The sequence below is a fragment of the Haliotis rufescens genome, unplaced genomic scaffold, assembly GCF_023055435.1.
Source record: "Haliotis rufescens isolate VD_foot unplaced genomic scaffold, xgHalRufe1.0.p SCAF_126, whole genome shotgun sequence".
In the NCBI taxonomy this organism is placed as follows: Eukaryota; Metazoa; Mollusca; class Gastropoda; order Lepetellida; family Haliotidae; genus Haliotis; species Haliotis rufescens.
Window position 1 is genome coordinate 618,517 of NW_025963809.1, and position 72,089 is coordinate 690,605.

The window sequence follows — 72,089 nt, forward strand, 5'->3', positions numbered from 1 at the left end:
AATGGACTGGATGTCCTAAAAAGATGTGTGAACGGTAATATTGTTTTGCACCTCCTGTCAGAGAAAGCAATTGTATGTCATGAAGCAATGAACTGAAGCATATTCTGTTTATAGTAGAATAGGTCTCCAGCAACCCATGCTTGCCGTAAAAGGCGACTATGATTGTCGTAAGAGGCGACTAACGGGATCGGGTGGTCAGGCTCGCTGACTTGGTTGATGCATATCATTGTTTCCCAATTGCATGGATCGATACTCATGATGTCAGTCACTGTATTGTCTGGTCCAGACTCGAATATTTACAGACAGCCGTCATGTAGCTGGATTATTGCTGAGTGCAATAATTATTATATCACATATTGCTTCATATAATATATATTTCATGCTATATACATCACATATCTACCTATATTATTACCCCAGAGGTAAAACGTATCGGTTCACATATTTCGGATATTTTCACATGCACACTTTTTAGATATCTTGGCTTTTGATTGGCTGACTGTGAACCCTGACCTTGACCTTTCCAAACATACTTTCGTTCCCAATTCGATCACAGGAACACCGTTTTGTTTATGCCGGAAACAACGAAACATAGTAACACAAACTGAAGTTATGTTAGTTTGCAAATGCTAAAGCACTTTAGCCGAAAATATTATCTCTTATTTTAAGTATGCATATGCAGCTGATCATCTATTTCGCTGAGTGAGCGGGTGGCAGGTCTCGTGGTTCAGAATGGCTGAGGAATTTGGGATGAAGCTACAAAGTAGACTATTTCGCATCAACTGGCACAGTAATAATAACAAATCCCACAACTGCAAAGCTCGAAACCAATTTCTTCCCTAAACTATTCTGAAGAGCACCGTAGAGCCATACATGCTGGCTGACACAATTGTCAGTGGTACTATCGTACTGGGGTGTTCGCCGGTAAATCCGAGATCCCAGTTCACTAAACGTTTCGCGATCATGTGCATGAACACTCAACGCAGAATGTATGTCGGCAAGTTACCCACAACGATACCGCATGGTCTTTTGGAGGCACAGGTGGCCCAGTCGTCAAAGGCGCCGCGATTCGTTCTGCAGAGTTGCGTCCCTTATGAACATATGATTGTGGGTTCGAATCCCGGTTCGCCCAGATTATGTTTCTAGGTTTGTCAGCACCCTGACCATGTTGACATTTTCAGCCGATGCACTGGGTTGCCTCTATATATAGCATGTTAGAAGCAAAAACTGGACATCGCTGTCTGCAGCGTGTGCACAGTTGTCTGCAATACTACGCATTTGTGCTCAGCAAAGGTACCAGTTCACAGGGCGAAATTAACGAGAGATTACTACCAATTTAATCTGTTAAATTTGCATGATCTCAGTTGTGATATGATATTTCCTTTGATAACCTCTATTTTTTTCGTTTACCCGTACTGGAAAAACATAACGGTAACTATTTTTTTACAGCGCAATGATATCGCTGACTTCCGCGGTAGTTTGGTTATCAAACGATGTAACCGTGTCGGTGTTGTCGGAGGTGAACATCAAACCTGTCGTGCCCGTTTTCGTGAGAAGTCTGCTGATGTGACTGGTAGGGCCTTGCTATGGGATGCTGACGACATCTAACCAATGTGTTTAACTGACTATATATGTCCAGTTGCCACCCTTGCCGAACTAGGCTGGAATTATGGTGCTATATTTTGGCAACGTGCCGTCAACACATTTTTTGACATCTTTCATGTTTTTTATCAAAGTGCTAACGTGATTTGATGCCCTTCGCAAAGTAAGAACCGTTTTATTTCAACACAAATCTTGATGATCGATAAGAACGTCTTGACTTTGCGCCGCCATTTTGTTTGAAGCAAGTGATATGAAAGATGGAATCTGATTGGTCAATAGGAGGGACATAGAAGGGGCATAACTCGTGATATTTAGCCACTGGTGGCGCTACGATCGAGCCAAGAAATTCAAGCCTGGTTCGGCAAGGGTGGAAACTGGACTTTTACAGTCAGTTAACTCCCTTGCCTCGGGAAGATGGCCGACGAGAATGGGTGAATGGGCTGGTTTGGCCTTGGAAACTGGATCTTTTTACTGGGTTTCCTGGGTTTCCTCTACCAGACGTTTTCTGTCAACATGTGTCACATATTGCAACCTGTATCACGTATTGCTACCTAGCTGTATCATTTATTGCAACCTGTAATACATTTTGCTGCCTGTGTCTCGTATTGAAGGCGGTACCATTTATTCTTTCCGTATCATTCTATATATATATAGATATACCCTATGACAAATTGCTTCATAGGGTACTGTGACCTGACATGTTGGTATCGGAATCATATATTGCTATCTGTATCACATATTGCAACCTGTATCACATATTGCAACCTGCTTCACATATTGCAATCTGTATCCCATTGTGCAGCCTGTATCACATCTTGCTACCTGTATCACATATTGCAACCTGTACCACGTATTGCTACCTGTATCACACATTGCAACCTGTATCATATATTGCAGCCTGCATCACATATTGCAACCTATATCCCATCTTGCTACCTCCATCACATATTGGTACCTGTATACCTATTGCAACATGTATCCCATATTGCAACATGTATCACATCTTGCTACCTGTATCACATATTGCAACCTTTATACTTATTGCAACATGTGTCACATATTGCAACCTGTATCACATATTGCTACCTAGCTGTATCATTTATTGCAACCTGTAATACATTTTGCTGCCTGTCTCGTATTGAAGGCGGTACCATTTATTCTTTCCGTATCATTATATATATATATAGATATACCCTATGACAAATTGCTTCATAGGGTACTGTGACCTGACATATTGGTATCGGAATCATATATTGCTATCTGTATCACATATTGCAACCTGTATCACATATTGCAACCTGTATCACATATTGCAACCTGCTTCACATATTGCAATCTGTATCCCATTGTGCAGCCTGTATCACATATTGCAACCTGTATCACATATTGCAACCTGTATCACATATTCAGCCTGTATCACATATTGCAACCTGTACCACATATTGCTACCTGTATCACACATTGCAACCTGTATCACATATTGCAGCCTGCATCACATATTGCAACCTGTATCACATATTGCAGCCTTTTTAACAATATTGCAACCTGTGTCACAAATTGCTACCTGTTCATATATTGCAGCCTGTATCACATTTTGCAACCTGTATCACATATTGCAGCCTGTTTCACATATTGCAACTTGTATCCCATCTTGCTACCTCCATCACATATTGGTACCTGTATACCTATTGCAACATGTATCACATATTGCAACATGTATCACATCTTGCTACCTGTATCACATATTACAACCTTTATACTTATTGCAACATGTATCACATATTGCAACATCTATCACATATTGCTCCTGTATCACATATTGCAGCCTGTTTCAAATATTGCAACTTGTATCACATATTGCAACCTGTATCACATGCTGCAACTTGTATCACATATTGCAGCCTGTATCACATGTTGCTACCTGTATCACAAATTGCAACCTGTTTCACATCTTGCTACCTGTATCACACATTGCAACCTGTATCACATATTGGTATATGTATCACATATTGCAACCTGTTTCACATCTTGCTACCTGTTGCACATATTGCTCCGTATCACATATTGGTATATGTATCACATATTGCCCCCTGTTTCGCTAATTGCTACCTGTTTCACATATTGTCACCTGTTTCATATTGCTGTTTCCCATAGTGCTTTCTGTTTCATATATTGCTACCTGTATCATATTAATGTTTCACATATTGCTATCTGTATCACATATTGCTAACTGTTTCACATATTGATGTTTCACATATTGCAACCCGTTTCATATTGCCGTTTCACATATTGCTACCTGTTTCACATATTGCTATCTGTATCACATATTGTAACCTGTTTCACATATTGCTATCTGTATCACATATTGTAACCTGTTCATATTGCTGTTTCACATATTGCTATCTGTATCACATATTGTAACCTGTTTCACATATTGCTATCTGTATCACATATTGTAACCTGTTCATATTGCTGTATCACATATTGCTACCTGTTTCATATTGTTGTTTCACATATTGCTACCTGTTTCACATATTGCTATGTTTCATATTGCTGTTTCACATATTGCTACGTGTTTCATATTGCTGTTTCACATATTGCTACGTGTTTCATATTGTTTCACATATTGCTACCTGTTTCACTTATGGCTACCTGTTTCATATTGCTTTCACATATTGCTATTTGTATCACATATTGCTACCTGTTTCACATATTGCTACCTGTTTCATATATTTCAACCTGTTTCACATATTGTTATCTGTATCACATATTGCAACCTGTTTCACATATCGATACCTGTTTCACATATTGCTATCCGTTTCACATATTGCAACCTTTTTACATATTGCTACCTGTATCACATATAGCTATCTGTATCACAACCTGTTTCACATATTGCTACCTGTTTCATATTGCCGTTTCACATATTGCAACCTGTTTCACATGTTGCTACCTGTATCATATTAATGTTTCACATATTGCTATCTGTATCACATATTGCTAACTGTTTCACATATTGATGTTTCACATATTGCAACCCGTTTCATATTGCCGTTTCACATATTGCTACCTGTTGCACATATTGCTCCGTATCACATATTGGTATATGTATCACATATTGCCCCCTGTTTCGCTAATTGCTACCTGTTTCACATATTGTCACCTGTTTCATATTGCTGTTTCCCATAGTGCTTTCTGTTTCATATATTGCTACCTGTATCATATTAATGTTTCACATATTGCTATCTGTATCACATATTGCTAACTGTTTCACATATTGATGTTTCACATATTGCAACCCGTTTCATATTGCCGTTTCACATATTGCTACCTGTTTCACATATTGCTATCTGTATCACATATTGTAACCTGTTTCACATATTGCTATCTGTATCACATATTGTAACCTGTTCATATTGCTGTTTCACATATTGCTATCTGTATCACATATTGTAACCTGTTTCACATATTGCTATCTGTATCACATATTGTAACCTGTTCATATTGCTGTATCACATATTGCTACCTGTTTCACATATCGATACCTGTTTCACATATTGCTATCCGTTTCACATATTGCAACCTTTTTACATATTGCTACCTGTATCACATATTGCTATTTGTATCACATATTGCTACCTGTTTCACATATTGCTACCTGTTTCATATATTTCAACCTGTTTCACATATTGTTATCTGTATCACATATTGCAACCTGTTTCACATATCGATACCTGTTTCACATATTGCTATCCGTTTCACATATTGCAACCTTTTTACATATTGCTACCTGTATCACATATAGCTATCTGTATCACAACCTGTTTCACATATTGCTACCTGTTTCATATTGCCGTTTCACATATTGCAACCTGTTTCACATGTTGCTACGTGTTTCACATTGCAGTTTCACATATTGCTAACTGTTTCATATTGCTACCTGTTTCACATATTGCTACCTATTTCATATTTTTGTTTCACATATGGGTACCTGTTTCATATTGCTGTTTCACATATTGGTACCTGTTTCATATTGCTGTTTCACATATTGCAACCTGTTTCACATTGCTGTTTCACATATTGCAACCTGTTTCACATGTTGTAACGTGTTTCATATTGGTTTCACACACACACACACACACACACACACACACGTGTATGTTTGTATGTATGTATGTATGTATGTATGTATGTATGTTGTATGTATGTATGTATGTATGTATGTATGTATGTATGTATGTATGTATGTATGTATGTATGTATGTATGTATGTATGTATGTATATTACAACAACAAGCTTCATTATTTGTAACACTTGTTTATTGACAATAATGATGACAATGAAAGACACTCCTGTGATGCAAGACTCTTCCCGGCAACATCCGAAGTCTTCCAATACACAAACTACCAGCTGTTGTATCAATGAATAGTTGAGAGTGTTCAGATATACACGTGACCTCCATCACACCCTCTCACTGAACCAGCAGGCCTGACCTGACCTGGGGCTGATTCAGTATGGCAATGAGAATACAAGCAGATTCAAGTTACAAACACATCTTCACAGTTTCTATGGAATAAATGAGACATGTTCTTGATCAGGGCACATCCAGACTCTCAGCATGGATGAGGGCATCCCATTCGAAATAGTATGCCCTGGCTACTATAGTCCTAACACAACAATCACATCATTATTGGACCAGATAAAGTCATAGCTCCTACTGCTCATCCACAATCATTCATTGCAGGACTCATTTCATTCTGTGCATCACAATATTCCACAACTAAACAGGCAACAGGCCCGATATAGTCTAAAATAGATGCAGAAAAAATGATGTGCTGGGTTACAAATACCACAACGCTATGAAAAGCACATCTACTAATTTACATCCCAATAAAAAAATATAATAGTTTGCAGCTCTGGTGTATTTTCCTACAAAATAAAAATGCCAATTCTCTGAACTGCCTTCCGACATTGACATGGACCAATGATCACTTGAACATTACCTATATCCCCATCACATTTAGAATGTATGCTCTGGGAGGAAGCTTAACCACCATTCCGACGCCATGGATGCTAAACAGAAAGGCTCAATAGAGAGGCCCTGTATAGAGGCCAATATAGGCCCTGTTTTGGTTATGATAGGCTATGGATGCTTAATAGAAAGGCCCTGTATACAGGCCATGGCGGCTCAATAGAGCCCTGCACAGAGGCTATGGCATCATTTGAGAGGCTCTGTATATAGGCCATGGCGGCTCAATAGAGCCCTGTATAGAGGCCATGGCGGCTCAAAAGAGCCCTGTATAGGGGCCATGGTGGCTCAATAGAGAGGCCCTGTACAGAGGCCATGGTGGCTCAATAGACAGGCCCTGTATAGAGGCCATGGTGGCTCAATAGACAGGCCCTGTATAGAGGCCATGGTGGCTCAATAGAGAGGCCCTGTATAGAGGCCATGGCGGCTCAATAGAGAGGCCCTGTACAGAGGCTATGGATGCTCAATAGAGAGGCCCTGTATAGAGGCCATGGAGGCTCAACAAAGAGGCCCTGTACCAAGGCCATTGAGGCTCAATAGAGAGGCCCTGTATAGGGGCCATGGAGGCTCAATAGAGAGGCCCTGTATAGAGGCCATGGAGGCTCAACAAAGAGGCCCTGTACCAAGGCTATTGAGGCACAATAGAGAGGCCCTGTATAGGGCCATGGAGGCTCAATAGAGAGTCCCTGCATTCAGGCTAGGGATGCTCAATCGCAAGGCCCTGTATAGAGGCCATGGTGGCTCAACAAAGAGGTCCTGTACCAAGGCCATGGAGGCTCAATAGAGAGGCCCTGTATAGGGGCCATGGAGGCTCAATAGAGAGGCCCTGTATTGAGGCCATGGAGGTTCAATAGAGGCCTTGTATAGAGGCTCAATAGAGAGGCCCTGAATAGAGGCCATGGAGGCTCAATAGAGGCCATGAGTGAATGAGTTGTTTTTAACGCAACACTTAACAGTATTGTCAGCTTGATGTGGGAGGAAACCCAGAAATGATGCAGGTTGGAGGTTTACCACATAGGTGTACAGTGGGTATGGACAAACCAAGAAATATAACCAGGTGCATGTTGGACTTGTCCCCATGGTTTCTGCCTTGCCCAATGGATGCAACTCCGCACAGCGAGTCGTCATGCTTGGACAACTAGACCACCTTTGTCCCGCCCCCTACCCTGTCCATACTCTGTGCTGCACAGAAGCCATGCAGAGAGGCCCTGTAGAGGTCATGTAGAGAGACCATACAGGGCTCAGTTGAGAGGCCATGCAGAGAGGCCCTGTAGAGGTCATGTAGAGAGACCATACGGGGCTCAGTTGAGAGGCCATGCAGAGAGGCCCTGTAGAGGTCATGTAGAGAGACCATACGGGGCTCAGTTGAGAGGCCATGCAGAGAGGCCCTGTAGAGGTCATGTAGAGAGACCATACGGGGCTCAGTTGAGAGGCCATGCAGAGAGGCCCTGCAGAGGTCATGTAGAGAGACCATACGGGGCTCAGTTGAGAGGCCATGCAGAGAGGCCCTGTAGAGGTCATGTAGAGAGACCATAAGGGGCTCAGTTGAGAGCCATGCAGAGAGGCCCTGTAGAGGTCATGTAGAGAGACCATAAGGGGCTCAGCTGAGAAACCATGCAGAGAGGCCCTGTAGAGGTTATGCAGAGTGGCTGTGTAGACAGACTGTTCAAACCATATCGTGAGGCCCTGTAGAGGTTATGTAGAGTGGCCGTGTAGACAGGCTCTATTCAAATCATATAGAGGGGCCCTGTAGAGAGGTCATGTAGAGATCGAGCAGAAAAAACTCTAAATATGAACTCTGCATGACTATATAATATATCTAAGAGAATATAAAAGGCAAAGGTTACAATGGGTACACATTCACAATAGTATTCCACATTCCCATTCTGTCCTACCATAAATATCATGATACCATATTGACCCTTTAGAAATAAGAGTACAGGAAGAAAATTAATCTGAAAATCACTCGAAGAATGCAAACAACTCACAGCTGTATCATGTCACGTAAAAAAAGCAAATCTAAAATTAAACTGCAGAACATTTAAAAACAGAATTTTACAAAAGTATGTCATTTCATGAAGCATGCACATAGCTGTAGGAAATGTTGGCTTAGGGGCCACAAGCTAGTGAAGTGTTAACAGCCATGGGATTTTCCAAATTTAGAGAGTGAGTGAGTGAGTATGGTTTTACGCCGCTTTTAGCAATATTCCAGCAATATCACGGCGGGGGACACCAGAAATGGGCTTCACACATTGTTGTACCCATGTCGGGAATCGAACCCGGGTCCTCGGTGTGCCAAGCGAACACTTTAACCACTAGGCTACCTGACCGGCCCCCTCCAAATTTAGAGGGGGGGGGCTAATTTTGGTAAAGTCCATGTAAGAAGTGAAGGACAAGGGGCATAGAGTTTGCATGGAATTTTGTATCTTCAGGACGATTTGGCGAAATATTGATGTTAATTGAGCTTCATATGCTATATAGATGTGTCATATACACTGAGTAAAATAAAAAAAGGTTTGCATGTATGTGTCGGCATAGAAAAATAAGTGTAAATTTGAATTATAGTTTTTCAAATTTTGAAGAAAATAGTACCCTCGGACCCATGATCCAACAAACAATAGCAAAATGGTCCCAGAAGAAGAAGTCACAAATAATATTTGGTAGAAACAGCAGGCAGCGTTATGACAACAAAACAATGTGATGTCTAGATATCTCAACACACATTAGGCCAGGCGTTTTATATTTTATAGATTACGGACCCGCCGACTCTAATTTTTGTGAAAATGTAAAAAATAAATAAATCAGATTTCCATTTTGTTTCCCCCGCCAATAGCGGCGTAGTCATTTATTTTATTTGTTATCATCACCTTTTGATAAAAAACATGAATTCACTGTGGTAAACTAGTAAAGAGATACATAATTGATCTTTGTTGATCTCGAAGCCTAACATGAATAGCCTCCCTTGACAATTGTCCATGTTGTAAGTGGTAGAATTTTTATTGTTACAAGGGGCTTTATCGTCACAAATGGCGGTCTTTTGAACACAGAATATGTTCATAAAGTATGCCAGAGGCATTCTGAATTTAAAAAAATGCATCTGGCTTTTTTTTTCCCTCCTCCAACCTTGGACTTTGGGCTGAAAATTCCGTAATCCTAAAAATAAAAAAATAAAAAGCCTGGCCTGAGTCATGTTCTCCATAACAGGGGCGGTCGGGTAGCCTAGTGGTTAAAGCGTTCGCTCGTCACGCCGAAGACCCAGGTTCGATTCCCGACATGGGTACAATGTGTGAAGCCCATTTCTGGTGTCCCCTGCCGTGATATTGCTGGAATATTGCTAAAAGTGGCGTAAAACCATACTCACTCACTCACTCTACATAACAAAGTCCTTGCTTGTATTCAAACAAACTAACAGTGACTCAAGCATACAAACAGCACCTGCTGCAGCTTCAGGCCTAATGAATACTAAACCAAAATATTAAGGGATGGGTATTGGAGGTTTAAAGTGTATCACAATATTTTGCAATGCACAAGGCGGTATTTCGATACGTATCACGATATATTGTATAATCATAAATTTTGAATTCAGCAGTAATCTGATACATTATGGTATAAATTAACGTTCATAAATGGAACAAAACAAGACGCTGGTACATCGTAATGTGTACTCAATAAATACGCGGCCATCTTGTGGCCTGGAGTGCGGCGGGGCAGTGAAGGCATTTGGCAAGAAAAAACATTTAAAAAATCTCTATTTGACATCACCCGATATATCAAGCATGAAAAAAATGATATTGTGATACGTATCGTGGAAAGGGTGAACCTCAATTTACCGATATACCGATAATACCGCACACCCTCACAAAACAGTTAGGGATCATGAATATTTGGGGGGATTTTTTTGCAGTGAAGACTGCGCATGCAATTTCATAAAAATATTCCCAAAAATACTCATGATCAATAATCTTTTCAGTATATAAAATAGTACGCACATAGTTTTACAGGATGCAAAAGTAAGAAAAGATACAAAATATCCACTGTGAACCCCATTGGATGCAAAAATAGTACGAGTATTGGAATGATTAAAACTAACAAAATTTTAAAACATGTCGGCAAGATATGTAATATTTCAGTCCTGATGAGAAATACAATCAATGTTCGGACAGAGCGGGTAAGGTTATAAAAGAAACAAGGAAATGCCCTCTTTAATACAGCCTTTGAAATTCATGTTTTTAAATATGTTAAAGGATTTGTCAAAAGTTTGTCTAAAAAGTCCTCCATCATGTCAGAGTTTGTAGCTAGTCATGCTTAAAAACAGACAAAAATGTTTAGAGTGTTTACATTTCATTTTCCATCAGATTTATTGAGTAAGAATTTGTAGCACAATTGAGGCATTGAGAACTGGTTCAGAATTATAGTCCTCAATTGTTACTAGTCAATGAGCACTACCATCATCTTCCCGGGGCAAGATACCACTGACTATAAATGTCCAGTTTCTACCCTTGCCGAACAAGGCTGGTGTTATGGAGTTACATTTTGGCTGGACTAACAAGTCCAATGGCGCAGAGAAATCGAAATCCTGTTCATAACTGTGATGTAGATTTTGGTCGATTGCAGGATTTGCAAAGCATGTGCACCGCCGACTCGTCATCAACACATATTTTGCAAATCTTTTCATGTTTTTAATCAAGGTGCTGACATGATTTGATGCACTTCGTGACGTAAGACCCATTTTAGATCTTGATTATCGATCAAATTGTCTTGACTGGGTGCTGCCATTTTGTTTGAAGCAAATGCAAGTGATACAAGAGGTGGAATCTGATTGGTCCATAGGCGAGGCATTGAAGGGACATAACTTGTAATAGCCACTGGGGGCGCTACGATCAGGTCCAGGATTTCCAGCCTAGTTTGGCAAGGGTGGAAACTGGACTTTCAAAGTCAGTTAATGCCCTTGCCTCAGGAAGATGTACCATCATTGGATTCAGAAGGCTGTAGTAAGCATAAGGCATCACACACACTTTGTATCTTATTTGCTGTTGTGCATCCCGAGACCCATCTTAGTGCATTTGACCCCCAAAACTTACAGATATGGAACCTAACATACATGAAAGGCGTACCCAGATCACTGATGCTGTCAGCCTATCTTCACAGTGTCAGGTCTGGTGCTACACTTAGTCTACACTTATGCACAGGAGCAGCTAACACAGCACTTGGCTACAGTGTATGAGCGAATGTGTTATCTATGTCAAGAAATGAAAGTCACAACTACCAGTAGTCTATGTAGGGTACGCGAGTTAGAGGGACTATGTTCAAGTATAGTAGCTACAGGCATCATTAGACTGTCTTACAGGACGGGCTATAGCGATCCCAACAAGCATGAGGTCCATACACAAGAAGAGGAGCTAGATGTCCAACTGACAGAATAGAGGCTATGGTTTTGTAAATCTGTTTATGAAATTGGAGCACAGAGACAGTGTCCAGACTAAGCACAGTCAGTGTCCAGACTAAGCACAGTGACAGTGTCTAGACTAAGCACAGTCAGTGTCTAGACTAAGCACAGTCAGTGTCCAGACAAAGCACGGTGACAGTGTCCAGACTAAGCACAGAGACAGTGTCCAGACTAAGCAGTCAGTGTCCAGACTAAGCACAGTCATTGTCCAGACTAAGCACAGTCATTGTCCAGACTAAGCACAGTCAGTGTCTAGACTAAGCACAGTCAGTGTCCAGACTAAGCACGGTGACAGTGTCCAGACTAAGCACAGTGACAGTGTCCATAATAAGCACAGTCAGTGTCCAGACTAAGCACAGTCAGTGTCTAGACTAAGCACAGTCATTGTCCAGACTAAGCACAGTCACAGTGTCCATAATAAGCACAGTCAGTGTCCAGACTAAGCAGTCAGTGTCCAGACTAAGCAGTCAGTGTCCAGACTAAGCAGTCAGTGTCCAGACTAAGCACAGTGACAGTGTCCAGACTAAGCACAGTCATTGTCCAGACTAAGCACAGTCAGTGTCCAGACTAAGCACGGTGACAGTGTCCAGACTAAGCACAGTCACAGTGTCCATAATAAGCACAGTCAGTGTCCAGACTATGCACAGGTCTACTTTTCATCTCAACATAACACATGGTACAATAACAAGCCTTGCTCGCATCATTCTAAACGTACCCCCTTAAAAGATCTCATCTACATCCAGGTAAGAAATAAAACACCCCCCCCCCCCTCGTGTGTACCCCCGTCACAGGACATGAGGACAACGCAACTGTCTGACAGCTTATATACGAACTTGTAGCATTTCCTTCATCAAATCATCCAACAAAGAAACATGAGACAGATGACACTACACACGACACGGCTGACATCAACTTCTGCTACAGACACAGTGATGAAGGAGGCAGTACAGGAGAAATGTTGACCCTCATCTCATTAATTATAATACATCATAACTCAACTACCATGACCATCAAGTCCAACAGTACAAGAGGAAAAAGGTATATTCAAATATGTCTCTTCAAGAATAAGTATCAATCTGTATGTGTCTCGTCCATGTGTACCAACATTATAATACTTCAGGGACGCCAGGGCACCTTCCACAAAGCCATGTTTTAAAAACCCAGTGCTGATGCAGCCTTAGAAGTCACTGAGGGACAGGGTCCACAGGTGTAGTGAGTTTAACAATGGTTGTGTCTCAGGTAAACCAACAGCATACACAACTCACAGAGTTGGATCACATCTGTGACCATGAAGACTAGTCATCATGACACCCTCAAGAACAGATGTATCTGGTTAAAAAATAAACTCCCCACTAGTGCTGGTTAACTGAAAAATATAACAATTGTGGCCTTAGGCTCAGTGTCAGATCCTGTCAAATCCTCTTCCTCAACAAGCTCAAAACGATCAATCCCATCTTGTCCTTGGGGCTGTGAAACAGCATGACACAACAGAAGTCGGATGTTTCTGTATTTAGCTGAAGTATATTCCAACAGAAGTTCTAACACAACTACAGAATCCAGTATGCTCCTCTATATGATCCACCACAATGACACAGGTAATTCACAGAAGTCTATTTGCCCCTATATATTCTTCAAGTAGCTCAATCAGGACCAAACACCTTAACTTTCGTACCTATTTTCTTTGAAATACTCAACAAGGACCACACAGTATAAACTCAGGTCTCAGTTTTCACCTTAGGATGATCATCAGAGCCTTCACAAGTCCAGGCCTCAGGCCCAAGTTTGTTCCTTGAGAAGCTTCACCAGTACACTGTATAAATCTTAGGTCTAAGTATGTTCCATTAACATGCTTAAGAAACCTCTCTCGGTGTACACAGTATAAAACTCAGACCCATGTATGTTCCTTGAAGAAATACAACACTCACCACTGTATGTACCTTGACCAGTTTCCCATTAACGGTACATGTCATAAGGTTGAAGCCTAACATTTTCCTTGAGAAGCTTCACCAAGACTTCACAGTCCAACTCTCATGCCCCTGTGTGTTTCTTGAACAGTTTGCCCAATACTCATTATAATTCTTAAGCCTTAGCTTCTTCCTTGAGAAGCCTCACAGTCCAACTCTCAGGCTCCTGTGTGTTCTTTGAGATGTTCAAGTAGCTGGTCCTGCTTGTGGAATACTGAGCTACAGAGGGGACAATTGAACACTGACTGGCCTTCATGAACTTTCATGTGATCATGCAGAGCCTTGAAGGATGTGAACACTGCAAGACAGTGTCGACATTCCACCTGGTGACACTCTTCACTCAGACACTCATCATGACAACCAGCAACATCAGGTCTGGCTTGGTCAGGACTCTCGATCAGAGCGGTGTGTTCTGGAAGATACTCCTCAGGTTCTTTCTTAATTGAAGGATTCCTCTGTTGCACACTATCAGCTGAAGCACTGTCTGTATGTGTCAATGCACTGCTCGTCCCTTCAGCCTGGCTCTCCTTGGAATCTTGCACAGGGTCGCTGTGGCCCTTTAGATGGTGCCCTAGAAGTTCCACAGTTGAGAACACATCACCACATATCGAACACACTTCTTCAGAGGTAGAATTATTCAAAGGAAGCAGACCTGATTTGGCTGCACCTTTCCTTTTAACTTTTGAGGTAGTTTTGCTGCTGGATGACTGGCTATCTTCAACAAGTTGTAATGCGGTTTCACACTGCGACCTCAACTTGTCTTTCTCAGAACTGGCTTCAACACTGGATTTGTCTGATTCTAAGAGTTTCAAATGATCTGCCATATGCTGCCGATATTTTCTGGTTGCAGTGAAGATGGCCCCACACACATCACACACGTTGGGTTGGACTCCAGAAGCAGCAAAACCCCTGCCTACTTCATCCTTTATGTGGGGATCACTAACAGTGGCAAGAATTGAGGAGCTTGTCCCAGCTGGAACTGAAGGGTCACTTTCGTCACTGTTTATGATTGGATCACTATCAGACACACCTGTATGGTCACTCTGATCTCCACACTGGTCAGCGTGTGTGAGAAGGTGTTCAGTAAGATCCTTCTTGTGTTGAAAGATTAACGGGCAATGGGGACAGTCGAAGGAACATGCAGTAGGACTGCCCAATCCACTTGACCTCAACTCTACTTTGTATTGTTCTTGTGTATTGGATTCATTCTCTTTCATGCCATCGCCCTGAATAGTTAGCGATGTTTCTTCAGAGTTGGCAGGACCAGGCTCCTTTTTATTATTTATTGAAGAATGAGTTCTTGTTGATGTTGGCTCCATGCAGCCTATCCTCGAGTCGTGACCGATATCACCACCTGTTAAAAGTCTCAGTATAGTTTTCCTTCCTTGTATTCCATTTGACTTCAGCCCTGTTATATCATCAGGGTTACCCCCTGCAGGCCTGGACACTGGTTTTCCACTCTCACCAGTCATCCCGAGCACAACCTCCCCATCTTCCAGATCATGTGAAAAAGACACACCATCTGATTCTGCGCTGACATCAATCCCCTCTGGGCCTTCTATTTTCGTGGGCCTCCCTCTTTTCTTAGCGAGTTCTGAAGATGCAAAGCTAGGGTGCATCTTCCTGTAATGAAGCTTCAAGATGTGCTTGTACTTGAAGCTCTCCTGGCACAGTTGGCACTGATTGGGCTTGTCCCCGGTGTGGACCAGCATGTGCCGCTCCAGCTTGGATCTCACACTGAAACCCTTACCACAGATACCACAGCTGTACTTCTTGGCGTCAGCGTGGTTCCGGAGGTGAGCCTGCAGGTGTGCCTGCATAGCAAAACCCTGGTGACAGAATGGACACTCGTAGCTACGTTCGTCTTTGTGAATTGTCATGTGATGCTGGAGATAATGCTCACTCTGGAACTCACTTCCGCAAAAGGTGCACATAAAACGTACTCTTGAAGAATTTCCTTCCTCCGTCTGTCCCGGATCTGATGACGCCATGTTTCCTGAGAGGTCATTGCTGTCTTCTATCTTGGCCTGGGCCTCTATGTTGCTCAGCTGCCTGGATATTTCTAGGCTGGGGTCCAGCATACCACTGCTGTCTGCCTGCACGTGATCCAATGATGCCTGGGTGGATAATACACCTTGATTTCCAGCAGCTTGTGAGGGGTTATCATAGGGAAATATCAGCTTGCCACTCATAAAACTGCTCACTGCACCAGGCGCTACAATAAGTTTTTTCGACTTCTTTTTCGACTTCTTTTTCTTTTTCCCTTTCGATAGTTCGTAAGTATCAATTTCAACCTTTTTCAGCAAGGATGTATCAAAGTAAGCGTGGTTCTTCTGACAGTGTGACTTCAGCTGCTCAAGGTAAGAGAATCCGTCGTCACAGAGAGTGCAAGGGTAGGGCTTGTCACCACTATGGCGCAGCATGTGTCGGTTCCGGGAACTGCTGGTGGTGAATCTTCGACCACACGTTGGACATGCATGGTTCTTCTCCCCAGTATGTGTTCGAACATGCTTGTACAAGTTTTGAGAAACTGTGAAACCCCTGCCACAGAACTGACAAACAAAAGGCTTCTCCCCAGAATGTGATCGCATATGTATTATCAGGTAGGACTCTCGTGACAAAACCCGTCCACAAATCTTACATTCACAACCATCAAGAATAATACCTCCAGGAGGGTCTGGTGCATTGGACGACTGGGGCTTGTCTTTGGTTACTGAAGGATCGGGATTGTCAGAGGACTGACCACTTTGTTCCACAGCTACCTGGTCTCCTTTCAAGGAGGACACATCTGCCCCACTCCCACTTTGATCCTCGACCTTGGTCACGCTAGTGACATCATCTCCCACCTCCAGCATCTCCTGTGATTCCCCTGCAGGAGACAGGGCTCTACTCCTCCTCGTAGTGTCAGAACAAGAGTCATCCCTTTCTGCTGTCACAGACTCCTGGAGGAAGGTCTCGGGAAGAGAGGCATCAATCTGGATGCTGTGATCACCAGATTGTGATGAAGAACTGTTACTTGAGGGATTCAGGGATGACAGCTCCAGAGATGACTTGAGGGTATTCTCTTCACTAAATGCTTCAGAATCAGGCAAATCTGGGGTACTCACTTTAACAAAATGGGTTTGTTTTCTCATTGTTTTTCTGGCAGTTCCAGGTTTCTTGGTCACAACTTTACTACCTGAGCCACCAGGAGATGCACTGTGAGATGCGTTCTTCACAACACTCAGTAACTTGTGCATCTTCTGATGCCGTGTCAGCTGGGATTTATTGTCAAAAGTTTTCGGACACTTGCTGCATCGAAGCTGTTCTACTCTGTTCTTCCCCTGTTGCAGCAGGGCAGGCCCCTCGGGTCTACTGATGCTGACGGCATCAGTGTTCTGCAACTCAAGGGGCATCAGCTTGTAGGGGGACGTGTCTTCAAACGCCATGTCACCATCCTCCTCAGTCAGACTGGACATGTCAGCCTGTTCCTCAGACCCAATACACTGTGTACTGGCCGCAGCAGTGTTGTAGGCGAAGCCGGAGAGGTTGGCCATCTTGCCCTTCGGACCTGTGCCGTCCAAACCACTTTCCTTCTTAAGAACTACGTTTCCACTTAGTTGAACAGCAGAGGACAGCTTCTGGACTGTGTCATCACATTTGGATGAGACCGTCTTTGGATTCAAACGGATGGCATCAGTGCTACTTTTTTGAGTGCTTGATGCACCTGGTGAGTTAGAACTACTCTGCTCTGTCTTCATCCTCTTTCCCGGAGGCAGAGACACAACCTCCTCTTCATCAAGCCCATGAGTCTTCATCATGTGAGCCTTGTACATTTCACGGTAGCGGAAATTTTGGTCGCAGTCCTCGCACCGATATGGCATCTCCCCAGTGTGGAGCCTCTCATGTCGATTCCGAGATGTACTGTCCCGAAACATCTGCCCGCAGTAGCTACAACCGTAATTCTTCACCCCCGAATGTGTTCGCATGTGCTTGTACAGGTTCCCCCGTACACTGAAGCTAAGGCTACACTGCTTGCACGCGAATGGCTTCTCTCCTGTATGTGTCCTCTTGTGCAACTTCAGATAATTCCGACTTTTCACAGACTTTCCACACTCATCACAGGTGAATCGTTCCTGCTTTTCCTTCAAGTCTTTCCTTGCTTCTGTGACTGTAAGCTGGCTGCTCGGGTGGACGCTTGTTATTTGAGTAATTAAATTAGGACTTCCTCTTGCAGTGACGCTGTCCACTACAGTGCCGTTGATGATGGGGTCGCAGACACCAGCGTTTGTGTACAAGCCGTAAAGGGAGACCTGGTATGTGGCGATGGCAGCCTGGTGGTACGCTGCTGCCTTACCGGCGTCGATCATACTAACATCGAGATGTGTCTGGATGGTCTACGCTCATGCTCCGAACTGATCACTGAAGGTGTGCATGTGCTTGTCTGGTGATTGGCATAATGGATGGCTGGGTTGGAAATGTTCGAGCAGGTCACTGATGGAACGAAGGTTCTCGACAGGTGTTGAGACCAACAATATTGTCTTGTGGTTCTGATGCAGCCCTCCTGGTTCAGAACCTGCTGCTGGGTGGGGGCTGAATCTCCCTATCTGTCACTCGGTCTGGAATGGAAGAAAGAAACATTGATGAAACAGTACACATGTGTTCAGCAATCAACCATTTATTATTCTGGTTGGTTTGTTGGTTGCTTAACGCCGCACTCAGCAATATTCCAGCTATATGACGGCGGTCTGTAAATAATCGAGTCTGGACCAGACAATAAGCATGGATCCAAGCAATTTGGATTGATGACATGCATCAACCAAGTCAGCGAGCCTGACCAGTTAGCATAAGCATGGATCCAAGCAATTTGGATTGATGACATGCATCAACCAAGTCAGCGAGCCTGACCACCCAATCCCGTAAGTCGCCTCTTACGCAGGCATGGGTTGCTGAAGACCTATTCTACCCCGGATCTTCATGGGCCTATTATTTTGGAGGGGAAGGAGGGCGCTGGTATTTATTTTCGAGCGAAATATGTTGCTGACAAACAATGGATCATAAAAATGATGAATGTCAGATTCAAACCCACAATCAGTGAATCCGGCAAAGTTAATGGATGCAACTCTGCAGGGACAATAGGCCATCCGAGTCCCACCAATATACTGATGAAATATCTAAGATACTTTATAAAAGAAATCAAGAATTTTTTAAGAAAGAAAGGACAATAATTGTGCACACATTTCACTCAATCATTCACACTTTCATTCAATCATTCATACTTTCACTCAATCATTCACACTTTCATTCAATCATTCATACTTTCACTCAATCATTCACACTTTCATTCAATCACTCACGTAATATAATAGGCATTGTTTTGGTTTAGGTGCAAGCACTGTACATGTCGACTAAGTGTCAATGTTAAGACATGAGTGTGTGAGTGAGTGACTTTGGTTTAACATGTTTAACGCTGCTTTTAACAGTATTCCAATTATATCACGGCGTGTCAGCTTAATGTGGGAGGAAAGCCCGAAGTGATGCAGGTCTCAGACATTTACCACTTCGGTGAAACCCATGAGCACGGGTATGGTGCTGACAAACCTAGAAACATAATCGGGGCGAACCGGGATTCGAACCCACAATCATAGGTTTCTGGTGAGGCCAAGGGACGCAACTCTGCACAGCGAATCGCGGCGTCTTAGACGACTTGGCCCCCCGTGCCCCCGTTGAGACATAAAGGGTATTACCGTATTCGCCATATTAAGCACCCTCTGAGCAACTTCTAGACCAGTACTTAAGTTATCTTTATATGCACCTGATAAAAAGACAGAAAATTTACATAACAGTCTGTTTTCTTGCATATATTAGAATCTTTTTTTAAACATAATAGTCTAGTAACTATGTTTATAGAATTCTATTTTAATTTCATCAATGTTTTTGACTAAGCTTGTTGATCATGTTGATACTGCTAGATCTCAACGACAAATTTAAATTGCTGTATATGGTTTTAATAAGACTTCCCCAAGTCAATTTTCTAAGTGCTTCTTTTGTTCAATGATAAAATCCCATGACAAAATAAAGTATTTAGATATATATCTTAATTCATATTTTTATTTCAGCCAGGGTACCTCAGAGACCAGAATGGATTTATGTACATGAAGCAGAGTGTTACAGAAAAGTAACTAACTTGTAAATTTTGGTCAAATGAAACATGTATCTTTTGAACAATTATGGTCCATTTTAAAATGTACCATATTCGCTGTAACATGTTTCAGTTTCAATATTCTACAACATGCTTTTGTTTGTTGTTTGATGCTGCAATCAGTGAGTGAGTGAGTGAGTGAGTGAGTGAGTGAGTGAGTGAGTGAGTGAGTGTGTGAGTGAGTGAGTATGGTTTTACACCGCTTTTAGCAATATACCAGCAATATCACGGTGGGGGACACCAGAAATGGGCTTCACACATTGTACCCATGTCGGGAATCGAACCCGGGTCTTCGGCGTGACGAGCGAACGCTTTAACCACTTGGCTACCCGACCGCCCGATGCTGCATTCAGCAATATTCCAGCTATATGACGGCAGCCAGTAAATAAATGTCTGGACCAGACAATCCAATGACTGATTTTGTGCTCAATCCATGCTGTTGATGTGGGATGACACGTTGTCAACCAAGCCACGAGCCTGACCACTAGGGCTGCAACGAATACACTATGAGGCGAATACGATTTGTATCATGAATATAGGGTAACCAATATGAATATTAATTCACGAATACAATAACAAGTCAGCAGTTGATGTATTATTTGTCATATTCAGCATGTTCAGTGAGGCAACAACAACATGAATTATTTGACATGGTTTGTTAAGTTTTAATATATTATTAAATATATTATTCATTTTTATACTGCATTTATCCAGGTACTAGTATCTGCTCAAATGCAACAATGACCAGAGACCACAATACTGTCAAATTAAATAGTATAAGAGTTGTCTTTTGAAGAAATCTATGCATAAAATATGTTCTTACGGTGTGTTTTTTATGTAAATGCATATGCTTGCATATTCATAAATATTGGATTCTAGTGGCCAGGAATAATGAATTCAATTCATGAATGGATACGGTTCGATTCACCGAATACGCGAGTGAATCGTAACAGCCCTACTGACCACCCGATCCATTTGCTCGCCTCAAACGACCAGCATAGGTTGTTTGGGAAAGTGTAGTTTCAGTTTTCTGTTTAAGAATCAATATTCTAACATATAGTGACACTAACTGTTTTAACTTTATTAATATTCAGTACAATACTACCTGGTACTCGTGTCAACTTCCTGTCATTACAGCAATGAGGAAATAAATGCTGCTTACTCCAGATCAATATCACACTAACAGTCCTGGGCCCACTTGCACAAAGGGATCTTAGCGCTAAGATGATCGTAACTCCCAGACTTTAGCATCGTCTTACAATAGTCTTAGCACTAAGATCGCTTTGTGCAAGTGGGTCCTGGATGCCGTTGTACAAAACAACCTTATCGCTACCACTGTCGTAAGTCTATGTTAAGGTATGGGAGTTACGATCACCTTAGCGCTAAGATCGCTTTGTACAACGGCGCCCTGGACTTTAAACATGACACTCAAGATGTCAATGCCGTTGCTCTCAGCATTAGATGCTAACAGTTATAGTCCACTAGTCCTTTAAAAGGGCAAATATCTACATGATCTACTAGTCCTTATCTCTTGGGCAGTTTGGCAAGGACTATAGGACTAGTGCGAATTCGTAACACTGGTTCTCATGTTAATGGATTGAGGGGTACCAAGATTCCAAGACCATAGGGGGAAGATCTATATTATAAAGTACATGCAGACAAAATGGCAGGGATATCAAAGCAGATGAAACAGTTTCTTCACCCTGGTTTTGGAATTTGGAAATATGAAAAGTAGGCAGGACCTGTATTTTTCACAAACTCAGCAGAAACCCTGGTAAGTACAGGGTTAACATTCCTTGTGTTGGACATGTTAGAGGGCCAAGGGGATGGTTAGAATCAGAATGCAGAGCTTTAGACAAACTGATTCCCCATCATGAGTGAATGAGTATGGTCTTACGCCGCTTTATACAATATTCCAGCAATATCACGGCGGGGGACAACAGAAATGGGCTTCACACATTGTACCCATGTTGGGAATCGAACCCGGGTCTTCGGCGTGATGAGCGAACGCTTTAACCACTAGGCTACCTGACCGCCCCGATTCTCCATCATGACAACGACGCAAATAATTTTCAAAAACTCAAAAGAACACTTCTTTGTAATTACCCAATGTAGCCTTTTCAACTCGACAGATCTCTGTATACTGAGTGAATGCAGGCACCACAAACAGACCAGCTCTGTTGCAGTGAATAATGCATTGAAAATAATACATTCTATTCTTGGAGTACAGTTTATACTCATCAACAATTATACAACCCGACCCAGAGGAAGAGTGAGTGAGCTAGTTGGGTTAAACGCCGCTTTTAACAGTATTCCAGTTATATCACGGCGTGTCAGATTAATGAGGGAGGAAAGCCCGAAGTGATGCAGGTCTCAGGCGTTTACCACTTCGGTGAAACCCACGAGCACAGGTATGGTGCTGACAAACCTAGAAACATAATCGGGGCGAACCGGGATTCGAACCCACAATCATAGGTTTCGGCGTGCCCAAGGGACGCAACTCTGCACAGCGAATCGCGGCTGGGCCATCTGTGCCCCCCCAGAGGAAGAAAGCAAATATGAAAGTCCAGGGATCCTTGAGGTTTAAAGTTAAAGATTTAGGGGTCCCAAGAATCAACAACCATAGGAGGACATCCTTAATAACATTTCCACCACTGCGGACTCACCTGTTACCATGGTAACAGGTACAGAGCTCCAGATAACATTTTGAGCAATTGAGTTTTTACTCTAGGGTTTCTATTTTAATTGGGTTATTACATTTTTCAATGGGTAACCAATATTTTTTTCACACATCTATTCATCACACTATTGGTTTTTCCCAAAAATTAGTGAACACTTTTAGATTTAAAATGAAATAATGTTTTAGATGTATATAACAGTCCTAAATATATAGGCTTGATTCAGAAAGTAAATTAGCTCGTAATTGTGTTTTGGAAATAAGCTCCTTTGTGCGCATGCTGAAAAAGCTTCATTGGGTATTTACACATGCTGGGTTTTTTTATACAGTGGTATTTTTCATTTAATGCATGCGTGTCTGTACGCAAGTTAATTGAAAGTAATTGGGTTTTGTATATTTGGGGGGGGGGGGTATTTTACACAAATAGGCAGCTTATCTATAGAGGTGGCGACTTTGTGTGCGAAAAATCAACTATTTTTACCAGCACATACTCTTTCCAAACTGTCATTAAAACAAAGAATATACAATTTATAATCAGTCAGGAGACAACAATCTACAGACTGTTCTATCATGTCTATGGCAATGTAACTTATTGTTAAACAATGATCGAAACTGTATTGCCATTGTTGAGATTCAGTAGAAGTTCATTGCATTGTATCTGGACGATGATTAGTTGTCAGGAATGTAGTACAGACAAACAATATTTACTCCTGGGTAGTATTCCAACTACAAAATATCCAAAGTCATTAGGTAAGAACCAACTGAGCAAAGTGAAACCTTATGTCAAGGCACAAGAAACCAGGGAAATTGAACAAAGGGAGGTAACTCCCCTTAGTTGTCTTGACGTTTGAGGCTGGAGGCAAATTTCCAAACCAATTCAGAAATGATTGGCTATTGCATGTGTGTTGCTATGATTCGTTATGAGTAGTATCCGTTCTCTGATAATTTATTTGGTGAATAACAGTTTATATACTACTGTTGGCTAAGATGCTGGAAGAATGTCAATGTCATCAGAACCATACTGCTGTCTCCATCACTTGCGAGTTGGAAAGATAAGCACTTGATTTGATGCTATTGTTACTCATAGTAACGCTTTAATGACCATGATAACCTTTTGAGAAAATCTTCAGCTCTGGGCATGAGACCTACTGTATCCTCCTGTTACCATGGTTACTGAGCATGTAAGAGATTTACATCCATCCCAAAATCATGTCAATATGGTTTGGAAATTTGCCTTCAGTCTCAAACGTCACGTTTGGTGTAAATGGACTTAAATGACATACTTCCTGGGATCTCTATGAGGAACTGGATATTTTTTTATTCAGTCGGGACAAGGCAAGCATAACAATTTAGACGAATTTCAGGATTATAGTTTCTTTAGGCAATTCAACAGAGTTGTGTTTAACCTTACTGTCCTGTGAGGATGATCAGTGCAAGCTTTCAACTTATACAACTGTAATCCAGCGTTCGAAATACCTGCCTGCCCGACCGTCCGAGACGGGTTGATTTCAACTCGGGCTGTCAGATTTTCAAATCCCCCTGCCCGACGGTCGGGTTATATTTCATATGTGACAATATTCTAAATATTTCCCGATGATAATCATTAATTCACATGTAAAGATGAATGATAAAATGTAACCAAAAAGAAACCCCGTTAGCTTTTAGACAACCTAACATTTAGCGATGCGCTTATGCTACTAGCAATCGGTTTTCATATTTTTATTTAAATTATCCTGAGAAACATATGATTATAGTGGGTAGGCAGGTTTTGGTCAGGGCTGGCAAGTATTTCAGCTAGCCAGTCCTGTGGTCTGGCTGAAAATTTTGGGAGTTTCATACCCTGTGTAACCACTAATTATTTTGTTTGTTGTTTAACGCTGCACTCAGCAATATTCCAGCGGTCTCTAATTAATCGGGTCAGACATTTAGCAGGTGAATCACAACCCTGAACATTTATGTTAAATGTCAAGATTGAAGATGATGGTACTGATGGCCAGAAACTGATAAGCTAGAGGGCACTGAATATGATGCTATTTATAGCCAACCGGGAAATACTAAATAAACTGTGTAAGCTGAACTTGTAATGTAATGTATTGCATGTATCGGTGAGGTGAAATTGGGTTAACGTCGCGTCCAAGATTATTGCACTTATATAGCGACGTGCATGCACATGTGTGTGTGTGTGGCTGCTTGTACTAGTCCGGACTGATGCCGATTTATAGTGCTAGCTCACTGAGATACCATGCCGCAGTTTAACATGAATACCCCACTCAGACACAGTATACTGACTCCGAGCCGACCAGTCCTTGTTTTAGCCCCTTAATGTCGAGCGCCAGACAGGGTAACAACAAGTACCATCTTTTAACGTCTTTTGGTATGACGGGGCCGGGGATCGAACACCGGACCTTCCGCTCTCCGGGCGGACGCTCTACCACAAGACCACGGAGGCGGCATTGTAAATTGATGTATTGTAGTGCGGGATTTGCATCTGTATCAATGTATCGTCACACCACAACTTGGAGCCGTACCACACTTACACCGTTTTTATACTTTGGGCTAAGAGAGTTGATGTGATTGGTTGGTTGGTTTGTTGTTTAACGCCGCACTCAGCAATATTCCAGCTATATGACGGCGGTCTGTAAATAATCGAGTCTGGCCCAGACAATCCAGTGATTGTCATCATGAACATCGATCCCCGCAATTGGAATCGATGACATTCAGCGAGCCTGACCACCCGATCCCGTTAGTCGCCTTTTACGACAAGCATAGTCGCCTTTTATGACAAGCATTGGTTGTTGAAGACCTATTCTACCCCGGATCTTCACGGGTCGAGTTGATGGGAGAATTTGTATTATCAAGTTGATGAACAAAGATCAACAACTGTCTAATAGTCATGGAGGAATTTATTGAATATTTGGTTAAACAATCGACCTGGACATTGAAAATGACGGTTGATAATCAGCCAGCCGTGAGTGGGGTTCACACAACAGCTGTTATCAATTATGTGTCAATCAGCCACTCGTTAGCTTTCATTGTGTGTTACCAACTGTTACCATATGTTGTTCGAATAATATGAAATTAAAGTAATTATGTTCATGAGAAATAAACTTTTTATAATGAAACGGATTACGATTTGTTTGTTTGTTGTTTGCACCTACCGTATTCGACGTAATAAGCGCCCCGCTCTAATAAGCGCCCACGGCGATATTTGGTTATATATTGGCTAGAGAAGAATCCCAATTAGCACCCCTTCCGATTGATCAATGTAAACAAGACTTATTTATTTGCGTATAATACGCACTCGTGTGTTATATGCACTGTTAATTATGGGGAATTAAATTCTGGAAAAATATATCTGTCGTATACGGTATATGACATCAATATGTAGATAATCAAGTTTGGGCCAGACAATCCAGTGATTGACATCATCATGGACATCATCCGGACCGATCTACAGGGATGCGAATGGATAGTTTCCTTTTCAGCTGAAACTTTTTGCAATGAAGTGTGGTTCATAATTTGGGGGTGTTTATCATGTTTATGGGGGAAGCCATCAGATTTTAACAAATTTGTGGTCTCTTAAATTCGCAGATCCGTGGAAGATTATCCAGCGATAGAAACTAACAGATTTAGTCCACAAGTCCTTATAATGATAATATATAGCAAAACACTTAAAAAGGGTAAAATTTCTACTAGTCCTTATGATACCTTAACTATTGGGTAGTTTGGCAAGGACTACAGGACTAGTGCCAATTTCTTACGCTGTTATCCCCCCTGGAACTACACAGATAAGATACAATGACACGCATTAACAAAGTCAGTGACCACCGATCCCGCTAGCCGCCTCTTACTACAAGCATAGGTTGCCCACAACCAATTCTAACCCGGATCTTCACGAGTCAATTACAAATTAATTTAGAGCTCCAGTTGTTGATATGAACATTCAGTTTGACAACAAGCACGGCTGTTTAATGTCCTGTTTTTATTAGAACAGTATGGGATCTTTAATGCATCATAAATTTCCTTTCATTTTTGACCATCCTTGTATCAATTCATGACTTAATTCTGAAGTGAAGTCAAAAAAGCTGATGTGAAAAAGCTTATATAGCGACATGCATGCATGTGTGTGTTCGTGTGTGGCTGCTTGTAGTTGTCCGGACTGATGCCGATTTATAGTGCTAGACCACTGAGATATGATGCCACAGTTTAACATGAATACCCCACTCAGACACAGTATACTGACTCTGAGCCGACCAGTCCTTGTTTTAGCCCCTTAATGCCGAGCGCCAGACAGGGTAACAACAAGTACCATCTTTTAACGTCTTTTGGTATGACGGGCTGGGGATCGAACCCCGGACCTTCCGCTCTCCGGGCGGACGCTCTACCATTAGACCATGGAGGCGATCTCAAAGGGTCCATATGAAATGTAGTCACAGGCTCTGGTGACAATGGCAATCAGGGCCCCATGATCACCTGAAATAATTTGTCTAATCAATTAGCCTCTAATTACTTTGTTACTGAAGAACAAACAAACATTGTTATTGCAGAACAAACAAACAAGATATTGCTTATTGCACATGGGTGGAGGCTGGCTCTTATTACCTCATATTTATATAAACAACGCTATAAGTAATCAGCTGTATCCACCTTGATAATGATTACCCGGTGTACTTTGAATTTCGAATTAGTGTTTGATTATCCTTAATAAACATAAAATACAAAGATGCAACAAACGCTTTGCATGTCTGTGTGGCTTATTGTCAAAACATAACTGAATCTCAATAGATGGTTAGATTCCTAAACATATACAGTTACCATGAAGGCGGACTGTACCTATTTCAGGATATATAAATGTATATATACCCTCCGACCTCGCTCCTGTCTCGCCAATGGTTTCTCGAAGTCGTTTCGCTTCAGTGCTTTTCGCCACCTTGTCGTGCAAATATATGTCAATTTGATACGAGGGTTTATACTGAGAATTGTTTGTTAATACACACCGCGCATATCAAGTGGAAGTCGCGCTTCTGACTTGCTTTCAAGTGTAAAATCTCATGTGTAGGCCTCTCGCTTTGTTTTCACATTTCTCTACCGGAAGTCACCACTCCAAGGGAGGTAACTCAATCCGGAAAACGATTTAATGAAAGCATTTTAATACACTTCGAATGGTCGAGAAAAATGGAATGGGTGCGAGTTTCCGTTGCTGGTCAATGTTGTTTGATACAAAGATGTAATTTTACCAAAATGTCAAAGGTCCAGGCGTGATATACGCACCCCACCTTTTTATTTCGAAAAAAATCTTTATTTCTGTATAAATTACCACCAAAGACAATAAATAGATCTTAATTGTGCACACACACACACACACACACACACACACACACACACACACACACACACACACCTTTTAAAAAAAGCTGTATCCGCCCATGTTATGCCATTGTCACCTTCCTCGATTATCAACGAAAAGATCGAGGTTGTAAATTTACTTCTTATAATTCATTATTTAGCCAGACACATTGCTTGAAAATGATAATTTCTCACTGTGAAATTACAGAAAGTTATTCTCCCCCATTTAGATAATCATTTTATTTTCTTGTCAAACAACATGTTCATCTTAGCAACTGACCAATGCGACGCAGAGAGGTGGCCTATCGGAATGAAAGATTTGATTTGAATGAAATGGAGTCAGTTGTCAAAATACATCGTAAAAGGCATTATGCTTCATATTTTTAGATTCTACAGGGCAATCTATATTATGTGATATAGTGTAGAGGCGTTTTAGTCAAAGCTTTATTAAACGACCTCTGAAATTAGAGTACGTCGAATATATTGTTATTTTCGACATTTGTCTAAATCACAATTCCCATTTCATGTGGTACTGAAATCCATTGAGCTACTTATCCCGTGCTAGTCGCTCTGACAAGTGACTTTGTTTACTTCGTGACTTGGGAAATCATACAAAATTCATTGTGTAATTAGATGTAAAATGATTAGAAAAAAAAAAAAAATTAATTTTATTTTCAATTCAAAATGCTTTAAGAAATTTAATCGCTTTGTTAATGAGCGGACCTGTTTGGACATCCGAATTTCCATCCACACCTCAATGATTAGAAAAATGTGCTCAATCCACAAATATAAACGAATTCGCCCTTTTTCCAATATCATTTGTTTGTATATTTCATTCATCTTCAAATCACATGGAATTATACTGTTAACGCTTTAACAATATATCTTTCATAAGAGTTGTTTAAAGATATGGTATACACTATACGTTATTGGCCACAGACGTTTTTCGCGAATAACAGCTTTTAACTAACAAGGCTTAGCTTGCATGTGCTTCATGCATCCCTTGTGATTGAAGGTTCACGCTAAGTATACATTTGGTGTGATTAATTATTGTACTCGCAAAATTAAAGGATTCTAATTACCCAAAGGATCCCGGTTCACCCTGATTATGTTTCTAGGTTTGTCAGCACCATACCCGTGTATGGGGGTTAAAACCAAGTGGTAAACGTCTGAGGCCTGCATCACTTACGGCTTTCCTCCCACATGAAGCGACCCGAGAAGATCCGGGGTAGAACAGGTCTTCAGCAACCCACGCTTGCCGTAAAAGGTGACTATGCTTGTCGTAAGAGGCGACTAACGGGATCGGGTGGTCAGGCTCGCTGACTTGGTTGATGCATGTCATCGATCCTAATTGCGTGGATCGATGTTCATGATATTAATCACTGGATTGTCCCACATGAAGCCGACACAGCGTGATGCAACTGGACTACTGTTCCAAGCGGCAAAAATAACTCAACTGCACTCCCTACTGAGTTTCAAATTGCACGGTGTAGCTAGTTTGTTTGTTTGTTTGTTTGTTTGTTTGTTTGTTTGTTGTTTAACGCCGCACTCAGCAATATTCCAGCTATATGACGGCGGTCTGTAAATAATCGAGTCTGGACCAGACAATCCAGTGATTGACATTATGAGCATCGATCTACGTAATTTGGATACGATAACATGCATCAACCAAGTCAGCGAGGGTGACCGTGTAAAACTGTTATGTAAATATTTTCATCGCATCGTTCATGACTTGGAGTAAAACTAAACGCGGCTTAAACGTATGTGTTGAGCTAAGAAACATTTGGACGCCTTTTACATCTGTCTGCTTTTCAGAAGTTTATTTTTAAAATTAAACCTGCACAGTGAAATAGTAAATTCAGTAAGCTACATCTCTACGTAATTTCATTCCACCCCTGCCGAATAAGTATCCGGGGGCACGGGGGGCCCAGTCGTCTAAGGCGCCGCGATTCGCTATGCAGAGTTGCGTCCCTTTGACTCGCCAGAAACCTATGATTGTGGGTTCGAATCCCGGTTCGCCCCGATTATGTTTCTAGGTTTGTCAGCACCATACCCGTGCTCGTGGGTTTCCCCGAAGTGGTAAACGTCCGAGACCTGCATCACTTCGGGCTTTCCTCCCACACTAAGCTGACACGCTGCGATATAACTGGAATACTGTTAAAAGCGGCGTTAAACCCAACTCACTCACCCACTCACAATTCCTGGACTCGTGGCTTAACCCTTGAAAGGGGACGTTACGATTTTGGAGGCTATCGCGACTGTAACTGTGATAAAGGCGCATTTACTGAAAAATTCCCAAACTAGAAATTGCGTGACAGTTTTATTAAACTCAGGCAAGTAGAATAAAAATGATTCAATATGAACAAAGTAAGAGCGACGGTATATACAGTGTGTGGATGTATCGGCAATGTATACAAGGTATGTTTATGTATTTGTAAGTGTAAACATCTACACATGCACACAGCGTGAATGCGTTGTCCTCAGCTGGCCTTGTATGCCGGGTCAAGGAGGAGTGAGTGAGTGAGTGAGTATGGTTTTACGCCACTTTTAGCAATATTCCAGCAACATCAGGGCGGGGGACACCAGAAAGGGGCTTCACATTGTACCCATGTCGGCATTCGAACCCGGGTCTTTTGCGTGACGAGCGAACGCTTTAACCACTAGGCTACCCGACCGCCCCGGGACAAGGAGGACATACTTCCGGCACATAACGATTTTCTTGATGATGAAAATGCATGAAGCCTTTTTTCTGTTGTCCACCGCAGTGATATTGCTGGAATATTGAGTAGAACGTCGTAAGACCTCACTCACCAATTCATTCACTCACCCATCCAACTCCCCCCACCCACCCATCCAACTCCCTCCATCCACCCATCCATCGAACGCCCGAACAAACACCAAAACCCACTCACTCAGTCACTCACCCATTCACTCACTCACTCACTCATTCGAACAACCCGTCACATGTATTTACAAGGGGATTTTACCTCTATTTAGTTTCCCACCATCCCGCCAGGTAAGCAGGGGTATATGACAGTTACTGGCAGTTAGTAACAGATATTAATAATAATAAAAACAAGTCATACATTTCACAAGACAAAGGGTGTCCCTCACAGCAAACAGAACGGACGCCTCTCTGACAATGTCCTCACGCCAAACAATGGGCATCACTCTGACAGTGTTCTCACACCAAACAATGGACGTCTCCCATAAATGTCCTGTAACGAAACAAAGGACGCATCCCTGACAATGTCCTCACAGCATACACAACGGATGTGTGTCTGACAATGTCATCACACCAAACACAACGGGCGTGTATCTGACAATTGTCTATCTGACAATGTCCTTACACCAAACACAACGGTCGTCTCCCTGACAATGTCCTTACACCAAACACAACGGACGTCTCCCTGACAATGTCCTTACACCAAACACAACGGACGTCTCTCTGACAATGTCCTTACACCAAACACAACGGACGTCTCCCTGACAATGTCCTTACACAAAACACAACGGTCGTCTCCCTGACAATGTCCTTACACCAAACACAACGGACGTCTCCCTGACAATGTCCTTACACCAAACACAACGGACGTCTCCCTGACAATGTCCTTACACCAAACACAATAGGTTCGTCACTCCTAACTGTGTGAGTTCCGTCTGTATGTGATAGTCATTGTGTCAAACATTAAGCTTCACTGCAGTCCGTGCCATCCACGAGGTACTCCCCATGTCGTCTCTCTAAAGAAAAATAAATATCAATGCAAATTATAAGATCAAGTATAGGTTACGATATTTAAAATGCAAAGGACACGCCGCTTCCACCGCGGTAGACGCATAATGTTTTTTATAAGAAAACAAAATGAGGCAAGTAAGTTATAGAACCAGTCATAAAATCCTCCACTATCCGTTAATTTATAAACATTATGATCAGTTTGTTTCTGATTGACCTGCACTAAAAACGGAATAAAAACGATGCTCTGGCTGAAGTGTTCCCCACCTTGTAAAACCCCACGTGTCACAGTGTTCCCCATCTTGTAAAACTCCACGTTTTACAGTGTTCCTCATCTTGTAAAACCGCACGTGTCACAGTGTTCCCCATCTTGTAAAACTCCACGTTTCACAGTGTTCCTCATCTTGTAAAACCCCACGTGTCATAGTGTTCCCCATCTTGTAAAACCGCACGTGTCACAAGGGGCCCTACCTTGTAAAACTCTACGTGTCACATTATTCAGCACTCTGTAAAACCCCACGTGTCACAGTGGTCCCCAGCCTATAAAACCCCACGTGTCAAAAAGTTCCCCATCTTGTAAAACTCCACGTGTCACAAAGTTCCCCATCTTGTAAAACCGCACGTGTCACAGGGGGCCCTACCTTGTAAAACTCTACGTGTCACATTATTCAGCACTATGTAAAACCCCACCTGTCACAGTGGTCCCCAGCCTATAAAACCCCACGTGTCAAAAAGTTCCCCATCTTGTAAAACTCCACGTGTCACAGTGTATCCCACCTTGTAAAACTCCACGTGTCACAGTGTTCCCCATCTTGTAAAACTCCACGTGTCACAGGGGCCCCTACCTTGTAAAACTCCACGTGTGACAGTGTTCCCCACCTTGTAAAACCCCAAGTGTCACATGGGACCCTACCTTGTAAAACATCACGTGTCACAGTTTTCCCTATCTTGTAAAACCCAACATATTTCAATGGTCCCTACTTTGTTAAACCTGACGTGTTGCAATGTTCCCCACCTTGAACAGCCCCATGCATCGCAGTGTTCCCCACCTTGTAAAACCTCACCTGTCGCAGTGTTCCCCACTTTGTAAAACCTCACCTGTCACAGTGTTCCCCACCTTGTAAAACCTCACCTGTCACAGTGTTCCCCACCTTGTAAAACCTCACCTGTCGCAGTGTTCCCCACCTTGTAAAACCTCACCTGTCGCAGTATCTCCCACCTTGTAAAACCTCACCTGTCGCAGTGTATCCCACCTTGTAAAACTCCACGTGTCACAGTGTTCCCCATCTTGTAAAACTCCACGTGTCACAGGGGACCCTACCTTGTAAAACTCCACGTGTGACAGTGTTCCCCACCTTGTAAAACCCCAAGTGTCTCATGGGACCCTACCTTGTAAAACATCATGTGTCACAGTTTTCCCTATCTTGTAAAACCCAACATATTTCAATGGTCCCTACTTTGTTAAACCTGACGTGTTGCAATGTTCCCCACCTTGAACAGCCCCATGCATCGCAGTGTTCCCCACCTTGTAAAACCTCACCTGTCGCAGTGTTCCCCACTTTGTAAAACCTCACCTGTCACAGTGTTCCCCACCTTGTAAAACCTCACCTGTCACAGTGTTCCCCACCTTGTAAAACCTCACCTGTCGCAGTGTTCCCCACCTTGTAAAACCTCACCTGTCGCAGTATCTCCCACCTTGTAAAACCTCACCTGTCACAGTGTTCCCCACTTTGTAAAACCTCACCTGTCACAGTGTTCCCCACCTTGTAAAACCTCACCTGTCGCAGTATCTCCCACCTTGTAAAACCTCACCTGTCACAGTGTTCCCCACCTTGTAAAACCTCACCTGTCGCAGTGTTCCCCACCTTGTAAAACCTCACCTGTCGCAGTATCTCCCACCTTGTAAAACCTCACCTGTCGCAGTGTTCCCCACTTTGTAAAACCTCACCTGTCACAGTGTTCCCCACCTTGTAAAACCTCACCTGTCACAGTGTTCCCCACCTTGTAAAACCTCACCTGTCACAGTGTTCCCCACCTTGTAAAACCTCACCTGTCGCAGTGTTCCCCACCTTTTAAAACCTCACCTGTCACAGTGTTCCCCACCTTGTAAAACCTCACCTGTCGCAGTGTTCCCCACCTTGTAAAACCTCACCTGTCACAGTGTTCCCCACCTTGTAAAACATCACCTGTCGCAATGTTCCTCAATTGTAAATTCCACATATTTCAATGGTCTCCACTATGTTAAAAAAAACCGTGTAACGTGTTCCCCACCTTGTAAACCCCCCGGTGTTACTGTGTTCCCCATCTTATATAACCCCACGTGTCACAGGGTCCCCCACCTTGTAAAACTCCACGTATCACAGTATATGTGTCCACGCTTAATTGTGGCGTTTCCCATGCAGACAGCCTTTGTACGGGTCATCACAGTCACTCACCTGGACATTTCCTCTGTTTTGCTGACCTCCTCAATGCTGACTCTATCCCTGAAATATATGTCAACCTTTTAGGATAGTCAACGTTTTATGAATGTCTTCGATATAACAAACAACATATTTACCAAATATTTTGTTTATTTGTTTTTATACACATCATGAATAAATTGTCGTGAAGATTTAAGTACATGTATTAATATACACGTCTTAGTGTGAGGTAAATCGCGATATCATTTTAACCAGGGATGTGTTTGTTTGTTTGTTTGTTTGTTTGTTTGTTTGTTTGCCGCAATAATCCAGCTAAAAGACAGCGGTCTGTAAATACACGTGGACCAGACAATCCAGTGATTGACATCATGAACATCGAATTGAGCAGTTTGGATACGATGACATGCATCAACCAAGAAACCGAACATGACCCGATCCCTTTAGTTGCCCCTCTAGACCAGAAATGTCCGCATATTGTGTTTCACGCCGTGTATCAAGGAAAACAGTCCGGTACTGAAACCGACGGATATTACTTCCACGTGTGTTTATATCTTGAGGGGTAATCATATACTGTAGCAAACTATGTCTTGTGTTTTGACAGATTCGCCGTGCACCCTCTTGCAGCATGTTTGTGTTCGTTGGTCCCTTATCCGTATTGAGGGGGGCACGGGTGGCCCAGTGGTCTAAAGCGCCCCGATTCGCTATGCAGAGTTGCGACCCTTGGGCACGCCAGAAACCTATGATTGTGGGTTCGAATCCAGGTTCGCCCCGATGATGTTTCTAGGTTTGTCAGCATCATACCCGTGCTCGTGGGTTTCACCGAAGTGGTAAACGTCTGAGACCTGCATCACTTCGGGCTTTCCTCCCACATTAAGCTGACACGCCGAGATATAACTGGAATACTGTCAAAAGCGGCGTTAAACCCAACTCACTCACTATCCGTATTGAGAGATAAAAGGGGAGATAAAAGACGTCACGGTTGTCACCCTATGTCCTAGAGTGTTAAAATGTTCCCCGCATGTATTGTGTCCTATGTTACCCGTGTAACAGCGATCCCTGCAAGTGGCGTGTCCTATGATACCCGTGTTACAGTGTTCCCTGCATGTATCATTTCCTATGTTACCCGTGTTACAGTGTTACCAGCATGTGACCTGTCCTATGTTATCCGTGTTACAGTGTTCCCTGCATGTGGCCTGTCCTATGTTATCCGTGTTACAGTGTTCCCTGCATGTGGCCTGTCCTATGTTATCCGTGTTACAGTGTTCCCTGCATGTGGCGTGTCCTATGTTACCCTTGTTACAGTGTTTCCTGCATGAGGCGTGTCCTATGTTACCCGTGTTACAGTGTTCCCTGCATGTGGCGTGTCCTATGTTACCCGTGTTACAGTGTTCACTGCATGTGACCTGTCCTATGTTACCCATGATACAGTGTTCCCTGCATGTGGCGTGTCCTATGTTACCCTTGTACCAGTGTTTCCTGCATGAGGCGTGTCCTATGTTACCCGTGTTACAGTGTTCCCTGCATGTGGCCTGTCCTATGTTACCCGTGTTACAGTGTTCACTGCATGTGGCGTGTCCTATGATACCCGTGTTACAGTGTTCACTGCATGTGGCGTGTCCTATGTTACCCTTGTACCAGTGTTCCCGACATGTGGCGTGTCCTATGATACCCGTGTTACAGTGTTCCCTGGATGTATCGTTTCCTATGTTACCCTTGTACCAGTGTTCCTGACATGTGGCGTGTCCTATGATACCCGTGTTACAGTGTTCCCTGCATGTATCCTTTTTCTATGTTACCCTTGTACCAGTGTTCCTGACATGTGGCCTGTCCTATGATACCCGTGTTACAGTGTTCCCTGCACGTGGCCTGTCCTATGATACCCGTGTTACAGTGTTCACTGCATGTTGTGTGTCCTTTGTTGCCCATGTACCAGTGTTCCCGACATGTGGCCTGTCCTATGATACCCGTGTTAAAGTGTTCCCCGCATGTGGCCTGTCCTATTATACCCGTGTTACAGTGTTCCCTGCACGTGGCCTGTCCTCTGTTACCCATGTTATAGTGTTCCCTGCATGTGGCGTGTCCTATGTTACCCGTGTTATGGTGTACACTGCATGTGGCGTGTCCTATGTTACCCGTGTTACAGTGTTCCCTGCATCTGGCGTGTCCTATGTTACCCTTGTACCAGTGTTCCCGACATGTGGCGTGTCCTATGTTACCCGTGTTACGGTGTTCCCTGCATGTGGCGTGTCCTATGTTACCCGTGTTACAGTGTTCCCTGCATGTGGCGTGTCCTATGTTACCCTTGTTACAGTGTTCACTGCATGTGGCGTGTCCTATGTTACCCGTGTTACGGTGTTCACTGCATGTGGCGTGTCCTATGTTACCCGTGTTACAGTGTTCCCTGCATGTGATGTGTCCTATGTTACCCGTGTTACAGTGTTCCCTGCATGTGGCGTGTCCTATGTTACCCGTTTAACAGCGATCCTTGCATGTGGCCTGTCCTATGTTACCCGTGTAACAGTGATCCCTGCATGTATCGTTTCCTATGTTACCCTTGTACCAGTGTTCCCGACATGTGGCGTGTCCTATGATACCCGTGTTACAGTGTTCCCTGCACGTGGCCTGTCCTATGATACCCGTGTTACAGTGTTCACTGCATGTGGCGTGTCCTATGTTACCCGTGTTACAGTGTTCCCTGCATGTGGCTCGTCCTATGTTGCCCGTGTTACAGTGTTCAATGCATGTGGCCTGTCCTATGATACCCGTGTTACAGTGTTCACTGCATGTGGCCTGTCCTATGATACCCGTGTTACAGTGTTCCCTGCACGTGGCCTGTCCTATGATACCCGTGTTACAGTGTTCCCTGCATGTATCGTTTCCTATGTTACCCTTGTACCAGTGTTCCCGACATGTGGCGTGTCCTATGTTACCCGTGTTACAGTGTTCCCTGCATGTGGCCTGTCCTATGTTGCCCGTGTTACAGTGTTCCCTGCATGTGGCGTGTCCTATGTTACCCTTGTTATTGTATTACCTGCATGTGGCCTGTCCTATGTTACCCTTGTTATTGTATTACCTGCATGTGGCCTGTCCTCTGTTACCCATGTTATAGTGTTCCCTGCATGTGGCCTGTCCTCTGTTACCCGTGTTACAGTGTTCCCTGCATGTGGCCTGTCCTATGTTGCCCGTGTTACAGTGTTCCCTGCACGTGGCGTGTCCTCTGTTACCCGTGTTACAGTGTTCCCTGCATGTGGCGTGTCCTCTGTTACCCGTGTTACAGTGTGCCCCGCATGTGGCGTGTCCTATGTTGCCCTTGTTACAGTGTTCCCTGCATGTGGCGTGTCCTCTGTTACCCGTGTTACAGTGTGCCGCGCATGTGGCGTGTCCTATGTTGCCCTTGTTACAGTGTTCCCTACATGTGGCCTGTCCAATGTTGCCCGTGTTACAGTGTTCACTGCATGTGGCGTGTCCTATGTTACACGTGTTACAGTGTTCCCTGCATGTGGCATGTCCTCTGTTACCCATGTTATAGTGTTCCCTGCATGTGGCCTGTCCTATGTTACCCGTGTTACAGTGTTCCTTGCATGTGGCCTGTCCTATGTTGCCCGTGTTACAGTGTTCCCTGTATGTGGCGTGTCCTATGTTACCCGTGTTACAGTGTTCACTGCATGTGACCTGTCCTATGTTACCCATGATACAGTGTTCCCTGCATGTGGCGTGTCCTATGTTACCCTTGTACCAGTGTTTCCTGCATGTGGCGTGTCCTATGTTACCCGTGTTACAGTGTTCCCTGCATGTGGCCTGTCCTATGTTACCCGTGTTACAGTGTTCACTGCATGTGGCGTGTCCTATGATACCCGTGTTACAGTGTTCACTGCATGTGGCGTGTCCTATGTTACCCTTGTACCAGTGTTCCCGACATGTGGCGTGTCCTATGATACCTGTGTTACAGTGTTCCCTGGATGTATCGTTTCCTATGTTACCCTTGTACCAGTGTTCCCGACATGTGGCGTGTCCTATGATACCCGTGTTACAGTGTTCCCTGCATGTATCGTTTCCTATGTTACCCTTGTACCAGTGTTCCTGACATGTGGCCTGTCCTATGATACCCGTGTTACAGTGTTCCCTGCATGTATCGTTTCCTATGTTACCCTTGTACCAGTGTTCCTGACATGTGGCCTGTCCTATGATACCCGTGTTACAGTGTTCCCTGCACGTGGCCTGTCCTATGATACCCGTGTTACAGTGTTCACTGCATGTTGTGTGTCCTTTGTTGCCCATGTACCAGTGTTCCCGACATGTGGCCTGTCCTATGATACCCGTGTTAAAGTGTTCCCCGCATGTGGCCTGTCCTATTATACCCGTGTTACAGTGTTCCCTGCACGTGGCCTGTCCTCTGTTACCCATGTTATAGTGTTCCCTGCATGTGGCGTGTCCTATGTTACCCGTGTTACGGTGTTCACTGCATGTGGCGTGTCCTATGTTACCCGTGTTACAGTGTTCCCTGCATCTGGCGTGTCCTATGTTACCCTTGTGCCATTGTTCCCGACATGTGGCGTGTCCTATGTTACCCGTGTTACGGTGTTCCCTGCATGTGGCCTGTCCTATGTTATCCGTGTTACAGTGTTCCCTGCATGTGGCGTGTCCTATGTTACCCTTGTTACAGTGTTCACTGCATGTGGCGTGTCCTATGTTACCCTTGTTACAGTGTTCCCTGCATGTGGCGTGTCCTATGTTACCCGTGTTACAGTGTTCCCTGCATGTGATGTGTCCTATGTTACCCGTGTTACAGTGTTCCCTGCATGTGGCGTGTCCTATGATACCCGTGTTACAGTGTTCCCTGCACGTGGCCTGTCCTATGTTACCCGTGTAACAGTGTTCCCTGCATGTATCGTTTCCTATGTTACCCTTGTACCAGTGTTCCCGACATGTGGCTTGTCCTATGATACCCGTGTTACAGTGTTCCCTGCACGTGGCCTGTCCTATGATACCCGTGTTACAGTGTTCACTGCATGTGGCGTGTCCTATGTTACCCGTGTTACAGTGTTCCCTGCATGTGGCGTGTCCTATGATACCCGTGTTACAGTGTTCCCTGCACGTGGCCTGTCCTATGATACCCGTGTTACAGTGTTCCCTGCATGTATCGTTTCCTATGTTACCCTTGTACCAGTGTTCCCGACATGTGGCGTGTCCTATGATACCCGTGTTACAGTGATCCCTGCATGTGGCGTGTCCTATGTTACCCGTGTTACAGTGTTCCCTGCATGTGGCCTGTCCTATGTTGCCCGTGTTACAGTGTTCCCTGCATGTGGCGTGTCCTATGTTACCCTTGTTATTGTATTACCTGCATGTGGCCTGTCCTATGTTACCTTTGTTATTGTATTACCTGCATGTGGCCTGTCCTCTGTTACCCATGTTATAGTGTTCCCTGCATGTGGCCTGTCCTCTGTTACCCGTGTTACAGTGTTCCCTGCATGTGGCCTGTCCTATGTTGCCCGTGTTACAGTGTTCCCTGCACGTGGCGTGACCTCTGTTACCCGTGTTACAGTGTTCCCTGCATGTGGCGTGTCCTATGTTGCCCTTGTTACAGTGTTCCCTACATGTGGCCTGTCCAATGTTGCCCGTGTTACAGTGTTCACTGCATGTGGCGTGTCCTATGTTACACGTGTTACAGTGTTCCCTGCATGTGGCATGTCCTCTGTTATCCATGTTATAGTGTTCCCTGCATGTGGCCTGTCCTATGTTACCCGTGTTACAGTGTTCCTTGCATGTGGCCTGTCCTATGTTGCCCCAGTTACAGTGTTCCCTGTATGTGGTGTGTCCTATGTTACCCGTGTTACAGTGTTCACTGCATGTGGCCTGTCCTATGTTACCCGTGTTACAGTGTTCCCTGCATGTGGCATGTCCTCTGTTACCCATGTTATAGTGTTCCCTGCATGTGGCCTGTCCTATGTTACCCGTGTTACAGTGTTCCCTGCATGTGGCCTGTTCAATGTTGCCCGTGTTACAGTGTTCCCTGCATGTGGCGTGTCCTCTGTTACCCGTGTTACAGTGTTCACGACATGTGGCCTGTTCAATGTTGCCCGTGTTACAGTGGTCCCTGCATGTGGCCTGTCTAATGTTGCCCGTGTTACAGTGTTCCCTGCATGTGGCGTGTCCTATGTTACACGTGTTACAGTGTTCCCTGCATGTGGCATGTCCTCTATTACCCATGTTATAGTGTTCCCTGCATGTGGCCTGTCCTATGTTACCCGTGTTACAGTGTTCCTTGCATGTGGCCTGTCCTATGTTGCCCCAGTTACAGTGTTCCCTGTATGTGGCGTGTCCTATGTTACCCGTGTTACAGTGTTCACTGCATGTGGCCTGTCCTATGTTACCCGTGTTACAGTGTTCCCTGCATGTGGCATGTCCTCTGTTACCCATGTTATAGTGTTCCCTGCATGTGGCCTGTCCTATGTTACCCGTGTTACAGTGTTCCCTGCATGTGGCCTGTTCAATGTTGCCCGTGTTACAGTGTTCCCTGCATGTGGCGTGTCCTCTATTACCCGTGTTACAGTGTTCACGACATGTGGCCTGTTCAATGTTGCCCGTGTTACAGTGGTCCCTGCATGTGGCCTGTCTAATGTTGCCCGTGTTACAGTGTTCCCTGCATGTGGCGTGTCCTATGTTGCCTGTGTTACAGTGTTCCCTGCATGTGGCATGTCCTCTGTTACCCGTGTTACAGTGTTCCCGACATGTGGCCTGTTCAATGTTGCCCGTGTTATAGTGTTCCCTGCATGTGGCCTGTCCTATGTTACCCGTGTTACAGTGTTCCCTGCATGTGGCCTGTCCTATGTTGCCCCAGTTACAGTGTTCCCTGCATGTGGCCTGTTCAATGTTGCCCTTGTTACAGTGTTCCCTGCATGTGGCATGTCCTCTGTTGCCCGTGTTAAAGTGTTCCCTGCATGTGGCCTGTCCTATGTTACCCCAGTTACAGTGTTCCCTGCATTTGGCCTGTCCTATGTTACCCATGTTATAGTGTTCCCTGCATGTGGCGTGTCCTCTGTTACCCGTGTTACAGTGTTCCCTGCATGTGGCGTGTCCTATGTTACCGGTGTTACAGTGTTCCCTGCATGTGGCATGTCCTATGTTGCCCGTGTTACAGTGTTCCTTACATGTGGCCTGTCCAATGTTGCCCGTGTTACAGTGTTTCCTGCATGTGGCCTGTCCAATGTTGCCCGTGTTACATTGTTTCCTGCATGTGGCCTGTCCTATGTTACCCGTGTTACAGTGTTCCCTGCATGTGGAAATATGTTAGCCGTGTTGTTACCATGCTGATCTTGGCCATCGTTTCCCACGTTTCCTTGACCTTCACTGTCACTCTCTGAACTCTTCAGTACTGACTCTGTCCCTGAAATACATGTCAACGTGGTTGGACAGTCTACTTTTTCTGAATGTTTTCGATATAATGAAGAACATATTTACTTAATAGTGTGTAATTATGTTTGTTTATTTACTAAACTACAATTAGTGGTCCATTTGAGTTCGTTATAACCGTTATAACTCTGAGCCCACTTTGATTTTGTGCTTATTAAAAATAATTTGGGTATAATTTGAGCAGTTAGTCGTTATTATTATTATACATAGACACTGTTTCGGTGTCATAACATCTCGGCTTTCACAGGAAATGGGCGCCAGACCACAGAGCCAGGTCCCCCTTTAAAACAGGTGTGTGTACTCACAGTTGTCATACACAGGCGATAATCCTCAAGTTTGTTTGTTGTTTTACGCCGAAGTCAGAAATATTCCCGTCATATGACGGCGTTCTGTAATTAATCGAGTCTGGACCAGACAATCCAGTGATTGATATCATGAGCATCGATCCACGCAATTGGGATTCGATGACATGCATGAACCAAGTCAGCGAGCCTGACCACCCGATCCCGTTAGTCGCCTCTTACGACAAGTGTTGTCACTGAATACCTGTCTTCACGAATCTCACCCTCAAGTCACGAGTCTTACCTGTCTTGTCACGTTTTGACGTTACAACATCTATGACAGTCTTAAAGATGTTCAGTTTGATTTCACCTGGAAGATACGAAACAATGTAAGTATAACGAAATGGCAGTGTAGATGCAGATAAAGACGTGCAGAAAGACAACTATTCACAAATAGAATTCAAATATCTGTTGAGTGTGAGTAGAGGCAATCTACTTACTCCAGGTAAGGATGCCGCAACAGGCTTCACTCTGGGTGAAAATTGTGTGTGACTAACTGTTGTTAAAGAGGCCGTAACAGGCGTCACTCTGGGTGAAAGTTGTGTGTGACTAACTGTTGTAAAGAGGCCGTAACAGGCGTCAGTCTGGGTGAAAGTTGTGTGTGACTAACTGTTGGTAAAGAGGCCGCAACAGGCTTCCCTCTGGGTGAAAGTTGTGTGTGACTAACTGTTGGTAAAGAGGCCGTAACAGGCTTCAATCTGGGTGAAAGTTGTGTGTGACTAACTGTTGGTATGGAAGCCGTAACAGGCTTCAATCTGGGTGAAAGTTGTGTGTGACTAACTGTTGGTAAAGAGGCCGTAACAGGCTTCAATCTGGGTGAAAGTTGTGTGTGACTAACTGTTGGTATGGAAGCCGTAACAGGCTTCAACCTGGGTGAAATTTGTGTGTGACTAACTGTTGGTAAAGAGGCCGTAACAGGCGTCACTCTGGGTGAAAGTTGTGTGTGACTAACTGTTGGTATGGAAGCCGCAACAGGCTTCCCTCTGGGTGAAAGTTGTGTGTGACTAACTGTTGGTATGGAAGCCGCAACAGGCTTCCCTCTGGGTGAAAGTTGTGTGTGACTAACTGTTGGTAAAGCGGCCGTAACAGGCTTCAATCTGGGTGAAAGTTGTGTGTGACTAACTGTTGGTAAAGCGGCCGTAACAGGCTTCACTCTGGGTGAAAGTTGTGTGTGACTAACTGTTGGTAAAGCGGCCGTAACAGGCTTCCCTCTGGGTGAAAGTTGTGTGTGACTAACTGTTGGTAAAGAGGCCGTAACAGGCGTCACTCTGGGTGAAAGTTGTGTGTGACTAACTGTTGGTAAAGAGGCCGCAACAGGCTTCCCTCTGGGTGAAAGTTGTGTGTGACTAACTGTTGGTAAAGAAGACGTAACAGGCTTCAATCTGGGTGAAAGTTGTGTATGACTAACTGTTGGTAAGGAGGCCGTAACAGGCGTCACTCTGGGTGAAAGTTGTGTGTGACTAACTATTGGTAAAGAGGCCGTAACAGGCGTCACTCTGGGTCAAAGTTGTGTGTGACTAACTATTGGTAAGGAGTCCGTAACAGGCGTCACTCTGAGTGAAAGTTGCCAGAAATCAAATTATCGCCACGATTAATTTGTGTGAACGGTCCCTTGTAATAATGTATACCGTAATGAGCAGAGCAACAATAGAGTTTAAACGAAACTAATTTATACGGAAACATTTCAGTCAGTTGAAAGTTGGGAGATGAGGAAGGAAGTCAGGCGCCCAGTTTAGAAGACTGGTTCCAACAATAGTCGATAGGAAAAGCAACTACCTTCCAGATGGCCAGGCTTAGGTCTTCCTCTCCTGTACAGGATAGTTACCATGGCGACACACCCGAGGACGACAATCGCGACAATGATCACGGAGACAATAGGCGCCACTGATTGACGTCCACGTGACGCGTTGAAGCTCGCTGTAAAATAATGATTGTCACATGTCATGCTTCATTCAGAGTTGCGTCCCTTGGGCACGCCAGAAACCTATGATTGTGGGTTCGAATCCCGGTTCGCCCCGATTATGTTTCTTGGTTTGTCAGCATCATACCCGTGCTCGTGGGTTTCACCGAAGTGGTAAACGTCAGAGACCTGCATCACTTCGGGCTTTCCTCCAACATTAAGCGGACATGCTGTGATATAACTGGAATAATCTTAAAAGCGGCGGTAAACCCAACTCACTCACTCACTCATACTACATTATACATTCCTTCCTATACATTCCCACCTGATGTCTGTCTTCATAAAGGGGCCTTTACGCTGCGACTAGGTTGGGGGGAGCTTGTACTAGTCAGGACTTATGCGTGAGTAAGTATGGTTTTACGCCGCTTTTTAGCAATATTCCAGCAATATCACGGCGGGAAACACCAGAAATAGGCTTCACACATTGTACCCATGTCGGGAATCGAACCCGGGTCTTCGGCGTGACGAGCGAACGCTTTAACCACTAGGCTACCCGACCGCCCCCTGGACTGATGAGGAGACATCGTAACCAGACATCTACACTTTAACCGTTCCTTTGCTAGGGCATATTTCATACCAGCAGAACCGCCTCTGTGATCTGGTTGATAGATCGTCTGCCCGGAGAGCGGAAGGTTGGGGGTTCGATCCCCGGCCGCGTCATACCAAAACGCGTTAGAAGATGGTAGTTGTTGTTACCCTGCCTGGTGCTCGGCATAAAGAAGATAAAACAAACTCGGGTGTATGAGTGGGTATCCCTTGTTAAACTTCGGCATGGGTGATGTGAGGTGAAATGGGGTTAAACGTAGCGTCCAAGATCATTGTACTTATATAGCGACGTGCATGCACGTGTGTCTGGGCGTGTGCGTGCGTGCGTGCGTGCGTGTGTGTGTGTGTGTGTGTGTGTGTGTGTGTGTGTGTCTGCCTGTACTAGTCCGGCGTAATGCCGATTTGATATCAGGTTTAGATTATTAACTAAATATCTGAACATTCTATTTATGTTTTAAAGAAAGAAGAGTTAAATATTCTCACCTTCTTTTACAAAACGCAGAGTTACCTCGCTTGGGCCTTCTTCGTTTTGAAGGTGAAGGATGTATGTACCAAAGTCATCGTCACTTTCAACCGCTGTATCCAGTGTGATTTGGTGTAGATTTGTCTCGAAGGTGTTGTTGTTGTAGACGGTGATGTTGACGTTGCAGGTGGTGTTCTTCCGGCTACAGTTCACGCTGAGTGCTTCGTAGGATAGCACAGAGAACGTCACGGTGACGGCCTTGCCAACGCCAGTATACACGTCATTAGGTGCGGCAACCACTTTCGGCACACCTACAAGTAGGCAGTACTTACAATTAATTAAGTGAAGCAAGACAGGACATACTGAAAAACGGACAGACGGACACAGAGACAAAGATATATGGAGGTAGACTGATAGGATGATAGAGTGAGAGGAAGGGACAGACAGACACATGGGCGAACAAATTATTAAGTTGGTTGGTTGGTTGGTTTGTTGTTTAACGCCGCAAATTCCAGCTATATGACGGCGGTTTGTAAATAATCGAATCTGGACCAGACAATCCAGTGATTGACATCATGAGCTTCGATCCACGCAACTGGGATCGATGACATGCATCAACCAAGTCAGCGAGCCTGACCACCCGATCCCGTTAGTCGCCTTTTACGACAAGCATAGTCACCTTTTACGGCAAGCATGGGTTGCTGAAGACCTATTCTACCCCGGAATACAAATTATTAAGAGATACACGGAAAAGAGCTTATATTGAAAGTGATGGAGAAAGAGAGATCGGGGGAAAGAGGGGTTGGTTGAAGGTTGGAGTGCCGGTGGTACTTACTTTGTTTTTTTTGTTTTTTATGTTTAACGCCGCATTCAGACATATTCCAGATACATGACGGCGGTCTGTAAACGAGTCTGAACCAGACAATTCAGTGATTGACATGATGGTCATCGAGCCACACATTTGGGCTATGATGACATGCATCAACCAAGTCAGCGAGCCTGACCACCCGATCCCGTTAGTCGCCTTTTACGACAAGCATAGTCACCTTTTACGGTAAGCATGGGTTGCTGAAGATTAATTTTAAGCCGGATCTTCGAGGCGGATGGTACTTACTCTTAACAAGGACACTGACACAGGCCTCCCTGTTGGAGTTTGGAAGTGCGTTGTGCACACTGCAACAATATCGTCCATGGTGCTGTGCCTCTGCGTTTGGAACGTTGTACGAGCTCTTATAGTTGTGCACGTTGAAGTCAGCGTTAGCAATGTAGGCAGGGTCAAATGTTGATTTCTTCAGCAGCGTTCGTGATTGGTCATCGCCTTCCATGTTAAAGTACCACGTGATGGTTGGTTCGGGTCGACCAATCACAATGCACGTCATATCGAGGGTTTGGTTCGCCTTGATGTTCATTCTGTCAGTCTCACGCTCATTGGCTGTTAATCTTTTTATGTCCGGTATTACTGAAGAAAAACATTTGCAGTATATTCTCAAATGCTTTGGGATTTGAATATGCAATCAACGGATGGTAGGGCGGCTCCTTCGACCTAGCAATGCTTCTCATAGGAGGTTATTGATAGGAATTTGACGTCGACGTTGACGTGTGGGACATCACCAGAGACACGAGTGAGTGAGTGAGTGAGTATGGTTTTACGCCGCTTTTTAGCAATATTCCAGCAATATCACGGCGGCGGACACGAGAAATGGGCTTCACACATTGTACCCATGTTGGGAATCGAACCCGGGTCTTCGGCGTGACGAGCGAACGCTTTAACCACTAGGCTACCCGACCGCCCCACCAGAGACACGAACGCTATCAAACCTGGGATTATGCTTTGAGTAGACCTTGCGTTGGTTGTAACAGAATAGGAGTACCTACGTTGGTTGTAACAGAATAGGTGTACTTGCGTTGGTTATTACAGGCTAGGTGTACTCGCGTTGGTTGTAACAGAATAGGTGTACTCAAGTTGGTTAATACCGAATACGTCTACTGACCTTGATTATTATAAAATGTATGGATCTTTGATATGGAGCCGTGGATGTTGCTGGTGATGCAGATGAATCTGTCGCCGACCACGGTCCGACGGGTGTCCACCACCTGTGTGATGACGTCGACGTCAGTCGCCGACTCCACCGTCACGTTATTCTTGGTGAAGGTGAGAGTGCACTTCGGCTGGCAGTCTGCCGAGCACGTGAGAGTGACCAGCTTGTTGTCGCCCTCCGACACACTTGACCGGAACTCCCTCGGGCCATCTGAAATATGTTGTACCACAGATGCACAGCTTGTGGTTATTTCTGATTCGTCCGAATCGCCACCTTAATCTTTCTGAATTGATTTCTCACAAAGTACACACAAAACTAAGATCGCTTATAATCATAAATGTTATGTCACTTGAAACGGGAAAATATCCCAGAAATCAGAATTCTATGATCATGATCTAGACAACTATTATACCTTAGGGCATAGGCAACCTTGTGGTTTAAATCGCCGCAATTTTCTGTGCAGAAAATTAAGACTCTTAGTTGCACCAGGCTGCAGTGGCCGTTGGGTCTAATCCAAGATTCGCATGAACTCGTACATGACCTTTGGTCTTTTCGTGGGTGAACATTTAAAATCTGTGTCACTGGGATTGGTGGATGGTCGTTCCCCCGTCATTAAGAAGGTCAAACTTGATAGTGAGTGAGTGAGTTGGGTTTAACGCCGCTTTTAACAGTATTCCAGTTATATCACGGCGTGTCCGCTTAATGTTGGAGGAAAGCCCGAAGTGATGCAGGTCTCAGACGTTTACCACTTCGGGGAAACCCACGAGCATGGGTATGGTGCTGACAAATCTAGAAACCTAATTGGGGCGAACCGGGATTCGAACCCACATACGCAACATGCAGAGAGATGTAATTGAAAATCCACAAAGTCCACAAAAAAGTCAACAATCCACAATATGTGTGAGAGACGTGTAAACAACATTTTCTTGAATCAGCGAGTTTGGATTATGGTCGTGTTTAAACAGTATTTAGTTGCAAACATTATTTCAGTTATATCACGGCGTCGTCTGCTTAATGAGGGAGGAAAGCCCGTAGGAATACAGGTCTTTGATGTTTACCACTTTGGTGAAACCAGTGAGTGAGTGAGTATGGTTTTACGCCGCTTTTAACAATATTCCAGCAACATCACAGCGGGGGACACCAGAAATGGGCTTCACACATTGTACCCATGTCGGGAATCGAACCCGGGTCTTCGGCGTGACGAGCTAACGCTTTAACCACTAGGCTACCCGACCGCCCCTCGTGAAACCAACATACAATGGTACAGTGATGACAAACCAAGTATTCGTGGTGATTTTTGAATTCAAACTCACGAACATGGGGTCCGGGCATGGCTAAGGGGCGCAACTCTGTACAACAAATCATGGTTCTCATTCCACGGGTTGCACGTTGAATGGAATTAGTGTTGGTACGATCAACGTAAAAATAGCACACTTACACTCAACAAATATCGGTGAGACTCGGCTCTCTCCGGTCCAACTGCCTCCCTCCTCCTTCACTGAACACCGAAACACCTTCCCATCATACATCATGCTCAGGTTGGTAATTGTCAGGTTCGGCCCGGTCTGCTTGATGTACTGATCCGGATGGACGGTTTCTCCGTTTTTTACCCAGTGATAGGTCATTGGCAGTCCATGGTTGCCGGGAAGTGACCGGGACTTCGTCACACAGGTAATGGTGTACTCCGTATACAGGATCGGGGCCGAGGGCGTTGCTATGCGCGGCTTCGTTGGCGTCTCTGAAAAACATATCATCAATCTGGTTTTATTATTGGATGCAAACTTGTTATTTATAGAATCTTAAAAGGCACATTGTCCCGTTGTCGGCATTACAAAACCAGACATGTGCTTGGAAACCCAAAATTGTGACCAACAAACTGGATAATTAGGTCACGTTGGGCTGGAGTTTTTGAAGGTGACAACGCGACAATGTCCCTTCTAGGATACCATTGTTATCAAACGAAAGAATCGTTGAGTTTTTTTTAACTCCGCTTGATTAGCCCTATATCCAGCCTTACGTTTTTTTATTTGTTTGTTGTTTAAAGCTGCACGCAGCAATTTCCAGCTTTATGGCGGCGGTCTGTAAATGATCTGTTTCGACAAGTCAATCAAGTGATTGACATCATGAGCACCGATCTACGCAACTGGGATAATGGTGACACGCATCAACAAAGTCAGCGAGCCTGACCACCCGACCCCGTTAGTCGCCTCTTACGACACGTATAGTAGCCTTTTACGGCATGAATGGGTTGCTGAAGACCAATTATAAAATGGTTGGTTGGTTGGTTTGTTGTTTAACGCCGCACTATGCAATATTCCAGCTATATGACGGCGGTCTGTAAATAATCGAGTCTGGACCAGACAATCCAGTGATTGATATCATGCGCATCGATCCACGCAATTGGGATCGATGACATGCATCAACCAAGTCAGCGAGCCTGACTACCCGATCCCGTTAGTCGCCTTTTACGACAAGCAGAGTCACCTTTTACGGTAAGCATGGGTTGCTGAAGACCTATTCTACCCCGGAATCTTCACGGGTCAATTCTAAAATGGACCTTCACTGGTATCCAGCATTGTAGTGAGTGAGTGAGTTGGGTTTAACGCCGCTTTTAACAGGATTCCAGTTATATCACGGCGTGCCAGCTTAATGTGGGAGGAAAGCCCGAAGTGATGCAGGTCTAAGACGTTTACCACTTCGGTGAAACCCACGAGCACGGGTATGGTGCTGACAAACCTAGAAACATAATCGGGGCGAACCGGGATTCGAACCCACAATCAAAGGTTTGCCCAAGGGACGCAACTCTGCACAGCGAATCGCGGCGCCTTAGACGACTGGGCCACCCGTGCTCCCCCCCCCAGCATTGTAAGGGCGGTGGATGCACTAATGAGCTTGACGTGAAAGAAGGGTGAAATAAATTTTGCTTTAAGAACCATTCCGGATAAACATTGAAAGTATTTCACAACATTGTTCCCATGTCTCGAGCCTAACTCCGCCCACGGTGTGAAGAGACAACGCGTGTTATATAACTTTCGATGGAAACTACACACAGTCAAGTCTCGTTAATCCGAGATTCGGCTTTATCCGACACTAATGATGGGAACCGATTAAATCAGTGCTATTTAGACCCGTGAATCCGACAGTCTCGCACTCCGACTCCGACATACCTAATTTGCAACGAATTATCGAAATCACTCATTAATCAGTCTCGTTAATCTGACACAGTGATCAGCGTACTCCGTGGTCATCTGCCCGCGAGTACACAGCCCGTGTTTTGATGTTTCAAACTTGCGACTTCCATTCCAGACTATGCTTTTAAAAGTATTTTCAAAAAGTCATACAGTCCGTAACAGATGTTTGGTGTTGAGCTTTAGAGGTTGCATGATTAGAAAACATATTCCGCTGACAATGTAACATTACAATATGAATATTTCATTTTTATTTTTTTATTACGTGTTTGTTTCGTTATCCATCGTGTAGTTGTCCGATTTTCGATCACGAGGGCTGATACTACTTAATTTCGTTTATCCGACATACTCGTTAATCCGACATACTCGTTTATCCGACATACTCGGTAATCCGACATACTCGTTTATCCGACAAACTCGTTTATCCGACATACTCGTTAATACGACATACTCGTTTATCCGACATACTCGTTAATCCGACATACTCGTTAATCCGACATACTCGTTAATCCGACAAACTCGTTAATCCGACATACTCGTTTATCCGACATACTCGTTAATCCGACATACTCGTTTATCCGACAAACTGGTTTATCCGACATACTCGTTAATACGACATACTCGTTTATCCGACATACTCGTTAATCCGACATACTCGTTAATCCGACATACTCGTTTATCCGACTATCCGAATAACGGAACACTTAGTTTTAGACAGTAAAATAATATGCTGTCATGGATTCCTAGCCGTGTCTACCAAATACGTGTCCACAACAATGCTTGGTTGGTTTGTTGTTTAACGCCGCACTCAGCAATATTCCAGCCATATGACGGCGGTCTGTAAATAATCGAGTCTGGACCAGACAATCCAGTGATTAATATCATGAGCATCGATCCACGCAATTGGGATCGATGACATGCATCAACCAAGTCAGCGAGCCTGACCACCCGATCCCGTAAGTCGCCTTTTACGACAAGCATAGTCACCTTTTACGGTAAGCATGGGTTGCTGAAGACCTATTCTACCCCGGATCTTCATGGGTTCCACAACAATGCACACAAACACATCTCAACATTTGATTCTGACATGTATTGAATTTGTTTGGTGCTATTTTAAATGGACTGACAGCAAAGCTCACTTCCCTATATTTCCCATTGTTCTCTTATTCGTTTCCATCGGTATATTTATATAAAAGGGAAGATATAATGTAATGAAACTAGGATATTTCCCTGAGCCAAAAACTCAAAGGTGAGGTGAGGTGAAATGGGGTTTAACGTCGCGTCCAAGATTATTGCACTTATATAGCGACGTGCATGTACGTGTGTGTGTTTGTGAGGCTGCTTTTACTAGTCCGGACTGATGCCGAGTTATAGTGCTAGCCCATTTAGATACCATGCCGCAGTTTAACATGAATACCCCACTCAGACACAGTATACTGACTCCGAGCCGACCAGTCCTTGTTTTAGCCCCTTAATGCCGCGCGCCAGGCAGGGTAACAACAAGTACCATCTTTAAACGTCTTGTGGTATGACGCGGACGGGGATCGAACGCCGGACCTTCCGCTCTCTGGGAGGACGCTCTACCACTAGACCACGGAGGAGGTCTCTTCCACGTAATGCAATCATATTTGCAAGTACTGTTGTCAAACGTCTGCATAATCACACAATTCATAGACGGAGTAGTCTCAAGGTCGTTTCGGTTTCGGTAATGTATCTAAAGTCAACCTCACTGCACAATAGGGCAGTTAATTGAGCATACAACAACGGGAAAGAATCACACAGGCTTCCTGTTTCTGTTAAGCGTTGAAGAAATACATCATGAAACTTAATCAAGATCGCAGTCTAGATATATATAGGCCACCAGAGTCCCGGACGGTGGGATGGCCCAGTGGTTAAAGTGTTTGTTCGTCACGACATCCCTGGTTCGATTCACCACAGGGGTACAGATATTGCTTTATCATCCCCAATTGTCGGTAAAAATGATTATCGACCTCTGGTTTTACTGATCCAGGATCGATGACATTTTCAAGGAGTCTGGAATAAATTATTTGGTAAATTCTTGATTATAAGGTCAATGTCTCTGTGGGTGGCGGGGGCACGGGTGGCCCAGTCGTCTAAGGCGCCGCGATTCGTTGTGCAGAGTTGCGTCCCTTGGGCACGCCAGAAACCTATGATTGTGGGTTCGAATCCCGGTTCACCCCGATTATGTTTCTAGGTTTGTCATCACCATACCCGTGCTCGTGGGTTTCACCGAAGTGGTAAACGTCCGAGACCTGCATCACTTCGGGCTTTCCTACCACATTAAGCTGACACGCCGTGATATAACTGAAATACTGTTAAAAGCGGCGTTAAACCCAACTCACTCACTCACTCACTCACTCTGTGGGTGGCGGTGTAGCCAATGTTCGATTCCCCTCATGTGTCCCGTAATTCGCCTATTAGGGGCCGCCCGGATATAGCTGGACTGTTTCTGACTGTGGCGTTAAACAGTGGAGTTTGCTGGATTGATTGACTAAGTACGAATAAGATATATGGATGAACAACTTCTTTACTGTAATTAGGAGCGACGTTTCGGTGTAGGTTCTAACACCGTTATCAAGCAGGTGATGTATTGCTTTATAACGGTGTTAGAACCCACACAGAAACGTTGCTCCTAATTGTAATAAAAAAGTCGTTCATCCGTATATCTTATCCTTACTTAGTACTCCAACTTCTTAATGCCTCTCAAAGAAGTTTGATTGATATATTTTAGTTGCAATAAGCTGTGCCAAACCAAAATTCACACAGTCACTCGGTTGTGATTGGACACGAGTCTTGGGCACCGCCATGACACTGAATGATCATGGGTGTTCTAACGCCTTATACCGAGGGAGTCCGCCATGACACTGAATGATCATGGGTGTTCTAACGCCTTATACCGAGGGGAGTCCGCCATGACACTGAATGATCATGGGTGTTCTAACGCCTTATACCGAGGGGAGTCCGCCATGACACTGAATGATCATGGGTGTTCTAACGCCTTATACCGAGGGGAGTCCGCCATGACACTGAATGATCATGGGTGTTCTAACGCCTTATACCGAGGGGAGTCCGCCATGACACTGAATGATCATGGGTGTTCTAACGCCCTATACCGAGGGGAGTCCGCCATGACACTGAATGATCATGGGTGTTCTAACGCCTTATACCGAGGGAGTCCGCCATGACACTGAATGATCATGGGTGTTCTAACGCCTTATACCGAGGGGAGTCCGCTGCGGAATGGTAATACGAAGCCATGCAGGCTTTAAAGCTTCCCACTGAGGTGAGTCCAGTGAGTACGGCTATGACAAACCAACAATCATAACCTGGGGGAATCCGGAATTCGAACCCATTATCACAGGATTTTTGGCCTGTCCAAGGGACGCAACTCTGCCGGCGCCACAACAACACCAAATTTGGATCCTTAACTTTACCTTGTATAATCAGCATGGCTGTTTCAGGATCTGCTGCTTTGTAGCACATCTGGTAGATTCCTGCATCAGCCTTGCTGAGGTTAGACAGCGTGTAGGAAGACAAATGTCCCCCGTCTCCATTATAGGACAACCGTTCTTCATACTCCCTTGACACATTGAAAGAGGACCGTCTCGCACAGAAAGAGAGTCTCTGACATCCGGGGCTCCAACACGCGCTGGCATTCTCATAGGCGAGTCCATTGTCATCCAAGGGTAGACGGCATAGTTCTACTGGATTGTTACATCTAAGTAGATGTTGGAATGGGAGAGTGATGTCGCGCCCTTCTCGACCCTGGATCTGACGGAGGCCTGACGCATCTGAAAATGTTGTAATATATTATTGAGGGAATATAGTAACGGTGCCATACAAACCATTGGAACTGGTTTTGAATCTTCCTTTGTTTCCGAGGCCAATGCTTAGGTGGTCGACATTGGTTAGAAATAATTGTCTTAATTCATATAATTGATATTGTTACTGATGCGGTAAATCGATACGATAAACTTGGTATCACGGCCAGATAGACATGCAAATGAGGCCACCTGTCGTAAAAGGCGACTTTGCTTGTCGTAAGAGGCAACTCTGCTTGTCGTAATAGGCGACTAATGGGATCGGGTGGTCAGGCTCGCTGACTTGGTTGATGCATGTCATCGTATCCAAATTGCGCGGATCGATGCTCATGAAGTTGGTCCAGACTCGATTATTTACAGACCGCCGTCTTATAGCTGGAATATTGCTGAGTGCGGCGTTAAACAACAAACAAACATACCAAATAATATAACAATAGCTTAGCCGTGTCAGGAAACAAACAAATGTTGCGACATGTCTAATTATAAACGCTGGAATTCAAAGCACCTTGAAAGTGAACTTTTATTATAAAAATCTTTTATCAACAGACGCCATGCATACAACATATTTCACGTTAAGCCAAAAGGTAAAGAACATAGAGACAGAACTCGGTACTTGGCGTGCGATTACATAACCAACTTGATTGTCTGGTCCAGACTGGATTATTTACAAACCGCCGTCATATTGCTGGAATATTGCTGACGATATCATCACTTTCATTAATGAACATTGCCAACATGTAGGACTGTCTCTCTGTCGCAGGGGCGGTCGGGTAGCCTAGTGGTTAAAGCGTTCGCTTGTCACGCCGAAGACCCGGGTTCGATTCCCGACATGGGTACAATGTGTGAAGCCCATTTCTGGTGTCCCCCGCCGTGATATTGCTGGAATATTGCTAAAAGCGGCGTAAAACCATACTCACTCACTCACTCTCTGTCGCAAAGTACATAGTCATGGCTCATTAACAGTGAAGTGGGTTTAACGATTCCACGACTATTGCACTTATATAGCGACATGCATGCACGTGTGTGTGTGTGTGTGGCTGCTTGTACTAGTCCGGACTGATGCCGATGTATTGTGCTAGCTCACCGAGATACAATGCCGCAGTTTAACATGAATACCCCACTCAGACACAGTATACTGACGCCGAGCAGAGAAGTCCTTGTTTTAGCCCCTTAATGCCGAGCGCCAGACAGGGCCTTCCGTTCTCCGGGCGGACGTTCTTCCACTAGGCCATGGAGGCGGTCAGTTGATTAACAGTAATGACTGTGATATTTAAACTTTGCTTTTCTAGAGAATTTTCATGAATCATGAATGATGACAATTTATTACCGTGTGTGGCTGTTCTCGAGAGACAATGATTCACAGACGTGCATCTTTATCCGTAAATTTTCAAGTAGATGTTAACATAATGCTCAGATCATACACAAATCATAAGCAGCAAAACGTGGATTCCCGGTAGGTTATAACGATATTTTGTAGATTTGCTGTTACGTCCTTGTGGGAATTCAGGATTAGATAAGGCCGATTAATGAGTGAGTGAGTGTGTATGGTTTTACCCTGCTTTTGGCAATATTCCAGCAATATCACGTCGGGGGACACCCGAAATTGGCTTAACACATTGTACCCATGTCGGGAATCGAACCCGGGTCTTCGGCGTGACGAGCGAACGCTTTAACCACTAGGCTACCCGACCGTCGTATTTATTGTATTATATCGAGCTTTCCTCGCGTGATTGTGTTAATGGAACATAATTGCGTAAAATTGGGTGCCAAAATGATGGTTGACGGAGTGAGAGAGTGAGTGAGTGAGTGAGTGGGTACAGTTGTAAGCCTCTTTCAGCAATATTCCAGCAATATCACGACTGGGACTCTAGGAATGGTCTTCCATGTCGGGACTCGAACCCGGGATCGTTGAGCATGCTATCAGTCACAAGTGTGCCTGGTCCTTATAGGATTATGTACCGGCTGATATGTCTGGAATATTGCTGACTGTGGCGTTAAACAATATTCACTCACTTTTAAATGTACGTATCATCTGGTTCACCGACTAATAATATTCATATAATAATATAATAATTAATTTCAAACACAGATTTTGGGGAAAGCCCAAAGTGACTAAGAATATACATGTTGACGTTTACCATGAACCCATGAACCCATGAAACACAACCACAGCCAAGAGACGAAATGTGCATCCAGAAGTATAGTATTAATGATAGCTCAACCATGTAGGAAGATCGAACCGCATGTCACATGGTCAGGAGCTGGTGATGTACTTTGATCTTCCCGTCTCTTCTGTGGGGATTGACCGCCTCCGTGGTCTAGTGGTAGAGCGTCCGCCCGGTGAACGGAAGGTCCGGGGTTCGATCCCCGGCCGCGTCATACCAAAAGACGTTAAAAGATGGTACTTGTTGATACCCTGTCTGGCGCTCGGCATTAAGGGGCTAAAACAAGGACTTGTCGGCTCGGAGTCAATATACTGTGTCTGAGTGGGTTTTTCATGTTAAACTGCAGCATGGTATCTCAGTGAGCTAGCACTATAGATTGGCATCAGTCCGGACCAGTACAAGCAGCCACACGCACGCATACACACACGTGCATGCACGTCGCTTATATAAGTGCAATAATCTTGGACGCGACGTTAAACCCAATTTCACCTCACCTCTGTTACAGATACATATATCTGATTGTGTGCACTCACCTGCAACTGGATATATATCCACAGCAAGGAGAAGCATGTAGATGAGACGGAACATGACTGCCGACCTACTCTACTGAGGACGATACTGTGATCTGTGTGAGGCAGGGTGATGTTTCACGTCCGTGTCCGTCAGTGTAAAGTGCGCGAATACACAGTCATACTTCCCGGCTGTGGGTATTTCCCTTTAAGTCCTTCTCTTGATGTCCTGTGAGTCAATCGTCACACTTATCAAGAACTATCAATTTCCAAATAACGCTTGAGCCATGTGCAGTTCAGGTTTATGTGCGATACTTCCTCAATATGACCACATGGGATTCCGCACTCCATGGAAGTCGCAAGGGCCAACTGATGAGGTCGGTGAGGATAGGGTGGTTACAATACAGTAAACTACGGTTATAACGAACTAAAAGGGACCACTAATTTTAGTTCGTTATAACTGTAGTTCGTGATAAGCATATACACAGCATATACACATACATATATAAGCGTGTTTGTTATAACCGTAGTTTACTGTATGTGATCTTTCTGATTTTGTCACATCGTATGCCGATGGCGTGGATTGTTTTTTTGTGTTTTCTTTTTGCTTTTTCTTCTTTTTTCTTCTAGAGAACATGAAAGATGTGTAGTGTTTTAAGTTTTTTAGCAAGGCGTGTAGCGTTTAAGTTACCAAAGAACACCAAAGCGTGTAGCGTTTAAGTTTTCTAGCAAGGCGTGTAGCGTTTAAGTTACCAAAGAACAGCAAGGCGTGTAGCGTTTAAGTTTTCTAGCAAGGCGTGTAGCGTTTAAGTTACCAAAGAACAGCAAGGCGTGTAGCGTTTAAGTTTTCTAGCAAGGCGTGTAGCGTTTAAGTTACCAAAGAACAGCAAGGCGTGTAGCGTTTAAGTTTTCTAGCAAGGTGTGTAGCGTTTAAGTTACCAAAGAACAGCAAGGCGTGTAGTGTTTAAGTTACCAGAGAACAGCAAGGCGTGTAGTGTTTAAGTTACCACAGAACAGCAAGGCGTGTAGTGTTTAAGTTACCAAAGAACAGCAAGGCGTGTAGCGTTTAAGTTTTCTAGCAAGGCGTGTAGCGTTTAAGTTACCAGAGAACAGCAAGGCGTGTAGCGTTTAAGTTTTCTAGCAAGGCGTGTAGCGTTTAAGTTACTAAAGAACAGCAAGGCGTGTAGCGTTTAAGTTTTCTAGCAAGGCGTGTAGCGTTTAAGTTACCAAAGAACAGCAAGGCGTGTAGCGTTTAAGTTACCAGACAACAGCAAGGCGTGTAGTGTTTAAGTTACCAGAGAACAGCAAGGCGTGTAGTGTTTAAGTTACCAGAGAACAGCAAGGCGTGTAGCGTTTAAGTTTTCTAGCAAGGCGTGTAGCGTTTAAGTTACCAGAGAACAGCAAGGCGTGTAGCGTTTAAGTTTTCTAGCAAGGCGTGTAGCGTTTAAGTTACCAAAGAACAGCAAGGCGTGTAGCGTTTAAGTTACCAGAGAACAGCAAGGCGTGTAGCGTTTAAGTTACCAGAGAACAGCAAGGCGTGTAGTGTTTAAGTTACCAGAGAACAGCAAGGCGTGTAGTGTTTAAGTTACCAGAGAACAGCAAGGCGTGTAGCGTTTAAGTTACCAGAGAACAGCAAGGCGTGTAGCGTTTAAGTTTTCTAGCAAGGTGTGTAGCGTTTAAGTTACCAGAGAACAGCAAGGCGTGTAGTGTTTAAGTTACCAGAGAACAGCATGGCGTGTAGCGTTTAAGTTACCAGAGAACAGCAAGGCGTGTAGCGTTTAAGTTACCAGAGAACAGCAAGGCGTGTGGTGTTTAAGTTACCAGAGAACAGCAAGGCGTGTAGCGTTTAAGTTTTCTAGCAAGGTGTGTAGCGTTTAAGTTACCAGAGAACAGCAAGCCGTGTAGTGTTTAAGTTACCAGAGAACAGCATGGCGTGTAGCGTTTAAGTTACCAGAGAACAGCAAGGCGTGTAGCGTTTAAGTTACCAGAGAACAGCAAGGCGTGTGGTGTTTAAGTTACCAGAGAACAGCAAGGCGTGTAGTGTTTAAGTTACCAGAGAACAGCAAGGCGTGTGGTGTTTAAGTTACCAGAGAACAGCAAGGCGTGTAGCGTTTAAGTTACCAGAGAACAGCAAGGCGTGTAGCGTTTAAGTTACCAGAGAACAGCAAGGCGTGTAGCGTTTAAGTTACCAGAGAACAGCAAGGCGTGTAGCGTTTAAGTTACCAGAGAACAGCAAGGCGTGTAGTGTTTAAGTTACCAGAGAACAGCAAGGCGTGTAGCGTTTAAGTTACCAGAGAACAGCAAGGCGTGTAGTGTTTAAGTTACCAGAGAACAGCAAGGCGTGTAGTGTTTAAGTTACCAGAGAACAGCAAGGCGTGTAGCGTTTAAGTTACCAGAGAACAGCAAGGCGTGTAGCGTTTAAGTTACCAGAGAACAGCAAGGCGTGTAGTGTTTAAGTTACCAGAGAACAGCAAGGCGTGTAGCGTTTAAGTTACCAGAGAACAGCAAGGCGTGTAGCGTTTAAGTTACCAGAGAACAGCAAGGCGTGTAGTGTTTAAGTTACCAGAGAACAGCAAGGCGTGTAGCGTTTAAGTTACCAAAGAACAGCAAGGTGTGTAGTGTTTAAGTTACCAGAGAACAGCAAGGCGTGTAGCGTTTAAGTTTTCTAGCAAGGCGTGTAGCGTTTAAGTTACCAAAGAACAGCAAGGCGTGTAGCGTTTAAGTTACCAAAGAACAGCAAGGCGTGTAGCGTTTAAGTTACCAAAGAACAGCAAGGTGTGTAGCGTTTAAGTTTTCTAGCAAGGCGTGTAGCGTTTAAGTTACCAAAGAACAGCAAGGCGTGTAGCGTTTAAGTTACCAAAGAACAGCAAGGCGTGTAGTGTTTAAGTTACCAGAGAACAGCAAGGCGTGTAGCGTTTAAGTTACCAGAGAACAGCAAGGCGTGTAGCGTTTAAGTTACCAGAGAACAGCAAGGCGTGTAGCGTTTAAGTTACCAGAGAACAGCAAGGCGTGTAGCGTTTAAGTTTTCTAGCAAGGCGTGTAGTGTTTAAGTTACCAGAGAACAGCAAGGCGTGTAGTGTTTAAGTTACCAGAGAACAGCAAGGCGTGTAGTGTTTAAGTTACCAGAGAACAGCAAGGCGTGTAGCGTTTAAGTTACCAGAGAACAGCAAGGCGTGTAGCGTTTAAGTTTTCTAGCAAGGTGTGTAGCGTTTAAGTTACCAAAGAACAGCAAGGCGTGTAGCGTTTAAGTTTTCTTGATGGCGTGGATTGTTACCCGTGCTGTCAATACAGTGCTTGTCTTGCGCAGGATCCAAAATAATATTGTTGTAGAGTAACATCCACTCACTACTCCATGAAGACACTTTTCCTGGAGGTTCTTGTGGCCAATTCGTCTAAAAAGCCGCAGTTCGTTGTTCGTAGATGCTTACCTTAGGCGTTCAAGAAACCTATGGTCGAATCCCGTTTCCCGACCGACCGTTCTTATTGTGGTTCTTTTACTTTCTATTTTTATAGGGGGCACGGGTGGCCCACTCGTCTAAGGCGCCGCGATTCGCTGTGCAGAGTTGCGTCCCTTGGGCACGCCAGAAACCTATGATTGTGGGTTCGAATCCCTGCTCGCCCCGATTATGTTTCTAGGTTTGTCAGCACCATACTCGTGCTCGTGGGTTTCACCGAAGTGGTAATCGCCTCGGTCCTGCTGATGTCAGAATTTCCTCCATATCAAGCTGACACTCTGTGATATAACCTCACTCACTCACTCACTCACTCACTCACTCACTCACTCACTCACTCACTCACTCACTCACTCACTCACTCACTCACTCACTCACTCACTCACTCACTCACTCACTCACTCACTCACTCACTCACTCACTCACTCACTATGGTCATTAACAAGTTTTAACAAGAACCACTGGATTCACTATGAATGGGGCGGTCGGGTAGCCCGGTGGTTAAAGCGTTCGCTCGTCACGCCGAAGACCCGGGTTCGATTCCCGACATGGGTACAATGTGTGAAGCCCATTTCTGGTGTCCCCCGCCGTGATATTGCTGGAATATTGCTAAAGGCGGCGTAAAACCATACTCACTCACTCACTCACTCTTTAATCTGGTCACAACAGAAATTGGTCACGTACACGTACGGTTGTAACGAACTCAAAGGGACCACTTATATTAGTTCGTTATAACCGGAGTTCGTTATAAACATATATACAGCATATATGCAACAAATGGCCGGGACTAAAAATAAGTTGGTTATATCGGTCAGTTCGTTATAAGCGTGTTCGTTATAACCGTAGTTTAATGTACATGAATAGAATCTTTTGGTTGAGTAATACGTAGCTACGCCTGGTCCGCCTTATAACTATGCATTATATAGACTTGATTATAGACCAGTGTTCATATCCTTGTAGCACGAGCTGATGGGCGTGTTAGGGAGGTTCCCATTTGCTGAAGAATTAGCAAGTAGCCCCAGTGTTGATTTTATTCTTGTCATTATCAGTCTGTAGTGAGAGAGTTGGGTTTAACGCCGATTTAAACAGTATTCCAGTTATATCACGTCGTGTCAGCTTAATGTGGGAGGAAGGCCCGAAGTGATGCAGGTCTTAGACGTATACCACTTCGGTGAAACCCACGAGCACGGGTATGGTGCTGACAAACCTAGAAACATAATCGGGGCGAACCGGGATTCGAACCCACATAGGATTCGGGTGTGACCAAGGGACGCAACTGTTCACAGCGAATTACGGCGCCTTAGACGACTGGGCCACCCGTGTCCCCTTATTAGCCTGTATTACAAGTCACTTGAAAAACGCCAACTTGAATCCTAGTCAGTTCCGAACATGGTGAAATGTTACGGAAGAAATTGAGTTTTCAGATTTACGGATGCTTTCAGAAACTGGTTTTTTTTAGGGTGAATAGTAAATCTATTTCAAAGAAATCTGATCAACCCTAGCACCGGATCTTTTGAAACCAATTTTTTGGGACTGCATCAGGAAATGTAATGTTTGTTTAATTCTATTTACATATGATGTTTATGTTTTGACACGAATATCTATCAGGTCACTCTTAATTTCCCAGAAGGATTTAGAAAGGCACTGAACGAGGGATCCTAAAAATACACAATGACAGTATCGATGTATTTATTTATATCATACATTTATATACCGCATGCATCCGGATACTAGTTCCTGCTCAAATGCGGTTATATTTGTATCCTGACCATAGGATCCGTTTGCATTCCAGTTATTATCAACTCCCTAGGGAGTATACAACCCAAGCTGCATACGAGCGCGAGAGGGTTTTTATCTATACCTCACATATCGGGTACCCATTCCCTGCTGGGTGAACAGAGGCACATTTGTACTAAGTCTGCCGAGGGTGACCCCACACATTTGTGTTTCGGGTGTATGTACGTATTCGTGTTTCCACCATCTTGTCATCTACCATCGGAGTGAGTGAGTGAGTGAGTGAGTGAGTGAGTGAGTGAGTGAGTGAGTGAGTGAGTGAGTGAGTGAGTGAGTGAGTGAGTGAGTGAGTGAGTGAGTGAGTGAGTGAGTGAGTGAGTGAGTGAGTGAGTGAGTGAGTGAGTGAGTGAGTGAGTGAGTGAGTGAGTGAGTGAGTGAGTGAGTGAGTGAGTGAGTGAGTGAGTGAGTGAGTGAGTGAGTGAGTGAGTGAGTGAGTGAGTGAGTGAGTGAGTGAGTGAGTGAGTGAGTGAGTGAGTGAGTGAGTGAGTGAGTGAGTGAGTGAGTGAGTGAGTGAGTGAGTGAGTGAGTGAGTGAGTGAGTGAGTGAGTGAGTGAGTGAGTGAGTGAGTGAGTGAGTGAGTGAGTGAGTGAGTGAGTGAGTGAGTGAGTGAGTGAGTGAGTGAGTGAGTGAGTGAGTGAGTGAGTGAGTGAGTGAGTGAGTGAGTGAGTGAGTGAGTGAGTGAGTGAGTGAGTGAGTGAGTGAGTGAGTGAGTGAGTGAGTGAGTGAGTGAGTGAGTGAGTGAGTGAGTGAGTGAGTGAGTGAGTGAGTGAGTGAGTGAGTGAGTGAGTGAGTGAGTGAGTGAGTGAGTGAGTGAGTGAGTGAGTGAGTGAGTGAGTGAGTGAGTGAGTGAGTGAGTGAGTGAGTGAGTGAGTGAGTGAGTGAGTGAGTGAGTGAGTGAGTGAGTGAGTGAGTGAGTGAGTGAGTGAGTGAGTGAGTGAGTGAGTGAGTGAGTGAGTGAGTGAGTGAGTGAGTGAGTGAGTGAGTGAGTGAGTGAGTGAGTGAGTGAGTGAGTGAGTGAGTGAGTGAGTGAGTGAGTGAGTGAGTGAGTGAGTGAGTGAGTGAGTGAGTGAGTGAGTGAGTGAGTGAGTGAGTGAGTGAGTGAGTGAGTGAGTGAGTGAGTGAGTGAGTGAGTGAGTGAGTGAGTGAGTGAGTGAGTGAGTGAGTGAGTGAGTGAGTGAGTGAGGTTTTACGCCGCTTTTAGTAATACTCCAGCAATATCACGGCGTGGGACACCACAAATGGACTACACACATTGTACCCATGTCGGGAATCGAACCCGGGTCTTCGGCGTGACAAGCGAACGCTTTAACCACTAGGCTACCCGACCGCCCCCTCTACCATGGGACGAGTGGGTCATTTTGAGTGCACAGGGTGAATGTACTGTACACTAGGGGTAGTGACAACACTGTAAAAACCTGTAAACATTGTTGGTCCCAAGGCTGAATAACAACCCGGTCACTAGCAAGATACGGTCGCAGCACCCTGGGGCTTGCTAGCCGGGCGCTTGTGCCTATTATTTTCTTCCTTGTGATTAGAATTGTCGGTAGTTAAAATTGTATTTCTGTAAAATGAAACACGGACACAATTTTAATTTAGCCCATACTTATCATACAAACCATTATCTGGTGTGAAACTATAATACATCCTTGTTCACTTGCGTTCTATTTATCAGTGCCGGGACATAATGACCGGTGCCGGTTGTCATAACATGAAACTTATCGAGACTTGTTCAACGTATTATATAATCAACCTCTTGTTAGAAATATCCTGGACCATTTCGAATGTAGATCTAACACACTGGTTGTAATAGTGTTGATAATATGCTGGATAATCGAGGGTCATAATAGAATGGAGATATAATACACTGGATAATCGAGGATCATAATAGAATGGAGATATAATACACTGGATAATCGAGGGTCATAATAGAATGGAGATATAATACACTGGATAATCGAGGGTCATAATTGAATGGAGACATAATACACTGGATAATCGAGGGTCATAATAGAATAGAGATATAATACACTGGATAATCGAGGGTCATAATATAATAAGAGATATATCATACACTGGATATTAGAGAATGCACGGAACGGTTACAGTGAACGAAGCGAATTAAAATCTTCTTCTTTATGCACACCTCTTCTTGAGGAAGCGCAGGAAGACATTGATGTATAAAACATAAACAGTACAGTTAGGCAAAACGTGTATTATTTAGTAAAAGGCTACGATTTAAATTCAATTCTAAACGGTAATTCAAATTTAACGACAGAAACAAATCTTGAAATTTTGAAATCTGTGCACAGTTTTATTCTATCTTCTTGCCGATTTAGAGATTTTGTCTGAGATGATGGCTTTGCTATATGATACTGCGATGTTGTTGTGCTGAATGTAAATAATAATGTTATTGTAGTTATGGAAGATAATCCAGTAATTAAACACTTACAGATCAATACTTATCTTTAATGCCAATTATACAATGTATGCTATTTTTCATGTCACTTTCAATACATTGCTATTTGTATATGTATCATGTTTTGGAGAGGCATTCAGATAAGCAAAATTTGCTTGTTTGCCAATCCCTCCACTTAATGGAAATAAATATGTTTATATCATGTGTAACACAACACATTGCGTTTGCATCGAATACCAGTTCACCGCGGTAAACAATCAACTCAACTCGGGACGGCTGTATTTCCCACGGCTCGCCTTAACTACCGACAACATGGCCTTGAATGTATTTGTTTCCTTGTACTAGATTCTCGGAAATATGACATGACGATATTGTCGTTGTTGGTATCTCTCATACACCGTGATTGTTTGCTATTCTATATACAGCATGTTGACAAGTACGTAATATAAGAGACAGCCTCCGTGGTCTAGTGGTAGAGCGTCCACCCGGTACGGGGTTTGATCCCCGGCCGCGTCATACCAAAAGACGTTAAAAGATGGTACTTGTTGCTACCCTGTCTGGCGCTCGGCATTAAGGGGCTGAAACAAGGACTGGTCGGCGCCGAGTCAGTATACTGTGTCTGAGTGGGGTATCCATGTTAAACTGCGACATGGTATCTCAGTAAGCTAGCACTATAAATCGGCATTAGTCCGGACTAGTACAAGCAGCCACACACACGCACACACACACACACACACGCACGCACACACACGCACGCACGCACGCACACACACACACACACACACACACACACACACACACACACACACACACACACACACACACACACACACACGCACGCACACACACGCACGCACGCACGCACGCACGCACGCACGAACGCACGAACGCGCGCACGCACACACACACACACGCACGCACACACACACACGCACGCACGCACGCGCACACACACACACACACACACACACACACACACACACACACACACACACACACTTGTCGCTATATAAGTGCAATAATCTTGAACGCGGCGTTAAACCTCATTTCACCTCACCATACTTACCATAATAAAAGATATACTAATATTGGGGGTTGCCCTCGAATACTGAAACACAAATCTGTCTGTGATATGAAGTGTTTGAGATGGCCCTCTGTATGATATATATCACTGATGAACGGCGATGTTCATGGGGGTGGGTGGGGGTGGGGGGATGGGGTGGGGGGATGTCATATCCTTCCCTTCTCTACAGTCTCTAAGGCGGACAATCTGTTATACTGACGTTACGTCTGCGTGATTTACCACCTCACCGCCTAAGCGATGGGATTAATTTCGTCGTTTGACATGGTCTCCAATATATCGGGAATAAAATTCATTTTGTTAACTGTCAGTCGCGGACGTTGCGCATCCAGGCGTAGAAGCCGGAACGAGGGGCGATTGATTTCCCGTCTACGTCTACGTGTGTGACCCGCCGTTCCACTGACGTCTATCGTTACTCACGCCGTTCTTTTGTCTGTGTTTGACATCACTCGAAGGTGAAATGACAAACATACTGGATAGCTGATGAACATTAAGCCCTAAGAGTGGCTTTCTTGTATCAAGTTGGTACTGCCTACAGGAACATCTGTAAAATAGGCATTGCATAGTTTCATGTTCTTGAGTGAGTGAGTGGGTGAGTGGATGGGTGAGTGCGTGTGTGTGAGTAGGTAGGTGAGTGCGTGAGTTCGTGTGTAAGTAGGTGAGTGAGTGGATGGGTGGGTGAGAGCGCGTGTGTGTGAGTAGGTGAGTGGGAGGGAGGGTAGGTGAGTGAGTGGGTGGGAGAGTGGGTGAGTGGATGGGTGAGTGCATGTGTGTAAGTAGGTGAGTGAATGGGCGAGTGAGTATGATTGAGTAGGCGAGTGCGTGTGTGTGTGAGAAGGTGAGTGAGTGAGTGGGTGGGTGGGTGAGTGAGTGAGTGATTAGGTGAGTTGGTGAGTGGGTGGGTGAGTGGATGGCTGAGTGTGTGTCAGTGAGTGGGTTGGTGGGTGAGTGAGTGATTGGGTGAACGAGTGCGTTAGTGGGTAAGTAGGTGAGTAAGTAAGTAAGGTGAGTTGGTGAGTGAGTGGGTGAGTGAGTGGGTGAGTTGGTGGGAGAGTGCATGTATATATGTGTGATTAGGTTAGTGAGTGAGTGGGTTGGTGAGAGGATGAGTGGATGGGTGAGTGCGTGTGTGTGAGTAGATTAGTGAGTGAGTTGATGGGTGTGCGCGTGTGTATGTGTAAGTAGATGAGTGAGTGGGTGAGTTAGTGGGTGGGTGGGCGACTACGTGTGTGTAAGTAGTTGAGTGAGTGAGTGGGTGAGTGAGTGAGTGGATGGGTGTGTGCGTGTGTGTAAGTAGGTGAATAAGTGGGTAGGCGAGTAAGTTGGTGAGTGAGTGGGTGAGTGAGTGAGTGATTGGGTAGGCGAGTGGGTGTGTGTAAGTAGGTGAGTAAGTGATTGAGTGGTGAGTAAGTGAGTGATTGGGTAGGCGAGTGCGTGTGTGTAAGTAGGTGAGTTAGTGATTGAGTGGTGAGTGAGTGAGTGATTGGGTGGGCGAGTGCGTGTGTGTAAGTACGTGATTGAGTGGTGAGTGAGTGAGTGATTGGGTGGGCGAGTGCGTTGGTGTAAGTAGGTGAGTGAGCGAGTGAGTGTGTGAGTTGGTGAGTTAGTGGGTGAGTGCGTGTGTGTAAGTAGGTGAGTGAGTTATTGGGTGGTGAGTGAGTGAGTGATTGGGTGGGCGAGTGCGTGTGTGTAAGTAGGTGAGTGAGTGATTGGGTGGTGAGTGAGTGAGTGATTGGGTGGGCGAGTGCGTGTGTGTAAGTAGGTGAGTGAGTGATTGAGTGGTGAGTGAGTGAGTGATTGGGTGGGCGAGTGCGTGTGTGTAAGTAGGTGAGTGAGTGATTGAGTGGTGAGTGAGTGAGTGATTGGGTGGGCGAGTGCGTGTGTGTAAGTAGGTGAGTGAGTGTTTGAGTGGTGAGTGAGTGAGTGATTAGGTGGGCGAGTGCGTGTGTGTAAGTAGGTGAGTGAGTGGGTAGGCGAGTAAGTGGGTGGGTAAGTGGGGTGAGTGTGTGAGTGACTGGGTAGGCCTTTGTTCGCCTGAGTTACCAGGAACCATTGCTATGGGGCGTTTGTTACCAGGAACAATTGCACTGGACGTTAGTTACCAGGAACCATTGGCATGAGACGTTAGCTCCCAGGACCCATTGCTCCGGGACGTTAGTTACCAGGAACCATTGCTCCGGGACGTTAGTTACCAGGACCCATTGCTCCGGGAAGTTAGTAACCAGGAACCATTGTTCCGGGACGTTAGTAGTTAGTAACCAGGACCCAATGCTCCGGGACGTTAGTTACCAGGACCCATTGCTCCGGGACGTTAGTTACCAGGACCCATTACTCCGGGACGTTATTTACCAGGACCCATTGCTCCGGGACGTTAGTAACCAGGACCCATTGCTCCGGGACGTTAGTAACCAGGACCCATTGTTCCGGGACGTGAGTTGTCAATGGTTCCCACGGAATGGAAGTTCTTTACACGGGTCTGGCGTCAGCACTCTCGGTACAGCTCATATTTACACTGCCCTCCAACATGCTCGCCACAAAGCTAATTCGTCCTAGTGTCCATATCACTGTGGCGGCAGCTAGCCCATGGCGAGGATAAACACTTCCAATTTGAAGCTGAGCTTCAGGCGAAATTAAGAATTAAAGCCTATTTTCAACACGAGTGAGCACATGGAATACCGGCGGTTTCTGCTCGTCCCTCAACGAGAGCCACTGCTCTGGCTCCAGGGCCACGATGCTCCCAATGACCTGCTCCGTACACACAGGCTATATTATAACGAGCGTCTGACACTGGACTCAAGACGAGCTGTAGACACCTCTGGTGGTCGTTATATTCTCTGTTCATTGTAATCTCCACACAATATTGGACTTGCCTTATATCTGACGGTGTTTAACAACTCCGGGGTATTTTCACGAGTGGCGAACCTGTTTCGTCATCAACGAATTTATTCTTTTCGCCCGATGCAGAGGGTGACTGACATGAGTGAGTGAGTATGGTTTTACGCCGCTTTGAGCATTATTCCAGCAATATCACGGCGGGGGACACCAGAAATGGGCTTTGACACACATTGTACCCATGTCGGGAATCGAACCCGGGTCTTCTGCGTGACGAACCAGTAGGCTACCCGACCTCCCCGTACTGACATGAAAGGGTATCACGTTATGGCTTTACGCTCGTATTAGTGTCACCGTAAGTCGATGTCTGGAATCGTTGCTCATGATATCCACCATTGGTTTGTTCAACTAGTCACATCATTGCTGTTTACTAACATTGGCTAACTAGCCCATGGTGCCAGCTATAAGAACTCTAAAGTGATTGAGTGAATGAAAGTCTGTAGTAAACGGTCAACAATATTGCATCTAGATCGCTGTGGGTTGTCATTAACCAGTCTCGGCCAGGCAACCCAACGGCAAGGATCCATGGTGAAGTGATTGTGTGAACCAAGTTATTCGCACCCTGTCAACAATATTGCATCTAGATCGCAGCGGGTTGTCATTAACCTGTCTCGGCCAGGCAACCCAACGGCAAGCATCCATGGTGAAGTGATTGTGTGAACGAAGTTATTCGCACCCTGTGAACAATATTGCATCTAGATCGCAGCGGGTTGTCATTAACCAGTCTCGGCCAGGCAACCCAACGGCAAGGATCCATGGTGAAGTGATTGTGTGAACGAAGTTATTCGCACCCTGTCAACAATATTGCATCTAGATCGCAGCGGGTTGTCAGTAACCAGTCTTAGCCAGGCAATCCAACGGCAAGGATCCATGGTGAAGTGATTGTGTGAACGAAGTTATTCGCACCCTGTCAACAATATTGCATCTAGATCGCAGCGGGTTGTCATTAACCAGTCTCGGCCAGGCAACCCAACGGCAAGGATCCATGGTGAAGTGATTGTGTGAACGAAGTTATTCGCACCCTGTCAACAATATTGCATCTAGATCGCAGCGGGTTGTCATTAACCAGTCTCGGCCAGGCAACCCAACGGCAAGGATCCATGGTGAAGTGATTGTGTGAACGAAGTTATTCGCACCCTGTCAACAATATTGCATCTAGATCGCAGCGGGTTGTCATTAACCAGTCTCGGCCAGGCAACCCAACGGCAAGGATCCATGGTGAAGTGATTGTGTGAACGAAGTTATTCGCACCCTGTGAACAATATTGCATCTAGATCGCAGCGGGTTGTCATTAACCAGTCTCGGCCAGGCAACCCAACGGCAAGGATCCATGGTGAAGTGATTGTGTGAACGAAGTTATTCGCACCCTGTCAACAATATTGCATCTAGATCGCAGCGGGTTGTCAGTAACCAGTCTTAGCCAGGCAATCCAACGGCAAGGATCCATGGTGAAGTGATTGTGTGAACGAAGTTATTCGCACCCTGTGAACAATATTGCATCTAGATCGCAGCGGGTTGTCATTAACCAGTCTCGGCCAGGCAACCCAACGGCAAGGATCCATGGTGAAGTGATTGTGTGAACGAAGTTATTCGCACCCTGTGAACAATATTGCATCTAGATCGCAGCGGGTTGTCATTAACCAGTCTCGGCCAGGCAACCCAACGGCAAGGATCCATGGTGAAGTGATTGTGTGAACGAAGTTATTCGCACCCTGTCAACAATATTGCATCTAGATCGCAGCGGGTTGTCATTAACCAGTCTCGGCCAGGCAACCCAACGGCAAGGATCCATGCCTTCTAGAAAGGTTGAGACAAGAGTGAGTGAGTGAGTATGGGTTTACGCCGCTTTTAGCAATATTCCAGCAATATCACGGCGGGGGACACCAGAAATGGGCTTCACACATTTTACCCATGTCGGGAATCGAAATCGGGTCCACGGCGTGACGAGCGAACGCTTTAACCACTAGGCTATCCGACCGCCCCGTTGAGACAAGAAGGTGAGACGGTGTGACCACACACTCCTGCTAATCCGGCTTTTACCAGTACTGAGCGAGTGAGTGAGTGAGTTGGGTTTAACAGTATTCCATTATATCACGGAAAATATATCAGCTTAATGTGGAGGAATCCGAAGTGATGCAGGTCTCAGACGTTTACCACATCGGTGAAACCAACGAGCACGGGTATGGTGCTGACAAACCTAGAAACATAATCGGAGCAAAATGGGATTCGAACACACGATCATAGGTTTGCCCAAGGGCCGCAATTTTAAACAGCGCATAACGACCACTGGGGCAACTCGTGACTTTTTCTCCAGTACTGGATAGCGAAGGGAGATGTTTGAGAAATGATTGTTTTTCATGTTGTATGAATTAATGAAAATATACAGTTTACATTTTCGACTGAAAAAAATGCCACACTCTAAAAGTATCTGTCATGAAGCTTTGAACACAGATCGTTTCCGTTTCCGGATTTAAAACAAGAACAGAAATAATCCGACATTAGCTTCTCTGAAGCACCACCTTGATGAAGCGGGCATGTGGCTCGCAGACCAAGGATAGGGAATCTTGCATTCGAACAGAGGGCCAACGGACCCTGACACGGCTAAGCTATAGTTATATGATTTGGTTTGTTTGTTGTTTAACGCCGCACTCAGCAATATTCCAGCTATACGACGGTGGACTGTAAATAATCGAGTTTGGACAAAACGATCCAGTGATTGATGTCATGAGCATCGGTACACGCAATTGGGTGACATGGTGACATGCATCAACCAAGTCAGCGAGCTTGACCACCCGATCCAGTTAGTCGCCTCTCACGACAAGCACAGTCGCCTCTCACGACAAGCACAGTCGCCTATTCTTATATGTATATTTTAGGAACAGATCAGATAACATATTGACGATTGTTTGATACAGTATCGTACGGCATTCGACGAAATTGATGCCTCGCGGACATATGATTGTGTGCAAAATGGCGTCGTATCAATAGCTGTGCACTTGGTGTGATGGTAATTCTCTTTGCAGCAGGAGGTCTTCATAACACTGTTCAGTCAGTGATGGATACCGCAGTCTCATCAGCTTGCAGAGGCAACAGAATAAGCCGCATCACAAGAGAGACCAACTCCGGAAACCATTTCAGTAATTGCATCACAAATGGGTAATTGAATAATTGTGTTAGATTCCCCGCGGGGAGGAATGGAATTATTCGCTGCAGGCTAGATGTGGTTATCACCATATCATGTACCATCCCCAAGACTTGTTCCACAGACATAAGGCGACCTACATCGCCAGACCGGATGTTTGGGGGAAATCAATGTGAAGGAAGCATTCATGTGTAAAATCCTGTCTGCCCTAAAGAAAACACCAGTTGTGACATATGTGGCGCCCCCACCCAACCTTCTTTCCCCCAACGTCGCCCATTCCTTAATGCAAGCGGCTGCTGCTTCAGGACTGGAGTGAGTGAGTGAGTGAGCGTGTGTGGGTGACTGAGTGAGTGAGTGAGTGAGTGAGCGTGTGTGGGTTGAGTGAGTGAGTGAGTGAGTGAGTGTGTGAGTGAGTGAGTTACTGAGTGTGTGTGTGTGGGTGGAGTG

At 44.6% G+C, this 72,089-nt stretch overlaps 2 protein-coding genes across 2 annotated transcripts; both read right to left on the reverse strand.

Moving 5' to 3' along the window:
• Positions 1–5,900: 5,900 nt before the first annotated feature.
• Positions 5,901–27,994, reverse strand: LOC124129006 (zinc finger protein 236-like). Its single transcript, XM_046492465.2, has 2 exons — positions 27,898–27,994; positions 5,901–18,640 (listed from the first exon to the last, which is right to left on the reverse strand). Exon 2 carries the CDS (start codon positions 18,389–18,391, stop codon positions 14,201–14,203), a length of 4,191 nt encoding a protein of 1,396 aa, XP_046348421.2. The 5' UTR covers positions 18,392–18,640; positions 27,898–27,994; the 3' UTR covers positions 5,901–14,200.
• Positions 27,995–30,428: 2,434 nt separating this feature from the next.
• LOC124115214 lies at positions 30,429–57,046 on the reverse strand. The gene is made up of 11 exons (XM_048394002.1): positions 56,890–57,046; positions 53,805–54,161; positions 48,600–48,899; positions 47,114–47,371; positions 46,237–46,581; positions 45,143–45,433; positions 43,930–44,070; positions 42,398–42,463; positions 41,706–41,786; positions 34,415–34,462; positions 30,429–31,987 (listed from the first exon to the last, which is right to left on the reverse strand). The coding sequence occupies exons 1-11, from the start codon at positions 56,942–56,944 to the stop codon at positions 31,935–31,937; spliced, it is 1,995 nt and encodes a 664-aa protein (XP_048249959.1). The 5' UTR covers positions 56,945–57,046; the 3' UTR covers positions 30,429–31,934.
• Between the last annotated feature and the right edge of the window lie 15,043 nt (positions 57,047–72,089).

Coding starts and splice junctions, on each gene's coding strand:
- LOC124129006 (XM_046492465.2), bottom strand. CDS start 18,391: ATGATCGACGCCGGTAAGGCAGCAGCGTACCACCAGGCTGCCATCGCC.
- LOC124115214 (XM_048394002.1), bottom strand. CDS start 56,944: ATGTTCCGTCTCATCTACATGCTTCTCCTTGCTGTGGATATATATCCA. Junction 46,582..47,113: donor TACATTTTATAATAATCAAG/GTCAGTAGACGT, acceptor GTTTTTCTTCAG/TAATACCGGACATAAAAAGA. Junction 42,464..43,929: donor TAAGCCTGGCCATCTGGAAG/GTAGTTGCTTTT, acceptor CGTATCTTCCAG/GTGAAATCAAACTGAACATC.